Source organism: Camellia sinensis, chromosome 14 (assembly GCF_055761805.1).
Source record: "Camellia sinensis isolate YWXY chromosome 14, ASM5576180v1, whole genome shotgun sequence".
Taxonomy (NCBI): Eukaryota; Viridiplantae; Streptophyta; class Magnoliopsida; order Ericales; family Theaceae; genus Camellia; species Camellia sinensis.
Genome location: NC_138974.1, coordinates 131807597 through 131879685, shown reverse-complemented (window position 1 = coordinate 131879685; position 72089 = coordinate 131807597). Strand labels below are relative to the sequence as shown.

At 36.6% G+C, this 72089-nt stretch overlaps 4 protein-coding genes across 10 annotated transcripts; all 4 read right to left on the bottom strand.

Annotated features, from left to right (window-relative positions):
• Window positions 1–15922: 15922 nt before the first annotated feature.
• LOC114311086 (glutathione S-transferase PARB-like) lies at window positions 15923–18304 on the bottom strand. Its single transcript, XM_082904222.1, has 3 exons — window positions 18018–18304; window positions 17742–17790; window positions 15923–16567 (listed from the first exon to the last, which is right to left on the bottom strand). The coding sequence occupies exons 1-3, from the start codon at window positions 18165–18167 to the stop codon at window positions 16113–16115; spliced, it is 654 nt and encodes a 217-aa protein (XP_082760348.1). The 5' UTR covers window positions 18168–18304; the 3' UTR covers window positions 15923–16112.
• Window positions 18305–23330: 5026 nt separating this feature from the next.
• On the bottom strand, window positions 23331–25153 carry LOC114311078 (glutathione S-transferase F13). Its single transcript, XM_082904218.1, has 3 exons — window positions 24827–25153; window positions 24189–24237; window positions 23331–24000 (listed from the first exon to the last, which is right to left on the bottom strand). Exons 1-3 carry the CDS (start codon window positions 24971–24973, stop codon window positions 23543–23545), a joined length of 654 nt encoding a protein of 217 aa, XP_082760344.1. The 5' UTR covers window positions 24974–25153; the 3' UTR covers window positions 23331–23542.
• Window positions 25154–26004: 851 nt separating this feature from the next.
• LOC114320147 (autophagy-related protein 18a-like) lies at window positions 26005–30669 on the bottom strand. Of its 2 annotated transcripts, XM_082904220.1 has the most exons (5): window positions 30523–30662; window positions 29881–29929; window positions 27789–27996; window positions 26674–26800; window positions 26005–26328 (listed from the first exon to the last, which is right to left on the bottom strand). In XM_082904220.1, the coding sequence occupies exons 2-5, from the start codon at window positions 29899–29901 to the stop codon at window positions 26238–26240; spliced, it is 447 nt and encodes a 148-aa protein (XP_082760346.1). In that variant the 5' UTR covers window positions 29902–29929; window positions 30523–30662; the 3' UTR covers window positions 26005–26237. The 2 variants fall into 2 exon arrangements, with proteins under 2 accessions (XP_082760346.1, XP_082760345.1); XM_082904219.1 differs by lacking the exon at window positions 29881–29929 and having other exon boundaries at window positions 26674–26740; window positions 30523–30669.
• Window positions 30670–30710: 41 nt separating this feature from the next.
• Window positions 30711–35565, bottom strand: LOC114269003 (autophagy-related protein 18a). 6 transcript variants are annotated; one of them, XR_014350080.1, is made up of 6 exons: window positions 34601–35565; window positions 33395–33602; window positions 32278–32404; window positions 32005–32198; window positions 31727–31920; window positions 30786–30873 (listed from the first exon to the last, which is right to left on the bottom strand). XR_014350080.1 is itself a non-coding variant. In XM_082904217.1 (5 exons), the coding sequence occupies exons 1-4, from the start codon at window positions 35459–35461 to the stop codon at window positions 31830–31832; spliced, it is 1287 nt and encodes a 428-aa protein (XP_082760343.1). In that variant the 5' UTR covers window positions 35462–35565; the 3' UTR covers window positions 30786–30873; window positions 31824–31829. The 6 variants fall into 6 exon arrangements, 3 of the variants coding, with proteins under 3 accessions (XP_082760341.1, XP_082760343.1, XP_082760342.1); XR_014350078.1 differs by lacking the exon at window positions 32005–32198; XM_082904217.1 differs by lacking the exon at window positions 32005–32198 and having other exon boundaries at window positions 31824–31920.
• Between the last annotated feature and the right edge of the window lie 36524 nt (window positions 35566–72089).

The following is a 72089-nucleotide window of genomic DNA, read 5'->3' as shown; positions in this document are numbered from 1 at the left end:
GAAGAGCAGCAGCATATTCCGTCATAGAGCCCGGAATAAAGTATGCTGGAGTGTTGAAGACCTCGGTCCCTGAATCGTGACCGAGCTGCTCTACAGCCGCCCTCCAACCGCACTTGAAGAAGAGATCCTGGGCAACTTCACATTGTTTAATGTAAGTCGCCTCCCCCTCCTTGAAACCTCGGAGCTCGGCATCATCAGCATCCTTCTTCAGCTGCTCTATCTCGGCGTTTTTCTTGCCCTCAAGTTTAGCAAGTTCGCACAAATATTTGTCTTTGATCATGGCTGCAGCTTTTTGTTTTTCGGCTTCAGCCGAGCTAACAAGTTCGGCCAGACGACCGTTCTCAGAATTTAGCTAGGCTATTTGCTTCCTGGCTTCTTCTAGCTCTGCAGTTTTTTCTGTCACTTCGGCCAGCGCTTGCCTTGTAGTCTTGCGGAGTTCAAGCACTCGCTTATGGGTGATGTGGCTCTTCTGCATGGCCTGCAAAAGAAGGGGAAAGACTTATAATCAAACCAAGATGAAAGTTGTGCAATTTAGAAAGATCAACAGAAAAAGTTACTTACAAGCACCATGGATTTCGTGGCCGAACGAATGGCTTTTAGTTCGGTCAAATTTTTGTGATGCTCCATGTCTACTGGAAGGCAAACACTCCTGGTAAGATTGATTGCCATCATGTGATCCTTCTCAGCGACCACCGAGTCAGTGTCCTGAATAGCTCGGTTTTGAAAAGTGATTTTGGGCGCCCACTTGGAGGAGCTGGCCCGGTCGGAGTGCTCCGGTTGCGGGCTCAGTGGAGGGCTGGGTGGAAGAAGGGTTTCGTCTTCATCAACTAGGCGTTGCTCGGTTTGGGTAGTCCAGGCATGCTTGTTTGGGTGAGATGAGGACGGTTGTTGACATGGAAGGGCCACCACGGTCTCCTGAGCCTGGTTGGACGGTGGTACCTCGGCTCGGTTGGTTTCGGTTAGGAGGACCTTTACTCTATTCCTCTTCGCCATTTCTTCTTCAGCAGTAGTACGGACTAGGTTGATTTGTGGCAAGGTCAGGTCCGGTTCAGGAGAGGCCTCTAGCAAAAAATCTGTTACTCTGGCTTTTCGTCGGCTGCTATATCTACACGTCGACTCAAAATTCAGTAGTTTGGTCCAGCTTCTTTTAGGGTATCGTAGTGCGGCGCGAAGTGTGCCTAGGTTGGGGTAACTGTATAATGACTTAAGGTGGGCTGAATCTGCATAAAGAAGGCAAGTGTTAGTGCGGTTCAGAAATAAGAGACCGAAATAAAGAGAAGCATGCAATAGAGCCGAGGTAATTATACTGGTGGTTCCTTTATTCCAGTTTATTCGGTCACCAGGAATCTGGACTTCATGGTCTTCAAAGTTCCCAGAAACCCAGAAGAAATCATTATCGTTCAAGTCTTTATCCGGTGTGTCCGTTATTATTTTCTCTCGACGACGGTGTATTCTTAGATAGTAGACCCAGCCATCTTCTTTTGATCCTATTGAATATTGGTGAAAGCGTTCGACTAAGCCGAGGTTAATACCAGCTCAGCGGTTTAGCTCGGCTATACCATTTATTATATGGTGTGAGTTTGTGGAAAGCTGAGTTGGGCATATCCTAGTTTGCCTAAGGAATTCACAAAGCAAAGGCTGTGCAGGGAATCTAAGGCCGGTTTCTACAATGGAAAGGAGGGTAAAGGGAACAAAACCAGGGTTTCCCCAAGGTATGATATCTTGTTCAGCTAAGGTGAGGTGAACATCATCAGGGATGTTATAATCCTTTCAGAATTCGGCCAAACCCCCAAGTGTGTCTACTAAGAACCTATATTTACCCATTCTCTTTTAAGTTACGAATAAATTAAGCTTATGTTAGCTCGGTTGGAGAAAGGTGCTGAGTAGTTCGGTTGAGCGCTCAAATGAGTGCCTGGGCAACCTAAAGTCTGCAAAGTGAAAAAAGAGGTGTTAAGCACAGCTCGTGGGATCGTGCTAAAAGAACAAAAAGGGGCAAGATAAATATAGTCCTAGCTCGGTTTGAAGAAAGAATTTGGTATCTTGGTTTGTGCAAGGGGTTCGTTATTTTGTTTTGTGCAAAGGTTAGTGTTAGCCCGATTGAACCTCTAGGGGCAGCGCTCTTAGTTCGGTTTGAACTACAAAGGCTAGGTTAGCCCCAAGTTATAGCTTAGCCATGGTTGAGACTAACAGACACACTATTACGCAGACTTAGTGCAGATTGCTAGCTCGGCTGAGTTAAAACAAGAAGTGGTTTGACTTGTTAAAACAAGAAGTGTTAGTTCGGTTGAATGGCCTGTCTAGAGTGACATCAACTACAAACTACTTTTTAGTTCGGTTATACTATGATTTTGGAACAAAATCAATGTTTTTCAGTTTATTCGTGACAAGCCAGAGGTTTTATTGCACGAAAGAAAAGTATGTGTTTTGAAAAAACACACAAAATATATGTATTGTAAAAGCAAATGCGAAAACAACAAAAACAAAGCAGATTTGAGTAAACTTACCAGGTTAAGAGGAAGAAATCAGAGATGGAAACAACGGTAATGAAGAACACGAACTCAACAAATTCAGGGTTGAGGAAGTTCATGAACGAAAGAGAGAGATGAGGAAATGAATAGTGTGGTGAGTGATTCGAAAAAACAAAGAGTTTTGTTTTTATGGAAGGACCAGAGGCGGGAACTGTTCAAAATTCACGGAGTACGAAGACGGCGTGACAGCTGCATTGGGCCAATCAAAGGGGGCCACGTGTCATAGGAATGAGAAGCGATTCAGTTGTTGTGATTGAAGAGACGTTTTGACCTGACAGGTACAGCCCGGTGAGAATTTAGCTCGGCTGGAAAGGCTAAAAGGGTTTTTTACCCGGCTAGAAAGGCTAAATGGTTTTAGCTCGGTTGGAATTCTGAAATTTTTTAGCTCGGCTAATAACAGGTAATCCCTGTCATGCTACGCAGATGGAATTAAGGGGCAATTGAGAGGGTAATTTATACTTATAAATTGGGCCGAGCTGGGTAATGGACTGTTATGGGCCATATTGCGAAGGGCTGAGTAAAAAGGCTACGAAGTTACTCCGGCCCAAGAAAGGTGCAAAGTTACTCCGGCCCAAGAGGTGTAAAGTTACTCCGGTCCGCGAGAGACCTGAAGTTACTCTGGTTCCAAAGAGCTTACGGTAAGTTCAGTCGTCACTCACAAAGTTATCCCGGTTTGGACCGGAATATTGGTTATTCCGATCTAGACATACCATGGTTAGCATTAAGAAGAGCCAAGGTAAGAGCAGTGAATGGAAGAGCCGAGCTAGTGTTATCTCGGTCTAGTCTGCGGCTTAGTATAGCCATGCTTACCTCGGTCATGTTGAAGTCTGACCATGATAGAACCATCTCACTTGGTTAATGCAGTGAGGGAGGTGTTGAAGGATAAGTATTATCTTTCAGGAGTATGAATCCTAGGAGGACTCTACATGGAGGAGTAAAAGTCCTACTAGGATTGTGCCACGCGGAACTTATAAAAGCTTATAACATCACCTATGGCGAGGTAACACAATTTTGATTCCTGAATACACAGAACTTTTGTCTACTTGTCTATTTTGCTGACTTAAGCATCGGAGGGGTTTCCGGCACACACCCGCGGGCTAGCTCACGTTTGTGTTTTCAGGGAGTAAAGCGACGACGTTTGGAGGAGTGCAGACTTGATCAACAAGATTATACGAGAAGATTTATCTCTTTCCCGTACAGTGGAGATCGTATTTTTTTTTTGGAAGTATGTAGGATTGTTGTTAAAATTGTGTCTCCTACGCTGCCAGTTTGCAGGAGCTCATCAACAAGTATTCAGAGGATGAGTCGAAGTTCATCAACAAGTAGTCAGAAGATAAGTCGAAATATGAGCTGGCATAGTCAAATTGTGCCTGGCTCCCACTTTTCTCTATTTAAAAAGGGCAAATTACAAACACCCCCTCGAGATTTGGTGAAAATACAGATTTTTTCTTGAGGTTTGAGAAATTATAAATTGTCCCCTGAAGGTTAAATTTCCATAACAAATTAGGGGAGAATCTGTATAAAAATAAAAACCTCAGGAGGTAATTTGTTATGGAAATATAAACCTCAGGGGGTAATTTATAATTTCTCAAACCTCAAAAAAAAATTTATATTTTTATCAAATCTCGAGGGGTGTTTGTAATTTGCCCATTTAAAAAAATAAAAATAAAAAGTTGGTTTGGATAAAGGCAGACTGCCAGTTTTGCACGAGCTCATCAACAAACAAGTATTCAGAAGATAAAGTAGAAATATGAGCTGGCATAGTCCAATTTTCTGCAACGATTCAAAGTATTTTTGTTTTTTTAGGAAAAAGCTAAAAAAATTGCCCAACTTGCCAAACATTGACAAATTTTTAAAGATATTTAGGGTGATTCTATTCGCACTTAAATACAAACTCAATATATTTAATTAAAATTTTAATTTCAATTATCCATTATTGTAAATTTATTAATAAGAATAATAAACATTAAACCTTAAAATATAATATTTTGTTTTTTTCATGTTACACCATAATAATTTATTCGTATTTTTATTATTTTTCAAGTTTCAATTATTTTCTTTTTATCTTCTTCCTCACCATTATCATCAACATCAATGTCATTATTTTTATTGTGTTATTATTTGTAAATAGAAAAAATTTGAACAAAATCAATAATGAATAAAAATAATAATAATCAATGTGTTTGGTTTGAGTTTTCTGGATTAAAGTTTTTTAAAAACTGAGTTTTTTGATTTTTGTGTTTTTTTGTTTTTAGTGAATATTTTTAAAATTTTAAACATTTTTTTTTTACTTTTTTAGATGCACCTTACTCAGATATATCTAAAAAGTAAAAAAATTATGAAAAAATATTTTAAAAAATTAAGAAATATATAAAAATACAAAAAATGTATTGAATTCTTGTATTTTTTTTTGTATTTTCAGTATTTAGTGAATTTTTAAAAGATTTTTTTTACAATTTTTTTTACTTTTTTGGTGTATTTATGTTAGGTGTGTCTAAAAAATAAAAAATTTGCATAAAATATTAAAAAAATTCAGTAAAAATAAAAAAATACGAAAAATAAGAAAGTAGAATTTTCTGAAAACTATTTTTAGAAAATGGGAACCAAGCAAGTTGAATTTTTTTTTTTTTTTGGAAACAATCTACCATCTAATTACGTGTGTATGCTTTTGCTTTGCTTATCAATGTGTAGAATGAAAACTGACGTGTATAAGCTCATAAAGGCCACGAATCACCTATGGACAATCCAAGCCCATCACTTGGAGCCCAGTGCATAACCCAGCTGGTGAGGTCCAGGACAGCTGGAGTCCAACATGGCATAAAGAGCCAATGACATTCAGACACACGGCAAGAGAAGGACGAGCCACATCAGTAGACAAAGATCTGCAAAATTATTGCCACTGCACATCACCATTAATGCAGCCCATCACAGCATTTATTACGACAACACCTCTCCGTCGGAACAGGACCCCCTTACCCTGAACAAGGTAAGCTACAACATAGGCTTTCGGCGAGGAGAGCAGGTTGGAAGGGACAACGAAATGATTACCAAAGGATATAAGCGAACGTTGAAGACAAGAAAAATGTTAAGCTTTCTATCTCTAATCTCTCCCTCTATACTCTACTTCTCTTCCTAACTTACTCGTCGGAGGGTTCACTGGGGGACTACCCCGTTCCCCGTTGAACTTGTTTGCAAGTTATCCGGTGGGCTCGATCATTTGGGCTTGGGCTTGAGGAGCTTGGACCAGTTCGCTCCATTCACTGGGACAAACTGTATCATCAATTGGCGCCGTCTGTGGGAAAGCTTTGCTCCTTGAGCCAGTTGTGTTCACTGTCCCCGGAGACCCCGTTCCAACAACCTTTTTCTCTTACTCGTCAAAGTGTGTAGTCACGACTAGATCCATGGCTTCTCACAATAATGCTGTCGACCATCAGGCCGACCCCCCTAATCTAAATAACCCACCACAGTATTTTATCGAGCTTACCAACAGCATTAACCGCATGGCCGAGCAAAACCAGGCCTTGATAAATACTTTACTCCAAAGAAACCTTCCGATGCCTCCTCCACCACCTCCAGATATTTCGCCCAACCAAGAAAGAGCCCCGAGCCATACTGCTCCACAACTCCATCCATCCAACTTGGAAGGTTTGCAACCTCCTCACCCACATATAAATCCACTACCACCACCCCCACACCCGTCGGTCGTAGCACCAGCCCCTGAAGGGGAGGCCAGCAGCGTCCAGCCTCCATTGACTGACCATGGTGACCACGTTCCCCTCTGGGGCGCTGAGCTCTGAGCAATGAAACTCCAACTCCAAGGGGTCATGCAGAACATTCAGCATAAACCCTCTACAACGGCAAATTCACCATTTGTTGCCTCCATCCGGGATAAACCTTTGCCCGCCAAGTTCAAAATGCCCACCATTGACTCCTTTGACGGTACGACGGACCCAGTCGACCATCTGGAGACCTACCGTACCCTCGTGATCCTCCATGCCTTCCCTGACGAGATCATGTGTCGGGCTTTTCCCGTGACACTGAAGGGGTCAGCTCGACTGTGGTTCAGTCAGTTACCAGCGGACTCTGTTTCCACTTTCCAGTATCTCAGCAACTCCTTCCTCAGCCATTTCATTGGAGCCCAGCGCCAACGCCGCCCTGCAACCCAACTCCTCAACATCCATCAAACCGAGGGGGAGTCGCTGCGCAGCTTCGTTACCTGCTTCAACACTGAAGCCCTACAAGTAGCGAAGAATGACGACAAGGTCATCCTCATGGCTTTTATGGCCGGGCTACGATCGTCCGATTTCCTCTTCTCCCTCTCAAAAAACCCCTCGACCTCCATGGCAGCCCTACTATCCAAAGCCTAGAAATACATGAATGCCGAAGATTCACCAGCCACTCAGCAGGATCTAATATCTAAAAACCCGACCCCCAGAGAAAAGAGAAAAGACTCGGAACCCAGAACCAACTGCCGGCGTACCCCACCCCGGCAGCCAGCCTAACCTAACCAAGGCCATGATCGTCCCCCACAACAGCCTCAGTCCCCAGGTAATCCCCCTCCGCCAGTTGATGAAATCCGAGTCATTTCTGGTGGCCTTGCTTGTGACGGACCATCCCGCTCCACTCAGAGGGCAGAGCTCAGGAAGATAAGGCAAAGCTCGGACAGAGCAGTGGCCATGGTAGACCGACCCTCCAAACAGGCCAAGTAGTGGACAGAGCCCATCACCTTCACGGACGCCGACTGTACTGGCATCCGTTATCCTCATGATGACCCTCTCGTCATTTCTGCCTTTCTCTCCAACTATAAGGTCAGACGGGTTCTCATCGACAACGGCAGTTCTTCAGACATCATATTCCTCAGCTGCTTCCGCCAGCTCAAAATTGGGGAGGAAAGTCTGTCTCCCCTCCAAACCTCTTTGGTCGGTTTCACTGGTGACCGGGTGACCGGGTGACCTCCATCGGCTCCATCGATCTCCCCATCACCATCGGCGAATACCCACGGCAGACTACCAAGTTGCTCACTTCCCTCGTGGTCGACTGTCCCTCTGCCTACAACATCATCCTTGGTCGCACCGCCCTCAACGCTTTCCAAGCTATCACTTCAACCTACCACCTCGCCATAAAGTTTCCCACCGACCAGGGCGTCAGGACAGTACGGGGAGAGCAGACCATAGCCAGGGAATGTTATGTCGCCTCACTCAAGAAAGTCAAGCTGAAGGAGGCCATGATCATTGAAGGATTTGATGCCTGAGATGAGGATGAGCTGGTCAGAGGCGAACCGGTGGAGGAGCTCGTTGGGATTCCCATCGATCCCACCAACCCAATGAAAACTGCTAAAATCAGCAGCCAACTATCCCCCCAAGCTAAGGCCGACCTTACTGCCCTTCTGACCGAGCACAATGATGTATTCGCCTGGACTCATTCAGATATGCCAGGCATTGACCCTTTTTTCATAGCTCATCGCCTCAGTATTGAACCTCATTTCCGACCTTACTGCCAGAAGCAGCGCATCTTTCATCCGGAGCGCAATACTCTTATAGCCGCAGAGGTCGACAAGCTCCTTGAGGCCCAATTCATCGAAAATGTGGACTACCCTAAATGGTTGTCAAACGTGGTCCTCGTCCGCAAGAACAATGGAAAATGGGGACTCTGTGTCGATTACTCTGACCTAAACTGAGCTTGCCCTAAAGATAGCTATCCTTTTCCCCGCATAGATCTGCTGGTCAACGCCACGGCCAGTCATCAAATGCTCAGCTTCATAGATGCTTTCTCTGGCTACAACCAAATCCTGATGCACCCGTTCGATCGGGAACATACATCCTTCATCACCGACCGAGGTACCTACCATTACCGAGTAATGCCATTCGGATTCAAGAACGCTGGGGCCACTTACCAATAGTTGGTCAATGCTGTCTTCCATCACCAAATAGGTCGGAATATGGAAGTATATGTCGACGACATGCTAGTCAAGAGCAAACTCTCCACTGATCATCTGACCGACCTGCGGGAGACCTTCGCTACCCTACGCAAGTACCAAATGAAGCTCAAGCCAGAGAACTGCGCCTTCGGCGTAAGATCTGGGAAGTTTCTAGGTTTTATGGTCAGTTAGCGGGGCATTGAAGCTAACCCTGAAAACATCAAGGCCTTAGTCGAGATGCAGTCACCCAAAACAGTTAAGGAGGTCCAAAGACTTACTGGCCGAGTTGCAGCCCTCAATCGTTTCATTTCTCGCGTAACAGATAAGTGCCTACCATTCTTCAAAGTTCTTCGGCAAACTTTTGAATGGACATCTGAATCCGAAGAGGTTTTTCAACAGTTGAAACAGTGCATGGCCAACCCTTCCCTCTTTCCATAGGCAATCATGGGCGAGCCCCTCTTCCTTTACTTAGCCGTATCAAACACTGCTGTTGTAGACGTCCCCGAACGCCCCGAGAGGACGAGTCCCCCCGTTCTGTTCGTTTTGGGCTCACTACAGTTCGGACTCTCAAATTGTCACGATTCTAAATCTGAACCAAAGAGTCCAAATCCGACAAATCGTTTTGACAAAACAGATTTTTTGAAAGAAGTGCCAAACATGGACTGCTTTGCCAGATACAAAGTCGCCACCTAAATATTTTGTTTTGGGAAATTTAGGAAACCCTGACTCGGTGCCAAAGGCCACGTGTCCGTCATCACCAAAGTTGCCTCGGCTCGGGAGCTTGGGTACGATTGGGGAAGGTCAGCTATGAGCACCCCCTCTCGCCCGATCCGAAGATCGGCCTCTACTAACCATGATATCCAGTTTTGAAAACGTTATGTGTTCTTATTCCATTTATTAGCCTAGAATTACTATGTTATGCGCGCAGCAAACAAGTATAGACCAAATCACCTAAATTGGAACAAAACATTTCATGCTTGTTTTGAAAATGGTTTGCTATTCGCAAGTAGGCTGAAATGCAGGTTTTGCCACCCTCAAGTGGGCTTTAGAAAAGATGGTTTTGCCACTATCTAGTGGGCTTAAAACTCACAGTTTCAATGCATTATCCCAATTTAGTTAATTCAACCTCCACCCACAGGCACTCAAGCAGTTATGTTACATAAGCATCTAACCTCATGGTAATCATTCTATTATGGCAACACTCACACGCATGCGGTATGCTAAAGCATAAATGCTTACCTAGTACTCCGTGCCAAAACAAGAACATGTTAGCAATCATGCATGATCCAAGTCCATGTTTAAATGCCTAATGCAACGCATACGGAATGTCACTAGAGTAGGCTCGGCTAGTCTATAAATGACATGTGAAAATACACAAGTAGCATGTATTCAAGTTAGATTTGAAATACTTATGCAGTTAGTATGATGCGCCGAGCCTGGTGCATGCAATACTGATGAATGATGCACACATGCATAGCATAAGGTATGCTAAAGTAAACATGTCCTAATACTAACCATCAAAAGCAGGTAAGTAAAAGGGAGAAAGAAGTGGGGGTTGGAAGACATGCATACACGCACCCACACTTATTACAAATTCACCCTCGCTCGGAGGGACCAAAAGAATAATACAAATTAATTAACCTACAAGCTAATTAATTATTACAGACCAATTAATTAATTAACGAATTAAATAATCTAATGAAAATAGTAAACGGCCTCGGGAAGAGGGCCCAATGCAATGCGGCTCGGCTCCGCTCGGAAAGTCACTGCCATGCACAAGTTTGCCTCTGCTTTGACTGTTCTGCTTCTTTGAAAATTGCACAACTCCTAAGGTTACTTCTCTGAGTGTTGTGGGACACTACCAGCTGAGTGAGATCATCACCGGCCATTTAGAATGGTCATCGGCTAAACATTATGCTCTCGGCCAAACTTGTTTTGCCGGTCGGCACCCAACACTGCCGGCCGGCCAATTCTTCCTGCTGAAACCTGTTTGACAGCAGCCGAGGGCTGACAAGGCATGGCAATGTATTTCAAGCAAATGTATGCACCAACCACACTCCCTATCATGCAAGGGACTTAAGGGAGCATGGCCCTCGACCCTCGGGCCATCAATCACGCATTTCAATGCATGATGGCCCAAAAGCCAAGTGTGCAACTTCGATATCAAATGAAATGCAAGCACAAAACACATCAAAGGGCCCCTACCCCTATCATGGTTGATCAAGAGGCAAGGGATGCATGCTTAATGAAATGCAACCTAGGCATGGAGGCTAAGTATGCAACATGAACATGCAAATGAGCAATGTATACTAGGCACGCAACCTAAACATGTAAGCAACCATGGCATACAACAACATGCGATGATGGACTTAAACTAACATGGATAGCTCGCAAGCATGCCAAAATCAGTGGCCATGTGATGAAAATGAGGCAACCAAGATGCATGCAAACATGCACAATGCAATGGCCCCGAGTCTAAGGCACAAAACACAACTCCACAAAGGCATTGAAAGGATGAATTATGGCATACAACGGCATAAGTTTCAGCACTGAAGTATGATGCTAAACAGCCCCGAAACATGGAAAAATGGCACCCGATGCATGAGATGAACCCCAAAACTCGAAACTAGGCACACAGAATGACTTATAGCTATACAAAGCATGCATTATTTGATCATGAAGCATGAAGACAAAACCAAGGCAATCCCAAAATATGAACATTTCTAGTTCAAAGCATGGCCAAAAAGTGCTAGCAAGATGGACTAAAGTAGCATGCAACTTTGATGAGTGTGTGAAGCATATGGAATCTCACCAAACCAGCAAAAATCTGTGAACAAAACATGTGAAAATAGGCCCAAATAACCACTGAAATGAAGCCAACACATGCAAAAATGATGAGCTCCTTTAGAGGGCTATGCAAGGGATTTTTAAGCACATACAAGATGGACACTTAGCATAGCCAAATCAACTCTGAAAATCAAATATGATAGTCCCAAAACTCACCAAATTGACCTTGAAATGTGGCTAGAAAACATGCAAGATAGGGTCTCTTTGGAAGGCCAAAAAGACCATCAAACAAGGCAAGGAGAGAGGGGGTCACCCCCCTCTAATTTTGAGGCTCAAAACAGTGTGCTAGCCACTGAAAATCCACTGGGTTTCAATGGCTAGAAGGCCAAACAAAGCATGCAACAAGAGCTTAGGTGTAAGGCTCAAAATAAGAGACAATCAAGCATACAAGGAAGCATATGACCTCAAATAAGAAAGTGTCCTTAATCAAACATCAAGAGGGCCTCAAAAAAAAACTTTTTCCATTTTATAACAAATCTCAAAAAACAAACACAAATAGGGCTAATCTATCATGCAAAAATGGCCCTAAAAAAGAAATTGGAGACAAGGGACAGTAGATGGCCTCAAACAGCAATGAGCCCTTCAACAAAGTTAAAGAGGGGTTCAAAACAAGACACTTTACAGTTTATAGTAAGTCTCGAAAATGATCACAAGTAGGGCTAAAATATCATGCAAGAAATGGCCCTAAAAGAGAGACTAAACACAAAGGGTGAGGAGAAGACCTCAAACAGAGAAAAGTCCTTAATCAAACATAGAGATGAGCTCAAAATAAGACTATTTACAGTTTAGGTCGGAGCCCAAAAATGTAAGCAACAAGAGCTAAGATAGCATGCAAGATAGGGCAAGAAAAAAGGAAATAGGGACTCACCCTTGTAGCACCAGTCTTCAGCAGCTTTTGGTCCGAGAAAGTGTGCTCCTAACCTCTGAAAATAGCCTCCAAGTTGCTAGAATGGAGTGTGGAGGTAGTAGGCTTGGAGGTGTAGTGTAAATGGTGCAAGGTCAATGGTGTTTGGAGGCTTGGATATGAGAGATAGGGAGGGTTGTATGCATATAGCTCCAGCTGATTTTTCTAACCTGGTATAAGGAAGAGGAGAGCTTCCTTTATAGAGTCAATGGACTAAAGCTTCTCTTAAAAGCTTCAAACTAAGAGCAAAGACCCTCCATACACGTGTATGGAGGATCTAGTTTGTGCCCTCCAGTTGGCACAGCTGGCATCCATTCAATCTGTCGAATACACCGGAAGGTCGTCGGCTAGCAAAATTGGTTGGCCGGCTACTTTAACTGGTCGGTCGGCCATCTGTTTGGCCGGTCGGCTAAATTGATGGCCGGTGGTGGCTTCCAAGGCCAAAAAGTGGCCGGTGGGTGTCCAGATTGAAGCCCCAGAAGTTAGCTTTCCAATGGCGCAAACCTTGCATTAAAATTCCTCCTATAAAAAAATTTATGCCCTTTTTGGTGAAGCCGCGCAGATTCGATCCAACCGGAGTGATGCCCTACTTCAATCAACCATATCTCCCCCACCCGGAGTTGGTTTTAGGAGATTCTTGAGTGAAAAATGAAGCTCCGGAAGTAAGCTTTCCAACGGTGGTGGCCTCATAGCTAAAATCCAAGTATGCAAATGAATAAGCCCGATTCAGCGAGGGCTGCTCAACTCTCTCTTACCCGGATTCATGTCGAACTTCTCCCAAACTAGTTTTCTCCTCTCCTTTCCTTTCTTCTTCAACTCCAAACCCTTAAACAAAATGTTTTGAAAGATTTTTCAAAGATTTCATCTCTCTTTCATTCATTTCCACTTTGTCCTTGCTCGGTTTATCGAAAAGCGCATCATTTGACAAAATGTGAGCCTCGGAACATTGTAGAAACTTTATTTCAAAAATGTTTTGAAAGAGAGGGTTTTAAGGTCTAAAAACCATCCAAAATAACTTTGGCCCAAAATGGGGTGTGAAGTTGAGATTTGTCTCTCTCCTCTCCGAAGAAACTGAACCTTTGCCCTGCATACCTTTTACCACAAAGTACACCATCAGTAACGCCCAAGTCTTGAAGGCGGTCAAAAATGAGGTGTCTACAGTTGCCCCTCTTTGACAAAACTCATAAGTCATGAAATGACATGAGTGAATGTCAAAGCCCAGAGACGACCCATTTTTAACAAGGCCAAAGACTTAGACAAACAAACAAAATATCGATAAATAAATGGTTGTGCCTGCAGGCTGCCTACGTATCCTTTTGCAAGGAATCAAACCAGCGTAGTTCAGGGGCAGGATGCAAATGATATGAAAGAAGACTTTGATAATTAGACTTATACGCTACGCGAAGCCGGTTTGTGTTCAAAACAATGCAATGTACTAACAAGTACAGGTGAGGTGTGCATGATAGCGCGATAGAATACATGCAAAATGCAAGTAAGCTGCACAAAACAGTGCGACACAATGCACTAGCAAATGCTACAAGCATTTTCTATGCAAGATGAGAGAGAGCATATAATGAAATGCACAAGATAGTGCGATGCGCAAGAGAGCGCGAGTGATAAACTGCACAAAATAGTGCGATGCGCAAGAAAGCGCGAGTGATTAACTGCACAAAATAGTGCGATGCGCAAGAAAGCGCGAGTGATTTGAAATGTACAAGACATTGCGATACGCTAAACAGCGTGAGTGATTAAACTGCACAAAATAGTGCGATGCACAAGAAAGCGCGAGTGATTTGAAATGCATAAGACAGTGCGATACGCTAAACAGCGGGAGTGATAAACTGCACAAAATAGTGCGATGCGCAAGAAAGCGCGAGTGATTTGAAATCACAAGACAGTGCGATACGCTAAACAGCGCGAGTGATTTGAAATGCACAAGAAAGTGCGATACGCTAAACAGCGCGAGTGATTAACTGCACAAAATAGTGCGATGCACAAGAAAACGCGAGTGATTTAAAATGCACAAGACAGTGCGATACGCTAAACAGCGCGAGTGATTAAACTGTACAAAATAGTGCGATGCGCAAGAAAGCGCGAGTGATTTGAAATGCACAAGACAGTGCGATACGCTAAACAGCGCGAGTGATAAACTGCACAAAATAGTGCGATGCGCAAGAAAGCGCGAGTGATTTGAAATGCACAAGACAGTGTGATACGCTAAACAGCGCGAGTGATTTGCAATGCACAAAATAGTGCAAATGAGATACAACCATTTCACTCTAGAGGATCCTCACGCTTTTTTTAAGCTACACTCAGTGAGTGTGAGGAAAAAAAAAAAATTACATAATAATGATAAATATTATTAATATTATAATTTTTTTATTAATAAATAATTATTTTTTTCTGCTAGCACTGTGCAACAATTGTCCCCTTTTTTGGGGATCAAATCTAGGAGACAGAAATTTACCAAAGCAAGCCGCTTTTTGGCAACTCGGCTTATTTTGATGACTTAGCTAAAAGTTTATTTTTTAATTTTTTAATTTTTTAATTTTTTTAATCAAATAATTTAACTATTTGTTTATATGTTTTTTAAAAAAAATTAAAAAATTAACTTTTAACATTTGGAAAGCGGTTCACCATTAAAAGAATTTTTCATTTAGTCTATATTTAATTAGTGGAATTAATAGTGAAATAATTAACAACTTACAAGATTAATATAGAATTGGTTATGCAATTGGATTAGTGAAATAAATAATTTGTTTGTCTATATTTGTTTTGCAATGAATATGAAAATATAGAATCTCAATCATATGTTTGTTTTTATTATAAGTTTTATAAGATTAAAAAAATTGTTAATTTTATTGGATAGATTGTCCATCAAAATATAATATAGATAATAAAAATTGAAACAAAAGAATATAATGTGAATGTCATAGATTAATAATCTCAATCTTATAATGTAATATGTCCAATCAAATAGGTTCGAAAATGAGTTGTTAGTTATTAGATTAGCATTTATGGAGAATTAAAACACTGAGTGCTTACTTCCTAAATCAACTCTCTCTTAAGAAGAATTAAACCTATGACCTTTAAGACTAAACTCTTAGTTTATCATTTTTGCATTTTTATGTCTTAAAACAATAACCAAAAAGGGATGGGCCCAAAAAAAGTAGCTATCCTCATCGTCACAATTGAAATTGAGATCCCGTTTGGCAGCTTACTGTTTTAATCTAAAAGTTAAAAAATTATTAAAAAAATTAAAAAGCCAATAATTTATACAAAAAATTCAAAGATTTTCTTTTCTTTTTACTTTTTACATATTTTTTCATGAAAAAATAAAAATTCATTCCAAACATACTAATTTTTTTTATCTCATATTTTAACCAAAAAAATCAAAAAATTACTAAAATAGAATGTTTCCAAATGAGGCCTCCTAAATATTTATTACAACAAAATTTTTACTTATAGGAATAAATTTTTTTAATCTTTCAAACTCTTATATATTGTAGTGTAAGTGATTTGTACATAATATTATCTACAATAATTACCATTATCTTCCTAAAATGACTTATTTTAGTTTGACTTATATGACTATTGATATCTCGTTTCAATAACATGTCAATAGTTTTTTTTTTTTTTTTTAAATATTTGATAGAAAAAAATATTTTGAAAATGAAATGTACAATTTTTATGTATTTGCCCCGGACAAAATTTAAATACGCACAATTTTCCTAAGTACTAATAAAAGCGTAGCTTTTTTATTAATGGAATAGTAACAATTATTCCAACCATAGAAAAAGAGGCACACATCATAATTTTTGAAAATTAATAGACATTTGAGATTGCATTATTTAGCCATTTTGATGATTGAAGCAAATGGGATTTGCATTAGGGGCAAGCATTTAAGGTTCCAAAGCTAAGCTTGAGCCTTCTTCTGCATATCAAGCACCTTAGCCCAAGTGGGTCGGGCAAGGATATCGGAGCACCATGAGCTGACCCGAGGACGTGACTCGATTAGCTTCTTAGCCGGCGTCCCCATGAGGCTTTGCAAGTTTGGTAAGTGAAGTAGGTCCACAATTGTGTATTTCTCAGAAGCCAAGTACTTGGACTTCTCAAGCCGAGCCTCGTACACGTCCAGAACTTTTGCCAACTCGGCTTCGGCTTCTGCCACAATGCCTTCATCCGGTGTGAAACTCTTCTTGGGCTTGATGAGTAGCTCGGAGATCAGCTTCAGTGCGGGTGGCTCGAAGTGGTGGTCCTCCACGTCGATCCAGTTAGCCACCACGGCTTGCTTCTTGGCGTCCCAGTAGATTAGCTCTTCACCTTTCTTGCCATATTCATGAGCCATGCAACTTATTATTGCCCTTGATTCTGAATCAAAGTACCATTTTAGTTGTAATATATACAATTATGAATATACACTTCTTTTACAGTTTACAATATCAGATCACAGAACTGATATAACTTTTTTATATGAGTGGGAATTACATATTTTGTGTAAGAAGATTGTACTTTATTCTGCGATTGAATTTTTAAAATTATTTGAATAATATTTGACATCTCCCCCAAATTATGACCTTTGATTTATTAAAGAAAAAAAAAATCTTCCTTCACTCAAATTAAAGGGGTCATGGCTTGGAAACAGCTAGTTTTGTTAACTATCTCATGAATCCGTTTGGGAAGTGGGTTGGCTTTTTGGCTTTTTGACTTTTTTGGCTATTTTAGCCTGGGCTTAAAAGCTTGGTTTGGGAAGGGCTTTTTGACTTTTTGGCTTTTTTGAGTTTTGTTGTGAGAGAAGAATGTAATGATTATGGGTTGGATGTGATGTTTTGTTTGTTATGGCTAAAATAGCCTATTTTGTCTTTTGTGGCTAAAATAGCCAAAAAAGCCCAAGAACCAACTTGCCAAACAGAGGCTTAGTACTATTGAAGTGTGTATTTTTTAATTTAATAATCGTTGGTCTAGATAATACAGGATTTATCAATTTTATGTTATTTTATTAGAGATAACATGAGATGTAACAAACGTAGTAGGTGTTTGGTCTTAGTTAATTAATTTTTTAACAAATCAATAATTATTATGTAACTGTTCAAGTAATTAAAAATAAATTTAGGAATTATAATTTAGGAGTATCAAACATATTTTTCACAAAAAGTAGGGTCCATTAAACAATGCCTTGATAATAATTAAACAATGCATTACCGACGCGTAAGGACAGGAACCAAAAACTCAAACAATAATAAGTGTAAGAAAAAAAGTGGAAGGCCTAAATTCTTGTATGGAGTGGGCTCTATTAAACCAATCTTTTTATTTTTATTTTTATTTCTTGCTATAATAATGATCTCTAACATTACTAATTTAGGACTCGTTGTCAATTATATATTTTAACTAAAAAATTAAAAAATTATTATTAATTATCACATCACTCTCCCTATTTTTTTTTATATATCTTTTTGTAAAAATTTAAAAAATAACTAAAATAGTATATTCTCAAACCGGCCTTAGGCACACTAATATCACTTTGAAAAAATAAAAATAAAATTACCGAATTGCTTGATGCCTCCGTCCTCGTACACCGTCACTTGTCCAAACGGCTGCAAAAACATGTGCATATGTATAGCTAGCTTACTTACCTTCAAATTTAAAGTATGTATATTTGCACAAAGCTTAATATTAAACCTCGCAAATTAGAGAAATTATAATGTTTCTTCATAAATCAAATCATATCATTGAATTACCACTCGGATCATCGAAGAATATCAGAATAATAACACAGAAGACTCTCATGACGTCAATCATTTTTTTTTTTCAAATAACTCACATTCATAGAGAGGAAGTGTTTGTTTTTGTGCTCTCCATTATCCAAATCGACGGGAACAAACTCAAAGTCGAGGTCGTGCTCAAACAGGTTCGCCAACACCTTCAATGTCGCCGGCGACTTCAAGCTTCCATACACTCTTCGCCCCGCCATTGCCCCCCCCTCTCTCTCTCTCTCTCTCTCTCTCTCTCTCTCTTAGATACATATACTTCACGCCTCCGGGCTCTATTTGAGATTTGTGTGTTTACATAGAAGGATGTTTTGTGTGAATTTCGAAATTAGTTGAAATGTACATAAATTGGCCCAAACTTAGTCATACAATAAATGAAAAAAAAAAGGTCCAGCTTGTCTCATGTTTGAGATCAAGTCTGGACCGTTCAATCTAGCCCATGGGTCTATTTTTTTGTTCCGTTTTGATAATCCGAATCGTTGAATGTGTAAAATTTATTGAATATTATATTCCTGAAAAACATCACATTGATCGGACATCGATAGCTATTTGATCGAATCAGATTTTTGTCAACCGTTTATTTTTTTCACTATCCATTTTTTTATTCAAATCTAATCCGATCAAATAGCTATAGATATCTGATCAAGTGATATTTTATAAAAATATAATATTCAACAAGTTTTACATATTTATCGATTTTGATTATCAAAACGGGACCCAAAAATAGACCTATGGACCGAACCAAATGATTCAGTTTTCATCTTAAACATGAAACAAGTTGAATACTTATATTCATGTGTAGATGTTGCATGTAAAAGATATTATGATGGTCATTTTGTTATATTTTATTTATGGCATAATGTGTTATCACTGTATTAATATAAATGGGTGAAAATTTTTAATTAAAATAAAATATGATCTTAGTATAAAATTAATTCAGATATTATATTATAATATTAAGGTCAAGTTTGACATATTATAAAAAAATTAAAAAGTCAAAAAGTTACTCAAAAAGTTAAAAAATTAACACTATTCATCAAAAGTCAACAATTACAGCTGCACAACTCACAATCTTAATTTTTCCCTACAAATCAATTTTTACAATTTTTTATTACACATTTTTTCATAAAAAGTTAAAAAGCTAACCCAAACATCCATATTTTCTTCCTCAATTTTGGCCTCGTTTGGGAACCCTTCATTTTAGCCAAAAAGTCAAAAAGTAACTAAATTAGCCAAAAAGCCAATAACCCATATCAAAAAGTCAAAGATTCTCTTTTTTCTCTACTTTTTGCACATCTTTTCATAAAAAGTCAAAAAGTCATCCCAAATATACTAATTTTTTTAGCTCATATTTTAGCCAAATAACCAAAAAATTACTAAATTAGTTTGTTCCTAAACAAGGCCTTTTGAGTCTAAAAAAATAAAAAATAAACTTATTTAGGATACTTCAAACAATTCCTAAGTATTTTTATCTGAATTTATTATGATCAAATATGACCGTTTGATCCGCACCTATATATATGTACGTATCTATCTTGCAACGAGTTATCCATGAGAAAACGAAATGATGTTGCGATAGAAATTCAAAGTGAGCTTCTTCCCCATATATTATTATTATTATTATTATTGTATTTTACAGGATTTTTTTTTTATTGGCAAAATAAAATTTTATTACTTGGTTTTGCCTCTTTTTTTTTTGGTGATGATTATTTTTTTTTTTTTGACACATATCAGATGATAAATAATTTTTATTTTATTATTTTAATAATCATAACACTATTACAATTTATTTATAAGAAAAAACTTGGAAGTTGGCAATTGCCTCCAGATAAGAAATAATCTTCTTTTTGGTTGATTTTTTTGACATTTTCATTTCGATTTATTTTTATTGTTAGTGAATTTTTTCAAAATTATGTTAAATCTCTTTATTTTTTAGATCCATCTTAACTAGATGATTTTAAAAATTTATTGAGAAAAAAATTCAAAAAATACAAAAATAAGCTAGTTTTTATATATAGAAATTTTGAATTATTTTTGGCTTTATTGATTTTTTAAAAAAATTGACTCAATTTTTAAGTTCTTTTATAATCATCTAATTGAGATGAACCTAAAATGTCAACAAATTTAACTAAAAAAAGAATAAAAAATGACAAAAATAAGTTGATTTTTAAGTTTTAGACCAAGGAAATGAAGTCATCCTTCAAGCTTGGATTCTCTACTCCACGATCTTAATATATATATATATATATATATAAAGAGTACGGTGACAAAACAGGGACAATAAAAGAACTCTGATACTTTGATTGAGTTGTTTTAAATATGCCAATAAAATTACTCTTTATTCTTTATTGTAAACAAAAGTCTGTTTGAGGGTTCAAATCTTGTTCTGGTGCTTGAAATTTCTCATTATTAGTGTCTAAAATAAAATAGTTTGAGTTAAAAAAAATAAAAATAGAGTAGTGTTAAATCCTGACTGATAGACTAGATGTCTCAAAATGATATATATATATATATATATATATATAGGGAAAATTTTAAAATAAATTTGTAGTCTCAAAATGATATATATATATATAGGGAAAATTTTAAAATATATTACAAATTTATGAGAAAGTTTATGCTTTTAATTATTAATATTTATAAAATTTATCACTTATTTGTAATTATTTTTTAAAGGTAACCCTGAAATGAAATTTCCCGTGTATATATCATTTGGGAAATATACAATTTGTTCGACCATTTTGACATAATTATATTGATTTTTCATTTAGTATAGTTAAAACAACTGAAACTAATATAGATGGAAAATAGACATTGAAATAAATAAATATATATATATATATATATATATACATTTTAGTTGAAAATATATCACAGTATCATTTTTTTATATATATAATTAACAAATTACTAATGAAAAAAATTTAATTGTTATGTGAATTATAACTTTAAAAGATACTAGTGTAATTATATCAAAAATGTAAAATTAATTAAAATGTGAAATTCATGTGGTTTTTTTTTTTTTTTTTTTTTTTTGTTTTTTGAACGGAATGTGAAATTAATGTTTGATTTGAAGAGTTGGTAGGTTGATGTTGAATACACATGTGAGAAGGGCAGATAAACTTGTCAAAATAAGTAGCCAAAGGCCGTCCAAAAGAAGATGTGGGCCCAACCTATAATTCAACGGGCCCAAAAATAACAACAAAATATTTTGAAATGGACACCTTTGCAATAATTTTAAAAGTAAAATAAAATAACATCATTTTTAAATGATGGTTTGAAAAAATACACGGTATTTTGGTGTTATTTTATATCAGTTTGAAATTTATGCCGTTAAATTACATGTCTTCTTATAATAAAAAATACATAACAACAGCATTGCATAAAAATTACAATAGAAATTTTTTATTTGTACATAAAAGAGACAAAAAGATCAATATTTTGTACTCCAATATATGATATCAAATTATGACACCCCCGTTCTCGGTGGAGGATTGACCACACCATTTTTATTTTTATTTTTATTTATAACATGATTTTTAATCATTTATTTGAATTTTCTAAGACAATTTGTCATGAGAGAAGTTTAACTAATTCCATATTCGCAATGGCTCATGAGTAGAGCTTCTAATTATTAGCTCCAAATTCATTATCTTGGGTTAATTATCCTTAAAAAAAATTAACTTTTTAAGATTATAATTTGGTGGATTAGCTAATTTGTCTTCATTCTTATGCTTTTAAAATTTTTTAATAATGATGAGCTTGTAAAATATTTGGATCGTCAGAACGAATCATCCACTGGGCCCCAAATTAAAACGGCATATCGTTAGGTGCCATTGGCAGTGGGCCCAAGTAATAAGTGCATTATTGTCTGGCCTCCGTCGTGGCCCAATAAATTGAGTCCACGTGGGAAACCTGCTGTTTTTTTGAATATAATAATAACAATGCTAGAACCACACGCACAGATCAAATATGAAAGAGAAAGTGCTATGTATCTCAAATACTCTATTAAATATTTTATTAAATTTTTTATATGGGTTGAGATTTATATAAATCTATATGTGTGTGAGTTTTACATCTATGTGAGAGATTTTGTAAAATATTTAGTAGAATATTTAGAGTCTCTAGCATAACTCAATACGAAATGAGAGCCAAATGTCTTATAAATGGTGAGTTGTGTGTCTCATTTTATATTTAATTTTTGTACATGTAAACTTATTGATATGATAAATCATTTAGAGAAAATTACAAATAAGTGGGACACTTTTAAAATAATTGCTTTCTATGTAATTTTTTTTTTAATATAAGTTTGACACGTACGATAATTTTGTATCAAACATATACCATATATATAAGAGATTTGCATCACTATGAAAATGAAATTATTTTTTTACTGTTAATTGAAATACAATTTTCCCAATTATTATATATAGGCTCCACTTGTTTTCAGAGGTAGAATGGAGGAGATTGATAGTAAAGGGATTAAGTAAAATTATGTTTGTTTTGATAGTAGTTGTTAATGTAGAGATTGTTAAATTGTTACCCTATAAAAGAAATATAAAATATTTAAACAAATAAAATTATGATTTTTATTTAACAAAAAATACAAAAACATTAAACATTAATGTTAAAAAAAATGCCCAACATGTAAATAAAAAAATAAAAAATAATATTCCCATGGGACTAATTTCCTCATATCATCTCCACCTCCTCCATCTCAATCCCAACACCAAGGCCCATCCTAATCCTATGAAATTATGAATCTCCTCTCCATCTCTCAAAACAAACACAACAAATAGTGACTCCCACCTCCATCTCAATGTCAATCCCAATCCTATCTCTATTTCTCAAAACAAATAGGGCTATAAATGTTTGACATTCGTCACATTCCTAAATAACTCTCATAATATGATTTGATCTATAATAATGTGGTACAATGAGTCTTAACTTTCAACTCACTTGTCATATATCGTAGATTAATTTGTGAATATAAAATTATGAGTGTTTATCATTTATTTTTTCTCATAAAATCAAGGGTTGATGAAATTTTTACGAAATCATAAACTAAAATGGCTTCTACAAAAGTTTGAAGAGATATCAAAATACAATCACTTGAACAAATCTAGTTTATACAAAAAAAAATAAAATAAAAATAAAATAATAATAATAAATAAATAATTGAGATTATTTTTTTAGTAGGGGCTAGCATTTCTAGTGTCGCCAATGTCAGTCACATAAATAACTTCCCTAAAAACAAAGGTTAAATTGCGTGCATCTTACTTTATAATAAAATCACCAATTTTTTCTTTTCCCTATGTGCATATTATTCTGTTGTTTTTCAGGCTCAACTTCACTTTCCAAAATTATGAATTTTCAATTTTGCAGACTACTCTTATTTGTATCAGATGAAATCTTGAAAAAATTCTGATGACATTTTTTTGCACAAATTCAAAACCAAAAAAAAAAAAAAACCTCTAAAGAACACAATGAAACTGTCCCCCTACTACTGTTTCATTGTTTTATTTCAATGCAGACCATGCATGAAAAACCTTCACTTCCACGTACTACCACCATCATTTCATTTATCTCCAAAACTCATCGCCGGTGAAATTTTCTTAAAAACCGGCCTCGACGAAATGTCCTCCCACCACGACTTGACACGTGGCCGTTCGTTGAACACCGACGCATAAGGAGTCTTGAAAAGGTAATGAGTGAAACCGAGGTGGTGGAGATCTGCCAAGCTGTAGAAATCTCCGGCGAGGTACTTGGACTTTGCCAGCCTGGCCTCGTACACGTCGAGCACTTTCCCGAGCTTCTCCACGTTGGCGTCAACAACTGCCTGGTCGGTTTTCATGCCGTACATTGGGGCGAAGAAGCACTGGAAGATGATGGCGGAGATTGGAGGGTTGAATTGCTGGGATTCTACCTCTAACCATACTTTGACTTGTGCAGCTTCTTTGAGGTTTTTGTGTCTTATGAGATCATAGCTTGTGTCTTTGTATTTCTCTGCTATGTATGCTGTGATTGCTCTTGATTCTAGTAATAATAGATAAATGATGAGTAATCAAGATAGTCGTCGTGATTAAGATTTTTTCCATTATATGATTGTAATAAAATATTTTGATTACATCATTCAGTGGTTATAAGATTTTGATATGAACTTATTTATAATTATAAGAACAAATTTATGATGATATAATGAAAAATTAAGTGAGAGAGCTTACCAAAAAGAGTGAGATCTCCATCTTCTAGCGCTGGAATTTGGCCAAAGGGCTACACACACGTGACAAAAATCAAGAGACTAAATCCAAGTGCGAATTGAATTATTCAAAAATTCATATAAACGATACTGAGTAATTTTATAAAAAAAAAAAAACCAACAACAACAACCACAACCACAACAATAATGTAGAATGTCATATATGGATCTCTCTTGCCAAGAAATTCATTTCATTCTAGTTGGGTCTCAATTTGATGGTTCGAGTTATTTATCTCATAGATTTCTGTGAAGAACATGTAAAGAAATTAAAAAAACTTAAAGATAAAATAAAATGGATCTAATAAACTTTAATCACATAATTTTATTAAATTTGTCATTAAAAAAAAAAAAGAGAGAGACTATTTTCAAAACAATATTTGTCCTAAATTTTTTTTATAAAAAAAATTGATGAAATCATATAATTATAATTAATAGATTAATTATTATTTTTTAAATAATAAATGATCTATAGATGAAAGTTTACAAAAATGAATAGTTGAGATGAAATGAATAGTTGAGATATAAAATAAGACACACAATCAGACTTACAAGTTTAGACCAAAATTTGAATACTTAAAATATGGCTACTTGAATTAGACTCACATTCTTGTTAAGGAATGCAGGTTGCTTGTGTTCACCGGCACCCATGTTAACTGGGATGAGCTCAAAATCTACGCCCTTTTCATAGAGGCATGCCATCACCCTTGCAGTGCATGTCGACGCTGGTATTCCATATAACTTCATCCCCATTTTCACGCACAAATCGAAAGAGTGATTGAGAAGTTGTTTGATCACTTGATGAATGTTTCGATCAGGAGGAAGATGAGTTGCAAATATAGAGATATTCTGTGGTATATAAATTTCAATGTTCTTGTTTCCCGGTTATCTTGCCATCTGTCTGGAATTAATACTCTCTCTCTCTCTCTCTCTCTCTCTCTCTCTCTCTCTCTCTCTCTCTCTCTCTCTCTCTCTCTCTCTCTCTCTCTCTCTCTCTCTCTCTCTCTCTCTCTCTCTCTCTCTCTCTCTCTCTCTCTCTCTCCGTTGAAACGGACAACTCTAAATCTACACTTTAAATATAGTAAAATCTTGAACGTATAGCTTTTATATTGCATTAATTAAGAAAGTGGAATAAAATGATATAACACATCAAAAGTTACAAATATCATTTTTCTTTTATAGATTATAATACTACAGTCCACAAATTGTAGTTTCAATCTTTTTTATTTTATTTTATTTTATTTTTATTTTACAATTTGGTATGTTATCATCAATTGACTATACTTTCGATAACACATCCAATATTATCAAAATAAAAAATTCCTGGTCCATAATTTACTTCCACATTTCAAATTTTGTTATATTCTACTTTCACATTAGAAATTGTAGGGCTTTTATGTATTTTAGTTTTACGTCAACTTATTTGCTTACACAGTCTCAAAATTAATATGCTTCCTAAATTGCCCAAACAAGTACATCTTTATTAAAGTAGTATTGCACCATCAGCACTTAATGGCACAATAAAATGATAAACTACTCAGAAAATTTGATATCCCAAAAAACAAACCCCAAATTTAGAATGATTGAAGACCTAATCAACATACTTTGAATCCTTCATCGACCACAACACAAGCTTCAGCTCTTGAATAAAAAAGGTAACAATTTGTTGTGAGTAAGCAGGCAAAAGTACCAGTTACCCTTTGGACATGGCAAATTTGTTTACATTCTTATTTTATGAGAACAGAGAACATAAGGGTTCAATTTCTTCACAAGATCATCCAACATAGAAAGCTTGACATAAATATAATTACGAGATACTTGAATATTTACAGATGTGAATATGTTTTGTTACACTTTTTGGTGGTTAAAACAGTTGCAAATTGTCAAATGTGAGTAACAAATAATCATATTTACAACATAATATTCTCCTCCTATTTGGAAGAGAACCAAATGATACACACAAAGGGGAACAGTATTGTATACAACAATGAAGAAGTTAGGGTATCCAAACCCTCTCCTAAAAAGCTTCTTCAGGCTTTAGGAAGTTGTGATATTCCAACTGAGTCATCTCTCCACCACTCACTGGATCAAACTGGCAACGATAGAAGCTGCATAAATGCAAATCAGTTATTTTACTACTGTGTGTGTGTGTGTGTGAGAGAGAGAGAGTGTGTGTTTACAAAAATTGTGGACGGTATGAAAATATCTTCTGTCAAGAAGGAAGATTCAAAACGTACCCTTTCTTGTTTGCACTATATCAAATCATATTACATTTATCGATAACTAATACCTATTCTGAAGCAGACGTAAACATTTTCTGTATGTTTTTTAGGCAGCACTTAAATGAGAGGTTGGTTCGCAAAATCAAAGCAAACTAGAAATAACAGGATACATTAAATTACTAAATCATTATGTATAAATTAAATCAATGATATCTTGTTAGTTGTACACACCTTCCATCTAAGCCAAGAATTACAACAGTATTCTTTTGGTGACCAAATGCAACAATGTATTGAGAACCTTCAAGCAAACGAAACTGAGCAACAGACCACTCTGAGCTGAAATACTTGGGCAATACTCCTGCAAAATGAGTAGCAACTTAGATCCTAAAATCAATGAAACAAAATTTATCTTTAAATGTTACCCTCCAGCATCCGGTAATAATTAATCAAATCACAGAAAACAGAAAACACAGAAATACCAAAAGCATTTTAAATAACATAGCGGATTAAAAATCATACCGAGAACAAAAGAACAGAATTGTAATCTCTATTCACAAAATACACCATTTGTCAAATATCCATAACATCTGCATGGTAATCAGAGCATTTTGGAGCAAAAGAAATGGTTCCTGTGAAATCTACCAATTTATGTAGTCTTGAGTTCTTTGAGAATCAAGAAGTTGATGCATTGTCAATAATAAAGACAACATTGATCCTTTGAAGAGTCTAGAATTGTTCATACATATATATTTGTGAACTGAGAAAGGAACCATTATGAGGAACTAGTCACTTGGTTTATTCCTAGTCCACCAATGAGTTTTTACCCCCAAATGACTTTCTGAAGCTTCATTGAACTCATTAAAGGGTAAAGCTATAAATTTGTCCGGCATGTTTCAGAAATTAAAGGACAAGGTAACCATGGAAATTGAAGTTATGTAATGGACTACACAAAACCTACATATCATCTTTTGGCATAGTTTCAGGACTTCTCCTTCGGAAAAATAAAATAAAATCCGCCTTCTCTGAAAAGAAACGATTTCATTATGTTAATGGCATCTAAGCTGAAAAGTTTCCATCTCCAGGGCACTTGATGTGATCCTATTTTGTTGCTTGCTTGTCTAATGCACAACATTGTTTTTAGAATTTCATTTAATGGTATTGATCCAAATTCTCACCATTTTAGTGACAGCAGTTTGTGCAAATTGCAAACATAAACTGCATTCAAATGCCCATGCGCCCCTTAGTTATTTAAGGAAGAACATCAATGTGCCAGAAAAGAACTAAATTTTTTTTTTTTTTAAAAAAAAGGCAAGTTTACAAGTGATTTGAGGAAGGCATCTTATTACCTTTTATAAAAGAGAGTGATGAAGTGGGTGATGAAACAGCATGATTGGGATCAGATGCACCATGTGACTTATCACTTCCCAGGTTTCCCAAATTAGCCTTTAGACCAAAAACATGGACAGTGCCCTTGTCGCTTGAGACTGCCAGCCACTGGGCAGTTGAAGAGAATGCCAGACTATATATTTCTGCTCTATCTGCAACCCTCCTAACCTGCATTATATATCTCATTTAGTTTATCAACAATTTCTAAAACTGTTGAAAGTCAAGTGACCAAACTTATATCAGACTTGGGAAGAATAAATGATAATTTGGTTTGTCAAGGAAGAAGTAGAGCAACTCCACTTTTCAAGAAACAAAGGTAAGCATTCCATCCACATTTGAAAAACACAAATAATGCACAGCTTCCCCATATAGTCTGTTCTACAGGGATCCCTACGGAAGCCCATAATCTAATTAGAAATTAATGGAGATAAATGTCTTCAACAATACAAGGCCCTTAGTGCAGGGACTATGGATTGCATTCAATTAATATAATTCTATCAGATGATATCTTTTCCTAATCAGGAAGCTGATTACTCATTACAATACAATGCACCAAATTTAATTCTCTATATAAAAGGGTGTTTACTTTTCAACGGATTTCAATTATACGCAAAGGTATATTTAATTAATTTGAAATCCGCGAACATTGTTGCCTATAAAAATGGTAAGGGGGGAGCAGGCACTAGTATTACCCCGCTCCCTTTCCTACTTCCCTTCCCTTCCCTTGCTATATTTTATTATATTTATTAATAAAATGAGTATTCCATTAAAGCAAGGGAGGAGGTTCTGCTTTACCCTTTGGGAAGATTTTTGTTTTAAACAAAACATATTCAGTACGGAAGTGAAATATTGTGTTATTGGAGCAGAGAAGAGTCCATCTACCCTGAGAGACCATTATCAAAGGTTCATCTCCTTCACGAATGTGAAGAGACCTGGTGCTGTGAAAGATTTCCTTGGTTCTCAAACAGTGCATTTAACTAATGCCACCGGTTCAGATCTACAGAACAAGGTGTATTGTTCTAAAGAAGGTTATGTTATCTTTGAGCTTGGTGAGCCTGTAGCCCCTGGTCAGCATAAGAGGAAGAGGATCCAACTATGTGAAGAAGACCCTGAGAGTGCTAAGATTGAGGATCCGAACATGTATAACAGATACGTATGTTTACAGAAGAGAAAGGCCTTCATAGAAAATTATGCTGACGTGCACCCCCGTCATCCATGGTAGAATATTCTTATGGAATATATATCAGGATCTCCTGATCATAGATCTATCTACTGGATCTACGGTCCAGATGGTGGAGAAGGTAAAACGGAATTCTCTAAGCTATTGGAGGCAAAATATAATTATTTTGTTGTGAAGCCTACCAAGATTGAAAACATGATGTATTATTACATAGATGATAATACTACGAAGCATGTGTGTGTTGATATTCCTAGAAGAGTTCAGCAGAGTCACTATGACGCCATATATGATTTCATAGAGAGTGTTAAGGACAGAATGATTCAGAGCACCAAATACAGACCTGTGAAGTATAGAGAATTAAATTTGGTGCATTGTATTGTAATGAGTAATCAGCTTCCTGATTACGAAAAGATATCATCTGATAGAGTTATATTAATTGAATGTAATCCATTGTCATAGGCTACGTTGTTTCTTCAGGCCGTCAGGCATGTGTCATCCTTGCGCTTGGCGTTATGTTAACCCAGCCCAAGTTGTAAGATTTTAATATTATTAATAAAAGGGTGTTTACTTTTCAACGGATTTCAATTATACGCTAAGGTATATTTAATTAATTTGAAATCCGCGAACATTGTTGCCCATAAAAATGGTAAGGGGGGAGCAGGCACTAGTATTACCCCGCTCCCTTTCCTACTTCCCTTCCCTTGCTATATTTTATTAAATTTATTAATAAAATGAGTATTCCATTAAATATGATTGTAATAAAATATTTTGATTACATCATCCAGTGGCTATAAGATTTTGATATGAACTTATTTATAATTATAAGAACAAATTTATGACGATATAATGAAAAATTAAGTGAGAGAGCTTACCAAAAAGAGTGAGATCTCCATCTTCTAGCGCTGGAATTTGGCCAAAGGGCTACACACACGTGACAAAAATCAAGAGACTAAATCCAAGTGTGAATTGAATTATTCAAAAATTCATATAAACGATACTGAGTTATTAAAAAAAATTAAAAAAAAAAAAAAAAAACAACAACAACCACCACCACAACAATAATGTTGAATGTCATATATGTATGGATCTCTCTTGCCAAGAAATTCATTTCATTCTAGTTGGGTCTCAATTTGATAGTTTAAGTTATTTATCACATAGACTTCTGTGAAGAACATGTAAAGAAATTAAAAAAAACTTTAAAATAAAATAAAATGGATCCTATAAACTTTAATCACATAATTTTATTAAATTTGCCTTTAAAAAAAAAAAGAGAGATACTATTTTCAAAACAATATTTGTCCTAAATTTTTTTTATATTGATGAAATCATATAATTATAATTAATAGATTAATTATTATTTTTTAAATAATAAATGATCTATAGACGAAAGTTTACAAAAATGAATAGTTGAGATGAAATGAATAGTTGAGATATAAAATAAGACACACAATCAGACTTACAAGTTTAGACCAAAATTTGAATACTTAAAATATGGAGGCTTGAATTAGACACACATTCTTGTTAAGGAATGCAGGTTGCTTGTGTTCACCGGCACCCATGTTAACTAGGATGAGCTCGAAATCTACGCCCTTTTCATAGAGACATGCCATCACCCTTCTAGTGCATGTCGACGCTGGTATTCCATATAACTTCATCCCCATTTTCACGCACAAATCGAAAGAGTGATTGAGAAGTTGTTTGATCACTTGATGAATGTTTCGATCAAGAGGAAGATGACTTGCAAATATAGAGAGATTCTATGGTATATAAATTTCAGTTTTCTTGTTTCCCGGTTATCTTGCCATCTGTCTGGAATTAATACTCTCTCTCTCTCTCTCTCCCCATTGAAACGGACAACTCTAAATCTGCACTTTAAAATTTAAATATAGTAAAATCTTGAACGTATAGCTTTTATATTGCATTAATTAAGAAAGTGGAATAAAATGGTTTAACACATCTAAAGTCACAAATATCATTTTTCTTTTATAGATTATAATACTACAGTCCACAAATTGTGGTTTCAATCTTTTTTTATTTTTTTATTTTTTTTATTTTACAATTTGGTATGTTATCATCAATTGACTATACTTTCGATAACACATCCAATATTATCAAAATAAAAAATTCCTGGTCCATAATTTACTTCCACATTTCAAATTTTGTTATATTCTACTTTCACATTAGAAATTGTAGGGCTTTTATGTATTTTAGTTTTACGTCAACTTATTTGCTTACACAGTCTCAAAATTAATATGCTTCCTAAATTGCCCAAACAAGTACATCTTTATTAAAGTAGTATTGCACCATCAGCACTTAATGGCACAATAAAATGATAAACTACTCAGAAAATTTGATATCCCAAAAAACAAACCCCAAATTTAGAATGATTGAAGACCTAATCAACATACTTTGAATCCTTCATCGACCACAACACAAGCTTCAACTCTTGAATAAAAAAGGTAACAATTTGTTGTGTGTAAGCAGGCAAAAGTACCAGTTACCCTTTGGACATGGTAAATTTGTTTACATTCTTATTTTATGAGAACAGAGAACAGAAGGGTTCAATTCCTTCACAAGATCATCCAACATAGAAAGCTTGACATAAATATAATTACGAGATACTTGAATATTTACAGATGTGAATATGTTTTGTTACACTTTTTGGTGGTTAAAACAGTTGCAAATTGTCAAATGTGAGTAACAAATAATCATACTTACAACATAATATTCTCCTCCTATTTGCAAGAGAACCAAATGATACACACAAAGGGGAACAGTATTGTATACAACAATGAAGAAGTTAAGGTATTCAAACCGTCTCCTAAAAAGCTTCTTCAGGCTTTAGGAAGTTGTGATATTCCAACTGAGTCATCTCTCCACCACTCACTGGATCAAACTGGCAACGATAGAAGCTGCATAAATGCAAATCAGTTATTTTACTACTCTGTGTGTGTGTGAGAGAGAGAGAGAAAGAGAGAGAGAGAGATAGTGTTTACAAAAATTGTGGACGGTATGAAAATATCTTCTCTCAAGAAGGAAGATTCAAAACGTACCCTTTCTTGTTTGCACTATATCATATCATATTACATTTATCGATAACTAATACCTATTCTGAAGCAGACGTAAACATTTTCTGTATGTTTTTTAGGCAGCACTTAAATGAGAGGTTGGTTCGCAAAATCAAAACAAACTAGAAATAACAGGATACATTAAATTACTAAATCATTATGTATAAATTAAAACAATGATATCTTGTTAGTTGTACACACCTTCCATCTAAGCCAAGAATTACAACAGTATTCTTTTGGTGACCAAATGCAACAATGTATTGAGAACCTTCAAGCAAACGAAACTGAGCAACAGACCGCTCTGAGCTGAAATACTTGGGCAATACTCCTACAAAATGAGTAAGCAACTTAGATCCTAAAATCAATGAAACAAAGTTTATCTTTAAATGTAACCCTCCAGCATCCAGTAATAATTAATCAAACCACAGAAAACAGAAAACACAGAAATACCAAAAGCATTTTAAATAACATAGCGGATTAAAAATCATACCGAGAACAAAAGAACAGAATTGTAATCTCTATTCACAAAATACACCATTTGTCAAATATCCATAACATCTGCATGGTAATCAGAGTATTTTGGAGCAAAAGAAATGGTTCCTGTGAAATCTACCAATTTATGTAGTCTTGAGTTCTTTGAGAATCAAGAAGTTGATGCATTGTCAATAATAAAGACAACATTGATCCTTTGAAGAGTCTAGAATTGTTCATACATATATATTTGTGAACTGAGAAAGGAACCATTATGAGGAACTAGTCACTTGGTTTGTTCCTAGTCCACCAATGAGTTTTTACCCCCCAAATGACTTTCTGAAGCTTCATTGAACTCATTAAAGGGTAAAGCTATAAATTTTGTCCAGCATGTTTCAGAAATTAAAGGACAAGGTAACCATGGAAATTGAAGTTATGTAATGGACTACACAAAACCTTCATATCATCTTTTGGCATAGTTTCAGGACTTTTCCTTTGGAAAAATAAAATGAAATCCGCCTTCTCTGAAAAGAAACAATTTCATTATGTTAATGGCATCTAAGCTGAAAAGTTTCCTTCTCCAGGGCACTTGATGTGATCCTATTTTGTTGCTTGCTTGTCTAATACACAAGATTGTTTTTAGAATTTCATTTAATGGTATTGATCCAAATTCTCTCCATTTTAGTGACAGCAGTTTGTGCAAATTGCAAACATAAACTGCATTCAAATGCCCATGCGCTCCTTAGTTATTTAAGGAAGAACATCAATGTGCGAGAAAAGAACTACATTTTTTTTTTTTAAAAAAAAAGGCAAGTTTACAAGTGATTTGAGGAAGGCATCTTATTACCTTTTATAAAGGAGAGTGATGAAGTGGGTGATGAAACAGCATGATTGGGATCAGATGCACCATGTGACTTGTCACTTCCCAGGTTTCCCAAATTAGCCTTTAGACCAAAAACATGGACAGTGCCCTTGTCGCTTGAGACTGCCAGCCACTGGGCAGTTGAAGAGAATGCCAGACTATATATTTCTGCTCTATCTGCACCCCTCCTAACCTGCATTATATATCTCATTTAGTTTATCAACAATTTCTAAAACTGTTGAAAGACAAGTGACCAACCTTATATCAGACTTGGGAAGAATAAATGATAATTTGGTTTGTCAATGAAGAAGCAGAGCAACTCCACTTTTCAAGAAACAAAGGTAAGCATTCCATCCACATTTGAAAAACACAAACAATGCACAGCTTCCCCATATAGTCTGTTCTACAAGGATCCCTACGGAAGCCCATAATCTAATTAGAAATTAATGGAGATAAATGTCTTCAACAATACAAGGCCCTTAATGCAGGTGAAGTAACAACTCAGACTCCTAGTTCATAAAAAATGACAGGCTACTCTGATATACCAATTCATTGTTGCTCTAAGGTGCTTTTAGTCAGGAACAAACCTAGCACAATGAATGCAAGTAATGAGGGTGGTTGTACATGCATTCACCAATAAGCTATCAAACTAAGCACTTACTCAACGAACACTTCCGGGAGGGAATTACTGCGATTGAATTAAGAACATGTCAAACAAGTGTACTAGATTGAATTTCTAGTACACAATGCAAAGTAGCAATAAAGATCTCTCAAGAAAGGAGGTGTCCTAAACTCAAATTGATTGGTTGGAATATGAACTTAATTTAACCTTGTTAAACACAAAATTACCACTTGATTTTTATTTTTTTTTGAATCATGCCACCTATTGTTGCATTGCAGTATACTTGTTTCTTCCCAATTAAGCCAATGCTAGCAGATGAACTGAGAATACCTTGATGACAACTTCAAACAATGCTGCCGTTTGGCAGAGGAACAAGTTCAGCTTTTATAAATAACATAGCTAAATATGCTTCAAAATGGGTTCAGGTAATCAAAGAAAACCCACAAGAAAGAGAATAAAAAATGAAACTTATCAACCAATTGTACTAAAGAGAGAAACAACAATTAAGCAATACTTCAATTCAATTACGAACTCAACCAAGAAAGCAAAAGAAATCAAACCCAGCATACCTCTTGCAGCAGCGAACCATCAAACGTATTGAAAATCCTCACAAGAGTCCCCTTAGTGCTGCAAGTCGCAAGCAAATGACCGTCCGGTGTGAGTGCAAAGCAAGCAATCCTCGAATCGTGAGCCATGATAAACTTGGTCCGCTTCGACGCGTAATGCTCAACCCTAACTTGCCCCTTCTGCAACCCCGGACAAACCAACACAAGCGATCCACCGGCCTGCGAAACTGCACAAAGCCCCTTCGGATTCGCAATCGTCTCAATCTGGTGCAAAAGCTTCAAATCCGAAAAATTGTAAACGAAGATCTTCTGCTCCAGCACAACCGCAATTCGGTCACGCCGGAGCCGAACACCGCGAACCTCCGCTCGGAACGACAATTCGCCGATGCACCGACTCTGATGATCGTCCCAAATCATCACCTTGTTGAGAGGGTACTGAGGATCAGGGCCTCCCCCGACTATAGCAAGTATATTGCATCGGAAGAGCATCTCAACAGTGCCGATACCTCCGTGATGGAAATCGCGGCGAAAGATTTCTCGAAACGGGTCGCAATTGTAAATCTTGAAGCCACGATCGGTGCCTGTGGCGAAGCAACCGTAATCTTGATTGAAAGAGACATAGAGAAGAGTTGGAGCAAAAAGCGAGGGTCGATTGGGGAAATTAGAGTTAGGGTTTTGGAGGAGAGTGGATTGATTAAAAAGAGGTCCATCGTCTTCGTCTTCGGTGGTGCCCATCGGAGGAGGAGGGAGATTGGTTGGGATGTGAGAGTAATCGGTGTGATCGGGTTGAGGAAGAGAGTGGAGGTTGGAGCTAGGGTTAGGGTTTGGCCAAGAAGAAGACGAGAAGGCAGAGAGAGTGGCCATGGAAGCAAGGAAGGAAGGAAGGAAGGAATTGGGTAATTTTCTCAAAAAGTTGGATGGATTTGATTTGCGTTCTTAGATAAATTTTTTTAAAAAAATTGGTGAAGGAGTTTAAAATTTTTTTAGTTGTATATTTTAAAAACAACAATGTTAAAGGGTCATAATTTTTGTGATCATAATGACTTAAAATTGTCAAAACGACGTGAATTTAGAATGATTTATTTTATTATAATTGAGTAGATATATATAAAAAATAATAATTGAAAAAATAAGAAGAGAGAAAAAAATTAGTTAATTAATGTGTAATAGCGAAAAAAATTAATTTTAATTTTTTTAAAAAAATTTATTTCTAAACATAATTTTAAAAATTTTTCTCTAAAAGTATGTTTTAAAACACAAACTAAACCCACTTTGGTGTTACCACGATTCGAATTTTGAGTATCATTGTTACAATCATGCTAGAGATTATTAATTTGGTGGCTCTAAACCCACCATTAATGAGGTAAAAAAGCAAAAAAAAAAAAAAAAAAAACACACACACACACAGACACAACACATACTGTGATCATTAGTGGTAGCTCTAATTAGAGCTCCCACTTATTTTCCTTATTGTTGTGTTATAGTCTGTGCGATAAGACTTGAAAATTAGAATGCAGCGATGGTGAAGGAATCTGGATCCTCGGCCGCCATACCTTGCAACCCTTCCTACAGCGTCCCAAAACGATGTCGTTTTGGGGATAATTTTCCAAAAAATAAAAATAAATAAAAAAAAATGAAAGAACACAGAACGAGCAAAACAGAACAGACTAGAGAAAGAGAAAGAGGGAAAGAAGAACATGGCACCGGCAGCCCACAACCACCACACCCTCCGGAATCCCTTCACCTACCGGCGCCACTCTTCGATCACCGGTAAGATTTCTCATTCCTATTCACCTTCCACTTCCATCCTTATATATATATATATATATATATATCTTTATATCTATACAAATCTACAATATATAAATCATGGGCTAAAAATCAAAGTTCATCACCAAAAAATCAAAACCTTGAATTCTCTCTCAAGCCTCTCTCTTTTCGACCACCACAGCATCGCCGTCTCAAACTCACCTCACCTCCTTCATCTTTCTCCTCTTCTTCTTCTTCTTCTTCTTCCGATTGAGATGATGGCTCGTCGTTGCTGGCAAGATCAAGATCGCGCGTGAGAGAAAGAGAGAGAGATAAGGGGTCTCGCGGCTATGGTTGCTCGTCCTCGTTGATACTTTCTTTCTTCTCCTCTCTAGGTCTTGTTTTTGCTCGTTCTGTGTTCTCTTTTTTCTTTTTTGGAAAATTGGGCGGCCAAGGATCCGGACTCATGGTGAAGTGCCATTGACGTTGTATCAAAGCATGACTTTTGATACAAGATGACAATAATGATGAGATATTCGTTATCAAAGCATGACTTGATACACTAAACAAAAAAAAAAAAAAAGCATGACTTGATACAAGATGACAATAATGATGAGATATTCTTTAATGACAAAGGCACAAGTCTTAAATTTTTTATTAAATAAATAATTAAATATTTTAATTATTTATTTAATAAAAAAATTAGCCTATCACTCGTGCTATGCACAGGATAATTATAGATATTTCTATTTGTTTTAGATTTTTTTAATATATAAATTATGTTTTTTAAGATTTTTTTATAAAAATAATTTAACAATCTTATCACTAACTATAGTGTATGAAAGAAGTTGAAAAGGGTACTACAGTAATTATATACAGATTATATCTATAATTATTTGTATGAGGGAATTTTAAATGCTGATCAGGGGATTTTGACCAAATCAATAATTGCAGACATGTGGAAAGACATGTGGATTGAAAAAAGTTAATAAATGCTAATCAGGAGATTTTGACCAAATCAATAAATGCTGAGTTTTTTTTTTAAAAAAATAAAAAATTTAGAAAATTCAAATTGGGATACTCAAACTCCTACAGGCCTTGGGGGATAAAAATCCCATTTTACTTAATATATAGTATATATATAGACTAGCCTATCACATATAGCAATCTTAGTCTTTCCCTATTTGGTTGTTGTATCCGGACTTAGGTTCCGTGGAGCTTGTGGTTGTTTATATCTTGTTGTCATCCTTTAATTCCTTAATTTTGAGTTATAAGATGTATTGGACAGGTTTGTTACAAGTTGGGTGTGATTGGGAGCAAATGGTTGCTGCCTAGAATTTTGGTTCTTCACTCGAACGAGCCTTTTGTCGCTCGAGCGAGATCTGTGTTTTAGATCCTTCGCTCAAGCAAGGGTTCCTTCGCTCAAGCGAGAGTTGAGTTTTGTATCTGGTGGCTCGAGCGAGAAGTCCTTCGCTCGAGCTTGCGTCTGCGTCTGGTTCTGGACCTGAAGGTTGCAATTCTTCGCTCGAGCGAGCGAGGACTATGTTTTGGGTTTCTTCGCTCGAGCGAGCATTCTGTCGCTCGAGCGTGCTTCTGGGTTGCAGACCTGAAGCTTCGCATTCTTGGCTCGAGCGAGGTTTTCTACACTCGAGCGAGAGTTCTTTGTGTCTGGTCGCTCGAGCGACCAATCCTTCACTCGAGCGAGCTTGTGTTATATCAGTAGGCAGCAGCGGGATTACACTTCACTTTTTCATCTCCTCTTTTGTCTAAACCCTAGATCCGGCTGCTCCTCTCTCTACACTTATCTTCTCTCTAGGGATTGATCTAGTTCTTGAGTGTTTCTACCTTAAGTTCTTTGTAAAAAAGATAGATGGTTGTGTGGGCTACATTTTAATCTGAAAAATCTCGGATTTGGAGCACTTCGAGTTTTGGTCATCTTCTCCATTTGAGCTCTTCATTTCGAGGTATGGATACCCTACTCCATCTTATGAGTTTTGTCATAAATTTTGGGCATTTTGATATGTTGGGGTTGTTGGGTAATTTTGAAAAGGTTAGGGTTTGATTTGTAATTTATAAAAAAGGGGGTTTTCAAAATGTTAAATTCTATGGGTGTTTGAGACCACCAAAAATGGAATTAATGTTGTTTTATTGTTGAATTTGAGCCTTTGGGTTGAAATGTGATAAAGGGGGAAGAATGCCCTAATTATGAACTAAATTAATTTGTATAATTAATATTGGGAAATTATGAGATTGAATGGTGTAGTTGAATAAATTAATCACTCACCTATGGAGTAAGTTGATATTATATCTATTTAATGCATTTACTTTCAGTTTAGAAGTAATTGCTTTGGGCTATCAGTGGAGGATAGTCTTGATTGTTGTAGACACTGTATGTTGATTAGGAAAAACTGAAACAAATCACATTGCATAAGTCATTGAATATGACGGTTGGAATAATACATTAAATTTGTGTATTGAGTGATCCCTATATATGATAATTGTTTATATACTTGGAATATATGTATTGTGTGGGAGAAGATAGGGGATGTACTCCATGGTTTGATGGAAGATAGGGGATGGACTCTCAAACCTGTTTGGAAAGAGATAGGGGATGAACTCCATTAATACAGCAAATATGTGTATTAAATTGAAATATTGATACAGCAAATATGTGTATCTATTGTGAAGTATGGAAGTGCTTTAATATGATGTTGATACAGCAAATATGTGTATCTATTGTGAAATATGGAAGTGTTAGTATATGAGTTATAGTCTTATTGAATTGTTTGGCCAGGTTCTGAGCCATGTATATAAAATGATTTGGATAAGTAAAGGAAAATGGAATGTAACATGGACATAAGTGTCATGGAACTGTATTGTGATATAATTGGTTTATAAGTGTTAACCATCTATCTAATGCTATTTTTTTAGTCATTGCTTATATTTGGTTTAATATATCTCTACTGGGCTGTGGCTCACCCTATATGGGACATCATTTCAGGTCCAGGTGATAGGCCACCTCCAAGAACATAGCTTGGAAGGTTTTGGGAGTTGAAGACTCTTTTTGTTGTTTTGTTATCTCTTGTTGTGTTACATGTAAATCCAGGCTAAGGGCTTAATATGATATGAGTTAGTACTCTCTTTTGTGTAACCAAGTGTTGGCTTGGAAAGTTGTAAGCCGTTGAGCATTTACTTTTGTTATCAACATGTAATACATTTGTAAGGACTACTCTGATGAATGGAAAAGTGTTTATTTCTCTTATATCAATGCATGTCAAGAATATGTGATTTTATATATTATTTTGAGGGCGTTACATCACATGTGCTATGCACGAGATAATTATAGATATTTATATTTGTTTTACATTTTTTTAATATACAAATTATTTTTTTTAGACTTTTTATAAAAATAATTTAACAATCTTATCACTAACCATAATGTATGGAAGAAATTGAAAATGGTGCTGTAATAATTATGCACAGGTTGTATCTGTAATTATTTGTATGAGGGGATTTTGACCAAAGCTCTCAAAAGGCATGTGAATTGGAAAAAGTTAATAAATGCTAATTAGGGGATTTTTACCAAATCAATAAATACTGAGTTTTTTTTTTTAAATCAAAAATTTAGAAAATTAAGATTGCGATATTGAAGCTCCCACAAGGAATGAGGGTTAGAAACCTTATTTTCCTTATATATAGACTAGCCTATCACTCGTGCTATGCACAGGGATAATTATAGATATTTATATTTGTTTTCACTACAACATTTTCTTAGTTTAGTGACATTTGAAAGTGCCACAAAACTATTCTTCTAATGACATTTTTTGGTCTTGTGGCATTTTGAACAAGTGCCACTTCTATCGGTGCCACGGTAGATAAGTGCCACGGTAGATACTTGCAAGTGCCACTGTACCATCATGGCTGAAAACTTTCAATGACATTTTAATGTCATGGTAGATATTATTTGTGGCACTATCAAGCACCATTAAAAAAAGAGTTAGTGACACTTGTAAGTGTCATTACACCATCAAGACTAAAACCTTTCAGTGACACTTTAATGTCATGGTAGGCACTATTCGTGACGTTATCAAGTGCCATTCATGACGATAATTCGTTGTAGAACAATTTGATCCGCTCTTGCGGAGACTCAAACCGCCAACCTTCCGCACCATAAACCTTATACACCACACTCTTCCCACTACACCTCTATAGTACCCACATGATTATATATGCAACATATATTATTTATATAGTACATACATCCATATTAACATAAAAGTATATGTATAAACAAAATTATTTTATTGAGCATAATTTATGTAAAATAAACTATTTACTACCAAAATAAAAAAAAGGACCACTTTTGGCGACTAAAAATATTTTTTAGTCGCCAATTCTATACTTTTGGCTACTAATTGTTTTTTAGTTGCTAAAAAACTTAACTTTTGTCGACCAAAATCGGATTTGGTCGCCGAAGATGCACTTTCAGCTACCAAAATTTTAGTCACCAAAAAATTTTATTCCCGCTTTAGGATTTTAGTTCTCCCACGCTAAAAATGACCACTTTTGGTGACTAAACTTATTTTTTAGTCGCCAATTGTAGACTTTTGGCTACTAAAATTTTTTTTGGCACAAAAAAGCTTTACTTTTGGTTACTAAAATTTTTTTAGTCGGTAAAACCCATATAATCAACGACCAAACTTATTTTTAGTCGCCAATTGTTGACTTTTGGCTACTAAAAATTTTTTAGTCACTAAAACCCATATAATCAGCGACCAAACTTAGTTTTAGTCGCCAATTTTAGACTTTTGGCTACTAAAATTGTTTAATCACCAAAAAGCTTTACTTTTGGCAACTAATGTTGTTTTGGTCGCTGAAAGCTATACTTTAGCGACCAAATTTTTTTGGTCAGGAAATTTAGTTGCCGAATATGCTTTTTCCTGTAGTGTATATTGAGTTTAATTCATTTATTTTTAATCATTTACTACATTTTAAAAATTTAGAAAATATATTGGCATTTTTTATTTTTTCAAAAATGAAGTTTTTGGCTTAGTGGCATTTCTCAAAATGCTATAAAATATTTGTTTATGACACTTTTCACCTAAGTGCCATAAAAAGTAATTTGCACCTACCTAGTGTCCTGACATTTTTTAAAAAATGCCATTGCAACTAAAGGTTAGTAGCATCTGTTGGTAAATGTCACGAACATAATTTTTTGTGTCATTATTTTATAAAATGTCATAAAATTGATGTGACATTTCTTTATTGAAATGCCACTAGAGCCTTATATGTTTTGTGGTTCTGTGGCATTTTTCTAAAACATTTAATGCCAATTTTTATTTTTGTGGCATTTTCTAAAAACATGCTACTAGTGTAGTGTCACTAAAGTGTAAATTTGTTGTAGTGACATTTTTGTTGTAGTGAAGTGACACTTTTTTAAATTGAAATGCCACTAGAGCCTTGTATGTTTGTGGCTCTATGACATTTTTCTAAAAAATGCCACCAAATATACTTTTTGTGACATTTTTTAAGAACATGCCACTAGTATGGTGTCACTAAAATATGTTTTTGTTGTAGTGTTGTGACACTTGCTCATTGAAATGTCCACTAGAGCCTTTTATGTTTGTCGTTTTGCGGCATTTTTCAAAAACGTGCCACTAAATATCATTTTTGTTGCATTTTTTAAAAATATGCCACCAGTGTAGTGCCACTAAAGCATGTTTTTGTTGTAGTTTTGTGACACTTGTTTATTGAAATGTCACTAGAGCCTCTATGTTTGTCGTTTTGTGGCATTTTTCAAAAACGTGTCACTAAATATCATTTTTTGTTGCATTTTCTAAAAATATGCCACTAGTGTAGTGCCACTAAAGTATGTTTTTGTTGTAGTGTTTAAATTTTTTTTAATATATAAATTATGTTTTTTAAGATTTTTTTAAAAATAATTTAACAATCTTATTGCTAACCATAGTGTATAGGAGAAATTAAAAAGGCTACTGCAGTAACTATGCACGGGTTGTATCTATAATTATTTGTATGAGAGGATTTTAAATGTTGATAAGGGATTTAACCAAATTAATAAATGCAGGCATGTGGAAGATATGTAGATTGAAAAAAATTAATAAATGCTGATGAGGAGATTTTGACCAAATCAATAAATGCTGAGGGTTTTTTTTTAAATAAAAAATTTAAAAAATTAAGATTGGGAAATTGGACCTCTCACAAAGCTTGGGGGGGTTAGATACCCCTTTTTTCCGTAATATATATTGGCCTATCACCCGTGCTATGTACGGGATAATTATATATATTTATATTTGTTTTAGATTTTTTTTAATATATAAATTATGTTTTTAAAGATTTTTTATAAAAATAATTTAACAATCTTATCACTAATCATAGTGTATGGGAGAAGTTAAAAATGGTACTACAATAACTATACACAGATTGTATCTATAATTATTTGTTTGAGGGGATTTTAAATACTGATGAGGGGATTTTGACCAAATCAATAAATGCAGGCATGTGGAAAGAAAAAAGTTAATAAATGTTAATCAGGGAATTTTGACCAAATCAATAAATGTTGAATTTTTTTTTAAATAAAAAATTTAGAAATTTCAGATTGGGATATTGAAGCTCCCATAGTCCTTGATAATAATCATACGTGTCGGACTTTTCAATAAATTTTTTTTATACTTGTTCTTAATGTATTAAAGTGTTATTATGAGGGATAATAATCATATGTGTTGAGACTTTTCAAAGAATTCATATGTGTTGGATTTCAAAGAATTTTTTTTATGCTTGTTCTTAATACATTAAAGTGTTATTATGAGGGTAAGACTTGGGAGTTGGGAGAAGTTAATAAATGTTAAGATTTTTAAAAAAAAAAATCAAAAAATCAAGAAATTTAGATTAGGAGATTAGAACTCCCACAAGGGTTGGGGTTAAAAACCCTCTTTTGCTTAATATATAGTATAGAAGTATAGATAGATAGATGTGTTGGACTTTTTAAGGAATGTTTTTTATGCTTGTTCTTAATGCATTAAAGTGTTATTATGAGGGTAAGACTTGGGAGTTGGGAGAAGTTAATAAATCCTTAGATTTTTTTTTAAAATAAAAAAATCAAGAATTTTAGATTGGAAGATTAGAACTCTCACAAGGCTTGGGGTTAAAAACCCCATTTTGTTTAATATATAGTATAAAAGTATAGATAGATAGATGTGTTGGACTTTTTAACAATTTTTTTTAGGCTTGTTTTTAATACATTAAAGTGTTATTATGAAAGTAAGGCTTGGGGTTGGAAGAAGTTAATAAATACTAAGTTTATTTATTTATTTTTTATTTTTAAAATCAATAAATTTATATTGGGATATTGAAACTCCCACAAGGCTTGGGGGTTAGAAACCTCTTTTTCTTTAATATATACTAGCATATCACCCGTGCTATGCAAGGTTTGTGTTTACAATTATCTATATATGTGAATTACGATTTTTAAATGTCTTTTTATTTTTATTTTTAAAATGCCTTTTTTTTTTCTTTTTTTTATATTATATTAAAGCTTAATATTTTGATAATAATCATATGTGTTAGACTTTTTAAGGAATTAAATGTTTTTTTTTATTTTATTATATTAAAGTTTAATATTTTGATAATAATCATATGTGTTGTACTTTTCAAATTTTTTAAAAAAAAAAAAAAAAACTTTAGCATTTATTAACTTCTCCTAGCCCTAAGTCTTACACTCATAATAACACTTTAATGCATTAAGAATAAGCATAAAAAAAATTCTTTAAAATCCAACACATACGAATTCCTTGAAAAGTCCTAACACATATGATTATTATACCTCATAATAACACTTTAATGCATTAAGAACAAGTATAAATTTTTTATTATTATATTATATTAAGATTTAATATTTTGATAATAATCATATGTGTTGCACTTTTCAAAAAATTTTTTTATGCTTGTTTTTAATACATTAAAGTGTTATTATGAGGTATAATAATCATATGTGTTAGGACTTTTCAAGGAATTCATATGTATTAGATTTTAAAGAATTTTTTTTTATACTTATTCTTAATGCATTAAAGTGTTATTATGAGGGTAAGACTTGGGGGTTGGGAGAAGTTAATAAATGCTAAGGTTTTTTTTTTTTAAATAAAAAATCAGGAAATTTAGATTGGGAGATTGGAGCTCCCACAAGGCTTGGGGTTAAAAATCCCATTTTGCTTAATATATAGTATAAACTAGCATATCACCTGTGCTATGTACGGGTTGTATTTACAATTATCAATGTATGTCAATTGTGATTTTAAAATGTATTCTTTTTTATTTCTTTTTATTTTTTATATTATATTAAAGTTTAATATTTTGATAATAATCATATGTGTTAGACTTTTCAAGAAATCAAATGTCTTCTTTTTTATATTATATTGAAGTTTAATATTTTGATAATAATCTTATGTGCTGGACTTTTTAAGAAATTATTTTTATGCTTGTTCTTAATGCATTAAAGTGTTATTATGAAAGATAATAATTATATACGTTGGGACTTTTCAAGGAATTCATATGTGTTGGATTTTTTAAGGAATTTTTTTATGCTTGTTCTTAATGCATTAAAGTGTTATTATGAGGGTAAGACTTGAGAGTTGGGAGAAGTTAATAAATGCTAAGGTTTTTCTTTTAAAAAAAAAATTTCAAAAAATCAAGAAATTTAGATTGGAATATTGGAGCTCCCACAAAACTTAGAGGTTAGAAACCCCTTTTTCTTTAATATAGATTTGATAATAATCATATGTGTTGGACTTTTTAAGGAATCAAATGTCTTCTTTTTTATATTATATTGAAGTTTAATATTTTGATAATAATCACATGTGTTGGACTTTTTAAGGAATTATTTTTATGCTTGTTCTTAATACATTAAAGTGTTATTATGAGGGATAATAATTATATGCGTTGGGACTTTTCAAGGAATTCATATGTGTTGGATTTTTCAAGAAATTTTTTTATACTTGCTCTTAATGCATTAAAGTGTTATTATGAGGGTAAGACTTGGGAGTTGGGAGAAGTTAATAAGTGCTCAGGTTTTTTTTTAAAAAAAAAACTAAAAAATCAAGAAATTTAGATTGAGATCTTGGAACTTCCACAAAACTTAGAGGTTAGAAACCCTTTTTTCCTTAATATAGATAGATAGATAGATAGATAGATTATTATTATTATCATTATTATTATTATTATTATTATTATTATTATTATTAATTGCTTGAATGGGAGCTATAGAGGATTTTTTTAATTATTTATAAAAAAAAAATTAAAAATTTTAGTTTGAGATATTGAAACTCCCACAAAACTTGTGGTTAGAAATTGCTTTTTACTTATATAATATATAGATAGATAGATAAATTTAATAAAAAATTATATTTCTTTTAAATATTTTTTCAATTTAAAAAATTATTTTTTTGTATTTTTTATAAAAATAATTTAACAATCTTATCACGAACCATAGTGTACGTGAGAAGTTGAAAAGGGTGTAGGAGTAGGTATGGAAGAAGTCAAAAAGACTTGTGGGTTGGAAAAGTCAATAAATACTAAGTTTTTTTTAAAAAAAAATTAAAAAATTAGAAAATTAAGATTGAAATATTAGAGCTCCCACAAGGTTTGTGGATTAGAAACCCCATTTTCCTTATATAATATTAGCATATCACCCGTGCTATGCACGGATTGTGTTTACAATTATCTATATATGTGAATTGCGATTTGTAAATGTCTTTTTTTTTTTAAATGTCTTCTTTTTTCTCATTTTTTTATAATATATTAAAGTTTAATATTTTGATAATAATCACATGTGTTAGACTTTTCAAGAAATTAAATGTCTTTTTTTTATTATATTATATTAAAGTTTAATATTTTGATAATAATCATATATGTTGAACCTTTCAAGAATTTTTTTTTTATGCTTGTTCTTAATATATTAAAGTGTTATTATGAGGGATAATAATCATATGTGTTGGGACTTTTTAAGGAATTCATATATGTTGGATTTCAAAGATTTTTTTTTTCTGCTTGTTCTTAATGCATTAAAGTGTTATTATGAGGGTAAGACTTGGGGGTTGGGAGAAATTAATAAATGCTAAGGTTTTTTTTTTTTAAATAAAAAAAATCAAGAAATTTAGATTGGAAGATTGAACCTCCCACAAGACTTGCGGTTAAAAACCCCATTTTACTTAATATATAGTACAGATAGACTAGCATATCACTCGTACTATGCACGGATTGTGTTTATAATTATCTATATATGTGAATTGTGATTTTTAAATGTTTTTTTCTTCAAATGTCTTCTTTTTTTTTTTCTTTTTTATATTATATTAAAGTTTAATATTTTGATAATAATCACATGTTAGACTTTTTAAGGAATTAAATGTCTTTTTTTTTATTATATTATATTAAAGTTTAATATTTTGATAACAATCATATATGTTGGACCTTTCAAGAATTTTTTTTTATGCTTGTTCTTAATGCATTAAAGTGTTATTATGAGGGATAATAATCATATGTGTTGGGACTTTTCAAGGAATTCATATGTGTTGGATTTCAAAGAATTTTTTTTTTCTGCTTGTTCTTAATGCATTAAAGTGTTATTATGAGGGTAAGACTTGGGGTTTGGGAAAAGTTAATAAATGCTAAGGTTTTTTTTTTTAAAAAAAATAAAAAAATCAAGAAATTTAGATTGGAAGATTGAAACTCCCATAAGGCTTGCGGTTAAAAATTCCATTTTGCTTAATATATAGTATAGATAGACTAGCATATCACTCATACTATGCACAGATTGTGTTTATAATTATCTATATATGTGAATTGTGATTTTTAAATTTTTTTTTTCAAATGTCTTCTTTTTTTCATTTTTTATATTATATTAAAGTTTAATATTTTGATAATAATCATATGTGTTAGACTTTTTAATAAATTAAATGTCTTTTTTTTATTATTATATTATATTAAAGTTTCATATTTTGAAAATAATTATTTGTGTTGGACTTTTGAAGAAATTTTTTTTATATTTGTTCTTAATGTATTAAAGTGTTATTATGAGAGACTTTTCAAGGAATTCATATGTGTTGGATTTCAATGAATTTTTTTTTATGCTTATTCTTAATGCATTAAAGTGTTATTATGAGGGTAAGACTTGGGAGTTGGGAGAAGTTAATAAATGTTAAGATTTTTTTTTAAATCAAAAAATCAGGAAATCTAGATTAAGAGATTGGAGCTCCCACAAGGTTTGGGGTTAAAAACCCCCTTTTGCTTAATATATAGTATAGATAGATATTAGCCTATTACCCGTGCTATGCACGGGATAATTATAGATATTTATATTTATTTTAGATTTTTTTAATATATGAATTATGTTTTTTAAGATTTTTTATAAAAATAATTTAACAATCTTATCACTAACCATAGTGTATGAGAAAAGTTGAAAAGGGTACTGCAGTAACTATACAGGGATTGTATCTATAATTATTTGTATGAGGGATTTTAAATGCTGATCAGGGGATTTTGACCAAATCAATAATTGCAGCCATGTGGAAAGACATGTGGATTGAAAAAAGTCAATAAATGCTGATCAAGGGATTTTGACCAAATCAATAAATGATGAGTTTTTTTTTTTAAAATAAAAATTAATTTTTTTTTAAAATTTAGAAAATTCAGATTGGGATATTGAAGTTCCTACAGGTCTTGAGGGTTAAAAACTCTATTTTGCTTAATATATAACCCGTGCTATGTACGGGATAATTATAGATATTTATATTTGTTTTAGATTTTTTTTAATATATAAATTATGTTTTTTAAGATTTTTTATAAAAATAATTTAATAATCTTATCATTAACCATAGTGTATGAGAGAAGTTGAAAATGGTATTGTAGTAACTATACACAGTTGTATCTATAATTATTTGTATGAGGGGATTTTAAATGCTGATCAGGAAATTTTGACCAAATCAATAAATGCAGGCATGGGGATTGAAGAAAGTTAATAAATGCTGATTAGAGGATTTTGACCAAATCAATAAATGCTGAGTTTTTTTTTTGAATAAAAAATTTAAAAAATTCAGATTGAGATATTGAAACTCCCACAGGCCTTGGGGTTAAAAACCTCATTTTGCTTAATATATAGTATATACTAGCATATCACCCGTGCTATGCACGGATTATATTTACAATTATCTATATATGTGAATTGCGATTTTTAAATGTCTTCTTTTTTTTTTCGTTTTTTATATTATATTAAAGTTTATTATTTTGATAATAATCATATGTGTTAGACTTTTTAAGGAATTAAATGTCTTTTATTTATTTATTATATTATATTAAAGTTTAATATTTTGATAATAATCATATGTGTTGAATTTTTCAAGAAATTTTTTTATACTTGTTCTTAATGCATTAAAGTGTTATTATGAGGGATAATAATATTTTTTATCACTCGTGCTATGCACGAATTGTGTTTACAATTATCTATATATGTGAATTGTGATTTTTAAATGTCTTCTTTTTTCTTTTTTTTAAATGCCTTCTTTTTTCCCCTTTTTTATATTATATTAAAGTTTAGTATTTTGATAATAATCATATGTGTTAGACTTTTCAAGAAATTAAACGTCTTTTTTTTTAATTATATTATATTAAAGTTTAATATTTTGGTAATAATCATATGTGTTGGACTTTTCAAGAAATTTTTTTATGCTTGTTCTTAATGCATTAAATTGTTATTATGAGGGATAATAATCATATGTGTTAAGACTTTTCAAGGAATTCATGTGTTGAATTTTAAAGAATTTTTTTTATACTTGTTCTTAATGCATTAAAGTGTTATTATGAGGGTAAGACTTGGGGGTTGGGAGAAGTTAATAAATGCTAAGGTTTTTTTTTTTTAAGTCAAAAAATCAAGAAATTTAGATTGAGAGATTGGAGCTCCCACAAGGTTTGGGGTTAAAAACCCTCTTTTGGTTAATATATAGTATAGATAGATAGATAGATATAGATATTTATATATGTTCCAGATATGTGTTGGGACTTTTCAAGGAATTCATATGTATTGGATTTCAAAGAATTTTTTTTTATACTTGTTCTTAATGCATTAAAGTGTTATTGTAAGGGTAAGACTTAGGGATTGAGAGAAGTTAATAAATGTTAAGGTTTTTTTTTTTAAATCAAAAAATCAGGAAATTTAGATTGGGAGATTGGAGCTCCCACAAGACTTGGGGTTAAAAACCCCATTTTGCTTAATATATAGTATAGATATAGATATAGATAGATAGATATAGATATTTATATATGTTTTAGATATTTTTTTAATATACAAATTATTATTTTTTAGATTTTTTATAAAAATAAATTAATAATCCCATCACTAACTATAGTGTATGTGAGAAGTTGAGAAAGGTGCTACAATAACTATGAGAGAAGTCAAAAAGGCATGTGGATTTGGAGAAATCAATAAATGCTAAGATTATTATTATTTTTAAATCAAAAAATTAGAAAATTAAGATTAGGATATTGGTATTCCCACAAGACTTCTTGGTTAAAAACCCCTTTTTACTTAATATATAGTATAGATTTAGTATTTTTCATTACCCTTTTCTAATTAACATCCTTCATTACCCTTTTCTAATTAACAACTACTAGTCTATCACTCGTACTATGCACGGGATAATTATAGATATTTATATTTATTTTAGATTTATTTTAATATATAAATTATGTTTTTAAAGATTTTTTATAAAAATAATTTAACAATCTTATCACTAGCCATAGTGTATAGGAGAAGTTAAAAAGGGTACTGCAGTAACTATACACAGATTGTATCTATAATTATTTGTATGAGAGGATTTTGATCAAATCAATAAATGCAGTTATGTAGAAAGACATATGGATTGAAAAAAGTTAATAAATGCTAAGTTTTTTTTTTAAATAAAAAATAAAAAATTTAGGAAATTCAGATTGAGATATTGAAACTCCCACACGCCTTGGGGGTTAAAAACCCCATTTTGTTTAATATATAGTATAGATAAATTATTTAGAGCAATTGAACAAATTACAATCACATTTTTTTTTTGGTGAGTTAACTTCAATCATAAACAAAAGGAGATAACTTCAATCATACAAATCACAATTTTTTTAATACTATCTAACTACAATGACATTTTTCTCATAATAAAAAAAATAATTGAAAAAAATAACCATTAAAATAATAAATAAAAAAGATTATTTAGAATTATTGAACAAACTACAATCCCATTTTTCTTTTTGTGAGTGTTTATGTTTATCTAATTTCAATCATATTAAAAAATAAAATTCTAAACAAAAGGAGATAACATCAATCATACAAATCACAATTTTTTTAATGCTATCTAATCATCATCAATAATTAAAAAAACCAATCACAAATGAAGTCAATTGATAATTAAAAAACACAATAATTTATTTTTTAAAAAACATAGTGAGTTAAAAAGATCAATTACAACTTTTTTTTTTGTGGTCAAAATACAATCTAATCATCATCAATAATTGGTACAATATGTGACCCTAATGCGTACAACCCATTTTGTTTTTCAAAAAACACAATGAGTTAAAAATCAAATAACAAATCAAGTGAATTGATAGTTAAAAAAACACAATAATTTTTTTTTTCAAAAAATACAGTGAGTTAAAAAAATCAATTACAATTTTTTTTTTTCAAAATACAATAATCTAATCATTATCAATAATTGGTACTTTAAAAATCAAATCAGAAAAAAATCAAATCAAATCACAAATATTTTTATGCTATCTAACTACAATCATATTTTTTTTTTCATAAATAATTGTAAAGAAAAACCATTAAAACAGTAAATAAAAGATTAAATCACATTAAAAAAATAATCATTGAACAAAGTACAATCACATCACATTTTTTCCATAATAAAATAAATAAATAAATAAATGAAAAAAAGAACCATTGACTAACTACAATCACATTAAAAAAAAAGAACCATTGAACTAACTACAATCATATTTTTTTCTTTGTGAGTGTTTGTGTTTATGTTTATCTAACTTCAATTATATTAAAAATAAAATTAAAATAGTAAATAAAAAGATTAAATAACATTAAAAAAAAAAACCATTGAACTAACTACAACAATCATATTAAAAAAAGAGCCATTGAACAAACTACAATCACATTACATTACAATCACATTTTTTTCTTTGTGAGTGTTTATAGAGCGATCCCGGTTTTCCCTCATTTGTTTATTGTATTCCGGACTCGGTTCCATGGATGTGTTGTTGTCTTATTCTCATTTCCATCCTTCACTCTTGTATTTTGAATCTTGGGTTGTGTTGGGTAGGTTTGAATCAAGTTGGTTGTGTTTGGAAACATAGAGTAGATGCCCATATTTTGGCCTTCACGTTCGAGCGGGCCCTTTTCTTTTGCTTCTCCGCTCGAGCGGGGATTTTGACGCTCGAGTGTGATTATCCAACCTTCAGTACTTTTCTCTGCAGGTCATCGGACGCTCGAGCGTCCATTTTCACGCTCGAGCGGGGACTTCGTCTGCAGAACTTCTGGAAGTGTGCATTCGACGCTCGAGCGGCGCTTTTCACGCTCGAGCGTGAGTCTGTGTCTGACGCTCGAGCGGGGCGTTCCACTCTCGAGCGGTCTGTGTATTTTATCAGTCCAAGTTTTAGCTTTTTGGATCACTTTTTCGACCCATTCTCTCTCTCTCTAACTTTTCAAAACCCAAACTTGAGAGCTTCCTACTCTAAACTTCATCTTCTCTCTAGGGTTTTATCTAGTTTAAGTGATCTTCCACCCTTTCCCTTTGTAAAAAGTGTAGAGTTTGGTGTGGACTACGTTTGGATATGAAAATCTTGGGGTTTGGAGCACCTTCGAATTTCTTCATCTTCTCCTTTGAGCTTCGAAATTTGAGGTAGGGATAACCTACTCTATTCTATGAGTTTTAACATAAATTTTGGTCATTTTGATTTGATGGTGTTGCTTAGTCATTTTGAGAAAGTTAGGGTTTGGTTTGAGATTTAAAAAAAAAGAGGGGGGTTTTCAAATGTTAAAACCTATGTGTGTATGAGATATTGAAAAATGAAATTGTTGTTGTTGTTAAATCAATGAACTTGAGCCTTTGGGCCACTATTGAGAAAAAGGGAAAAATGCCCTAATTATGTTGAATAATTAATTTGAATAATTAATGTGAAAGTGAAGTGAAATTCATGAAATTGGAAAATTGTGAGAATAAATGGTGTAGTTGGATAATTCAATTACTCACCTATGAAAATGTCGATATTTTATCTGTTGATAAATTTATTATCTGTTTAGAGATAACTGCTTTGGATTATCGGTGGAGGATAGTCTTGATTGTTGTAGACATTGTATGATGATTAGGGAAAATTGAAACTAATCACATTGAATATGTCATTGAATATGACGGTTGTAGTAATACAACAAATTTGTGTATTGATTGATCATGGTATATGATAAGTGTTTAAATATATTGTATATGTATATTGTTTGTGAGGAGATAGGGGATGTGCTCCATGGTTTGGGAGGAGATAGGGAATGGACTCCACTGATACAGCAAATCTGTGTATCACTTGAAGTATGGAAGTGTTTTAATATAAGTTATATTCTCATGTGAATTGTGAAGTATGGAAGTGTTTTAATATGAGTAATATTCTCATGTGAATTTTGAAGTATGAAAGTGTTTTAATATGTGCTATAGTCTTACTGAATTGTTTGGCCAGGTTCCGAACCATAATTATGAATCGAAACTGTATAAGTGAAGGAAACTGAAATGAAAAATGGATGTACTTGATGTTGAATTGAAAAGTGTGTAAGTTGGTTTATAAATGTCAACCATATATGAAAGGCTATTGTTTTAGTTATTTCTCATACTTGGTTTAGTATATCTCTACTGGGCATTGACTCACCCTATATGGGACATCATTTTCAGGTTCAGGTGTTATGCCACCTCCAAGGACGTAGCTTGGAAGGTCTTGAGAGTTGAAGACTCTTTTATTTATTTTGTTATTTTTGGTGATACATGTAAATTCAAGCCTAGGGCTTATTTTGTTGTAGAGAGTTAGAACTCTCCTTTTGTTGTAACCAAGTGTTGACTTGGAAAGTTGTAAGCCTACGGGACATTTACTTTTGTTGTCAACATGTATTACTTTTGTAAAACTACTCTGATATATGGAAATATGTTTTATTCTTCTGTCTGTGAATATCATAAATGGTGGGTTTATATGTATTATTTTGAGGGCGTTACAGTTTATGTTTAGGGTTTAGGATTTAGTGTGTATTGGAGAAGTTAAAAGACTTGGAAGAATTTAATAAGTGCTAAGTTTTTTTAAAAAAAAAAATCAAAAAAATTAAGAAATTAAGGTTCAGATATCGGAATTCCCACAAAACTTGTGGGTTAGAGACAAATATAAATAAATAGATAGATATAGATATAGATATTTATATTTTTTTAATTTTTTTTTAATATACAAATTATTTGTTTTGAAAAAGGTACTGCAGTAATTATAAGAGAAGTCAAAAAGTCTTGTGGGTTGAGAGAAGTTAACAAATGCTGAGATTAAATTTTTTTTAAAAACAAAAAATTAGAAAATTAAGATTGACATATTGGAACTCCCACAAGTCTTGGGGGTTAGACACCCCTTTTTACTTAATATATAGTATAGATTATGAATTTATAAGTATTTCTGTTTTTGTCCTCTATAGTACATTTCCATTGCATCTTCTTTTTCATATTTGTGCCGATGTTTTTTTTTAAAGAAAAATAATTTATTATTTTTTTGCTATTTTTGAAATGTTAAATTTATGAAAAAAATTATGCCCTATTCTTTTAAAATATGACTTATTTTTGTAATTTTAAAAATCATATTTCTATCTTTTAATTTCTAATCGTATGATAAATAATTATTTTTATTAACAAAGAATCAAGTTAATTAGTAATAATTTTACTGATATTATAAATATATTTTAATTAAGAATTCAAGTAATTTATTGTTGTATAAAAGATTAGTTATAAATTTTATTAAACAACAAATTTTGATAAGAAATTATGTGTAATTTCTAGAAGTAACAATCTACAAAAGCAACTTATTTGTTTTTTATCTTATTTTAATCATATCATTTCCCTATTTTTGTGAATATTTTTTTTCTAAAAAGTTAAAATATTATTAAGATTCTATTCCTAAACCAATCCATAATTGACTCTAAATTTGTCATTTATCATTTCCCATCACATTTTTTAAAATAATATCTCCTTTGAATTTAATAATATCTCCTTTGAATTTTTATTAAAAAATATATTAAGTCTTAAAATTTGACATAATTATAGTATTAAATTTTAGCAGAATTGACCAGTAAATTTCGTTTTGTAGACTTGTAATTCATAAGGTCCTAAATATTTTTTTTGGTGACTGAATGGTCCCTTCAATTATTTGTTGACTATTTTGCCATTATTAGTACAGTTGGGGGATAGGTGGCGTGGTTATGTATAAGAAAGGTGGTGGGGTGTTTGTGTGTCACGTTGTTCGAAAAGCGCACTACTAGTTTTTTTACAGTTTAGTTGTTTTTAACATGCATAGTATGAGACATGAATTCTTTAGTAATTGTTTTTTGGCATGTGACGTGAATACACACAGTAATTCAATCAAATTGGACTGCCATGTTGGAGTGTCATATGTCACGTTTAGGAAAAATATACTAGAGAGTTTTTAATTTTTTTAGAGTGTCACAATATACCCGCTACGTTGTCACATTTAAAAAAAGTATACTAAAGAGTTTTTATTTTTTTGGAGTGTCACATCATACATATCACGTTGTCACATTTGGAAAAAGCACACTAAGGATAAGTAAAAATTTTAGAGTGTCACACATACCTACCACGTTATCACATTTGGAAAAAGTACAATAAGGATAATTAAAAATTTTGGAGTGTCACATTATACTCGCTACGCTGGCACATTTGAGAAAAGTACATTAAGAAATTTTTAATTTTTTTGGAATGTCCATTGTTGAAGTGTTACATTAATATTTGCCACATTAGAGCATCACACCATACCTCTCACATTCCAAAAAAATATAAACATTTTCAATTAACTAGCGAGGGTATATCAATCTAACCAATACCAATTCATGTTTAAAAAAAACTTATCAGTCACACACTACATCTAGTAAAGACTCTTCAATTAACCATTTAAAACATGAGATCTGTAACGCCCTCAAAATAAACCCATTGCATACATAACTTTAATCAAGAAAACCAACCATTGTACCATACATCAGAGTGTTCTTATTGAAAGACATCACATGCGACATCAAAATAAATGCCCTAAAGGCTTACATCTTTCCAAGCTAGCACTTGGATACAAAAAAGATGAGTACTAACTCATTTACAAGTTAAGCCCCAGGCTTGAATAGTTACATGTAATCTCAAAATAACAAAATAAAACAAATAACTAAAGATAAATCTTCAAAATTCCAAGCTAAGTCCTTGGAGGTAGCTTATCACCTGAACCTGAAAATGATGTTCCCATAAAGGGTGAGCCACAGCCCAGTAGAAATATACTAAACCAATTATAAGCAATGAATAAAGCTAAGGAATTCAATAGATGGTTAACCAATATAATTAATTACATCATTATACAGTTTCATGACACTAATGTCTAAGACATGTTTTACTTTCCAACATTATCAATATGGCACAGAACCTGGCCAATCTTACAACAGTGAACCATACATAATATATTCACATTCATCCAGTGTCAACAAACAGATGAGACTCAGGCTCAAATCAAACACTTCATACTTCCAGTTTGATACACATTTTAGTGCTGTATCAATAAAACACTTCAATATAAATAAGCACACACAAAAGTGTGGCTAATGGAGTCCATCCCCTATCTCCTCCCAAACAAAATCCGGTTTAGAGGTCCATCCCCTATCTTCCCCTAAACCGTGGAGTACATCCCCTATCTCCTCCCACACAAAACAATGTATGCAAACACATAACATATACACATAATGCCTGTATTAATTCAGCAGCCAAAATTAATGTCTTAATCAATGATTAGTTTCAGTTATCCCTAATCCACATGCAGTGTCTACAACAATCACGGCTAACCTCCACCGATAGCCCAAAACAGTTATTTATAAACTGAAAATAAATACATCAACTAATATAATTCCAACAATTTCATAGGTGAGTAACTAAACAAATCAACTACACCATTTAATTAATAAACTCCTCAATTTCATGAATTTAACCCAATTCCCCAATTTCCTTAAATTAATTATACCAATTAATTTATTAATACAACTAGGGTTTTTTCCCAAAATTACCAAAGTATTGCCAACATATCAAAATACCCAAAACTTAGAACAAAACTTATAAATTGGAGTAGGAAATCCCTACCTCGAAGAAAATAACCCGAATGGAGAAGACGGAGATGAAGACCAAAGACCAACGTGCTCCAAATCCTAAGTTTCTCAGATTAAAACGAAGCCCTCAATCCACTCTACCTTTTTAATAGAGGGCCAAGGTTAGATACTCACTCTAGGTAGATCAATTCTTAGAGAGAAGACAAGTTTAGAGAGAGAAAGAGAAAGAAACCCTCAAGAGGCGGTTTTTAAAAAGTTAAGAAGAAAAAGTAGGTCAAAAAGTGATCCAAAAAGTGAAATCACGGACTGATGTATTCGACTCCCCGCTCGAGCGTAGAAAGCCCCGCTCGAGCGTCAGACACAGACTCACGCTCGAGCGTGAAAATATCCGCTCGAGCGTCGATTGCACACTTCCAGAAGTTTTGCAGGCGCTGGCACCCGCTCGAGCATCAAACTCTCCGCTCGAGCGTAGGAACAAAACAAGGGATCACGCTCGAGCGTAAAAACTACCGCTCGAGCGGACGAACTGCAGGGTAAAATACTGGGAGATGGAAAATCACGCTCGAGCGTCAAAAATCCCGCTCGAGCGGAGAAGCATCAACAAAGGGCCCGCTCGAGCGTTAATACTTCCGCTCGAGCGTAAAGGCCAAAATCTGGGCATCACCTATTGGCATCTAAACTCAACCAACCTGTAACAGACCCGCCCGACACACCCTATACTTCAAATACAAAGAGATTAAAGGACAACAACAACCAATAAATAATGACAGGATCCACGGAACCTAAGTCCGGATATACTAATCTAAAGAGAAAAGACCGGGGTCGCTATAAGATCAAAAAGTTCTTAAAATACGACTTTCTAAAAAAATTTCCTAAATTTTATTAAAAATCTAATTTAAATAACAATTATTATTTTTTCAATTATAAAAAAACTAATTTCTTGATAAATGTTTTATTGGTTGATTTTGGGGACACGTATCTAACGTATATAAAACGTGAATCGGCAAGAGCGGGAGTCCAGCTTGGACGCTGACAGGTGTCGTGTAACGCCCTCAAAAATACAATATAAGTTGATGATACAGTTTATCCCAGTGAATGGAGCGAACTGGTCCAAGCTCCTCAAGTCCAAGTCCAAATGATCAAGCCCACCGGATAACCTGCAAACAAGTTCAACGGGGAACGGGGTAGTCCCCCAGTGAACCCTCCGACGAGCAAGTTAGGAAGGGAAGTAGAGTACAGAGGGAGAGATTAGAGATAGAAAGCTTCACATTCTTCTTGTCTTCAACGTTTGCTTATATCCTTTGGTAATCATTTCGCTGTCCCTTCCGACCTGTCCTCCTCGTCGAAAGCCTATGCTATAGCTTACCTTGTTCAGGGTAAGGGGGTCTTGTTCCGATGGAGAGGTGTTGTCGTAATAAATGCTGTGATGGGCTGCATTAATGGTGATGTGCAGTGGTAATAACTTTGTAGATCTTTGTCTGCTGATGTGGCTCGTCCTTCTCTTGCCGTGTGTCTGAATGTCATTGGCTCTTTATGCCATGTTGGACTCCAGCTGTCCTGGACCTCACCAGCTGGGTTATGTATTGGGCTCCAAGTGATGGACTTGGATTGTCCATAGGTGATTCGTGGCCTTTATGGGCTTATACACGTCAGTAGTCCCCCATTCCCGAGTGCAGCTTTAGTCCAACGAAGGGAATATTAATGACGTAGATGAGTGTGTTAGGGGTTGGCAGGATGGAGGTTGACCGGCAGGGGTGATCGAGGGGGTGAACCGACCGGGAGGTGGTCCGACTGTGCAGGGCGACCGAGTGGAAGGACCGATCACGGAGAGGACCGACCGCAAGGTTGGCCGAGTGGGATGGTCGATACCAAAGAGGGCCGATCGCGAAGGGGGGCCGACCGCGGTGGTTGGCCGAGCGGGAGGGCCGACCGCGGTATTGGCCGAGTGGGAGGGTCGACCACGAAGGGTGAGGTGGAGGGGCGTGGGGCTCGAGATGCGGCGTGTCACGTGGTGATTTGAAGTGGAAAAGACAGGGTAAGGGGAGGAGACAGTGGATTATGGTCGTACACGTGGCAACATCCCCTAGGGGGAAGATTAGGCGTTGGATTAGAAATGAAACGTTAAGTCATTATAGGTGTTGAAGAGACAGTTTTGGCGGATGATTTTGAAAAGTTTTCAAACTGGCGAAAATTAATTGGGATCCTTGGAATACGGACAAACCGTGGGCTTTTGGCATTATTCGATTCACCTACTTGTTTACGAAAAATCAAAATATTCCAAGTGTGAATTCCTTTGTTGCTCACAATACACCTCTGCAACACTTTTTCGATTTCCTTGCACCTGTCTTCGAAGAAATTCGCAAACATACCACAGAAATGGCCCAAGAAGGAACTGTGATTGTCAGGGTGGACCTACTTGGAGATGACGATGCGGTGGAGTCAGCGCAGCAATACAAGATGGAGAGGGTGGGGGAGTCGATTGTACGATCCCACGGTTCCACCATGATAGCAGCTCCAAGGCCAATCAACCAGGAAGAACCTGATCACTGGCACACAAAGGCAGATAAATCAACGGTCACTGCAACGGATTTGAAGGCTATTCGCGAAAAATACCAGGTGCCTGCCGAAATAGAGTTGTCGTTGCCGACGTCGATGGAGAGGCCATCCGATGCCAGGCTAGGGTCGTTTGCCCTTTATGAGGAGGCATTGAAAGGAGGACTGAGGCTGCCCCTGCCGCAGGTGGTAGTAGATGTCTTAAATCGCTTGGAGGTGGCGCCGGGCCAACTAATGCCCAATGCGTGGAAGATCTTGCTGTCCTGTGCAAGTGCCTGGCCAAAGGCAAACGAAGGGGCGGCCATGACAGTGGACGAATTCTTCGCGTGCTACAAGGCCTCGGGACAGCAAGAGACTTGGGTCACTCTGCAGGCGGCAGTAGGAAAAGAGCTGGTGGCAGGTCTGCCGTCGTCGATCAAGGGGTGGAGACCACGGTGGTTCTATGTGTCCGCTAGTGGAGGAGTTGGAGTCCGCACCATTTGGAAGGTGCCCACCAAGTCGATGGAGCCAAAGTTGGGGGCAGCAGCAAAGGAGAGGTTGAAGAGGGTAAAGGAGTGGAGGGAGAAAGAAGGGGCCAAATGGGACGAGCTCGTTTAGCCGTCTGCATTGTTTGAGGCAGGGTTGGGTCCACAGCCGAGCGGTGGGGACCTCGACCGAGTGGAGTTGGAAGCGAGGAGGAGGGCTTAAGAGGTGGAGGATCAAACCATCCTTGCGAAAGCCCAAAAATTCAAAGAGTCCCAGGCTGACCGACCACCAAAATCGGTTACAAAGGAGAGAATTCGACCTCGCCCCAAACCCTTGGGAGAGAAGGACTTAGGCGAATTTGTGTTGCGACCGCCCCCAATAGACCCTTTGAAGGAGATGGAGGCGTTGGGCGTGGTGAAGAAGAAAAAGAGGGTGAGGCGGAGTGAAGAAAAGCCTGTCCAGAAGAGGAGGAAGGAGACGAGGGTAAAGGAGACCAGTGTGGCCAAGAAGGCAGAGGGGGGGAAGTGGGGGGGGATCCCAGGAAGTGTGATTGCCTCAGAAGTAGTGGACATCGCCTCAGAGGGCATGGAGGTGGTACCAGTGGCGGCGACGATCGCCGCAGGGGTTGCAAGGGCCGCCCCTGAAGGGCAACTGGAAGATGAGACAACTGGCCCTGGGCCAAGGAGGGAAGAACAGCCCTAGGGGGGTCCTGCACCTCAAGGAGGGGGGGTCAGTCTGACCACAGCGATCTACTATGCTCGTGCGGTGGCGGGGCGGCTGAAGGGAGAAGAGGGCCCAGCCAGGGCAGGGGCAGACCGCCTGGTAGGGATTGTAGAAGAGGCAGCCTTGCGCTCGGCGTCTAGATTCAACGAGGATGAACTGCTAAGGGGGTTATGCTCTGCTCAAATGGAGGTAACCACCTTAGCAGGGGCGCTGCTGAGGAAGGCGGGGGCTGCCAAACTCAAGGCAGACGAGGCCAAGGCTCAACTTGCAAAGTTGAAGAAGAAGAGTGAAAGTTGGGAGAGTGCCCACGCTGATCTGCAAACGGTTAGGGTGGAGCTGGAGGACACACGCCGCCAGGTTGTGTCGCTCGAGTTCCAATTGGCTGGCGAGCAGAAGAAGTTGGATGAGGCCTAAAAAGCTTGCGCAGTCGCGGTCGAACGCCATGAAGAGGCAATAAGCAGTAATGAAGAGCTCGTTAGGTAGAAAGATGAGGCAGATGTGAAGATTGGCGATCTGCAGAGGGAGCTGGAGGGCGAGCGGGCTAAGGTAGTGAAGGAGAGGAGGAGCCTTCAGAAAGAGTTGGAAGCAGAGAGAGACAAGGCGACGGCAGAAAAGGAGAGCCTGAAAAAGGAGTTGGAGGAGGAGAGGGCTAGGGCTGCATTTGAAAGGGCGACCCTGCAGAAGGAGCTGGACGAAGAGAGGGCGAAGGCAGCCTCTGAGAGGGCGGCCTACCCCGATCTGTGCATCGCAGCGGTGGAGCAATTCAAAGGGTCTGCTGAATTTTAGATGACAGTTGATGCCGCGGTCGCTAACAGCTTGGCTAGGCAAGAATCCGGGGAGGGGGGGCGGGCCCATCGAGGACGACCGCTGGAGGCAGAACTGAAGCAGAAGTTATTGAGAGGTTCCAGCAGTCAGATTTCTATAAACACAAAATGGCTGAGTTTTGGGACAGTGGCTGGAAGATGTTCAAATGCAGGGCTGAAGAACTGTTCCCAGACTTAGACCTCAGTAGTGTAACAATTGGCGAAGATGATGTGGCCCAAACCCCTCTGGATGAGGGTATTGAAGAAGAGGACCTCATCTCCAGTGAGGAGGAGTGACTGGAGAAGAAGAAGAAGAAGACTATGCACAGACATTGTTTTTGTTTGTTTGTTTGTTTATTTATTTATTTTTTTGAATTGCTGTAATGAACTTTTGTACAAAGTTGCGGATAAATAAAATTTCAGTCGTGTTTTGCATTTCACTGTTTTTGCTTGTGCGTCTGATTGCATTTCACTGTTTTTGCTTGTGCGTCTGAAATGGATGAAAACTGGTGGTAAAAACTTGTGATAGACTTGTGATAAAAACTGAATTTAGGAATTCCTCAAGGCAGAGTGGGACTGAAATCGTAATAAAAACTGAGTGAAGTTGAACTTGTAATAAAAATTTAATGCAGAGTAAACTTGTAATAAAAACTCAATGCAGAGTGAAGGTGAACTTGTAATAAAAACTCAATACAGAGTAAACTTGTAATAAAAACTCAATGCAAAGTGAAGGTGAACTTGTAATAAAAACTCAATGCAGAGTAAAGTTAGGAACTCCTCAATGTAGAGTGAAATTTAAAATGTAGTAAAATTACAAGTTTGCGTTTGCCACACTGCTCAAGTAGGTTAGTAGTTTACGGAGTGAGGCTTGGTTTGTGAGTTTGATTGAGAAAAGCATAACCTGACTTGTGTAAGAACGGCTTTGGAATTCGACTGAGCAAAGAGTGGTCTAGAGATTTGGAGCTGGAATTGTGACTAAGTGTGTCTACTAATTCCACGAGCATGGAATTTGCATGGATGGCCTTGACCGAGTCCTGCATGCGTGCTCATTTGGGGCAAGACATTGTAGGTAACTGTGTCTGACTCTGAAACTGTGGCGCTCGGTCTGGCTGAGATTTGTCAGGCAAGCCGAGTACTTCATGTTCGATCTGGCAGAGGTTGTTAGTGCCCGGTCTGGCCGATGTTTTTCGTGCTTAGTCTGGCTGAGGCTTTTAGTGCTCAGTCTGGCTGAGGCTTTATTGTGCTCAGTCTGGCTGAGGCTTTTGGTGCTCAGTCTGGCTGAGACTTTTAGTGCTCAGTTCGACTGAGGCTTTTTTAGTGCTCAGTCTGGCTGAGGCTGTTGACGGTCGGTCTGGCCGAGGCTTATGGTGTGACGCTTGGTCTGGCTGAGACTTGTAATAAGTGCTACAAATGAGAATGTTATTGAGACAACACATAGATAGCCAAGGTATAGAATTGTTGTCATGATAAGTGTAATTCAGTCGATACAAGTTTACATTATGTAACAAAACAAAAAGAAAATACAATAACTGAGCAATACAACAGTAGGAACTTATTGAAAGTAGCGTTTCAGGTGTTCAGCGTTCCGGGGGTGGGGGAGATCTCGACCTTCCATGTCCTGAAGTCGGTAAGTGCTCGGACGTGGTCGGGCCTTCACAACGTAAGGTCCCTCCCATTTGGGTGCCAGTTTACCCTCGGTTGGATTTTTGGTGGCAAGGGTTGCTTCTTTCAAGACAAGGTCCCCTACAGCGAACCCCCTTGGTCGGACTTCGCGGTTGTAGTGTGTTCTCATTTTCTGTTGGTATGAGGCCAGTCTGAAAGTAGTAGTTTCTTTGAGTTCTTCAATTAGGTCCAGGTCTGCCTGACGGAGCTCTTCCGTTAGTGTTGGATCCGAATGTAAAACTCTAGGGGTAGGCAGACCGACTTCTACCAGAATAACTGCTTCAGCGCTGTATGTTAAGCGAAAAGGAGTTTCCCCAGTAGGAGTCCGCGCTGTAGTTCGGTAAGCCCAAAGTACATTTGGTAGTTCCTCGGCCCAAAGCCCCTTGGCAGCTTCTAGCTTGGTTTTGATGATCTTCAGAAGAGAATGGTTGGTGACCTCAACTTGGCCATTGGCTTGTGGATGTCTGGGAAAAGAAAAACGTGGTTGAATTTGGAGGTCCGCACAGAACTTCCTGTACTTGGCGTTGTTGAATTGTTTGCCGTTGTCAGAAATAATGGCCTGGGGAATGCCAAATCTGCAAACGATCAACTGCCAGATGAACTTGGTTGTGTTCCACTCGGTAATGGTGGCAAGGGGTTCCGCCTCTACCCACTTAGTAAAATAATCAATGGCGACAATGGCAAATTTGGTCTGGCCTCGGCCGGTGGGTAAGGGGCCAACTAGGTCAATCCCCTACTTGGCGAACGGGTAGGGGCTGCAAAGCGTGATCAATTCAGTAGGAGGGGCATGGGGGATATTGGCAAAACGCTGACACTTATCACATTTGAGCACGAAGTCAGCCGCATCTTGGTTGAGAGTAGGCCAGAAATATCCAGTGCGAAGTATCTTGTGGGCCAGGGACCTGTCGCCTGAATGATTGCCGCAGATACCTTCATGAATTTCTTGCATCACATAAGTTGCTTGAGTCAGATTGAGGCATCGCAGATAGGGGCGTGAGAAACCACGTTTGTATAAAATGCCACTGACGAGGGTGTAATTGGACGACCGGGCCCTGACTTTGGCGGCTTGCTGTTGGTCGTCTGGAAGTTCCCCCGTTGTTAGAAATAGAAAGATGTCCGACGCCCAAGGGATGGGCTCATTTTGGAGGAATTGTATTTCATGCTGGTCGGGGGAAATGGCGGGGTGGGATAGGTATTCGAGGCGGACACCACTGCTGAGGTTGGACTGGTCTGCGGAAGCCAACTAGGCCATCTCATCTGCCTTAGAGTTCTCCGTCCGAGGAATGTGCCTGATGTGGAAGGTATTGAATAGGCGAACAAAGGGAAGTGCAAGATCTCTATAAGCCCGCATTGTGTCCTCCTTGGCATCGAATTCTCCCGTGATCTGTTCAACGATGAGCTGGGAGTCGTTGAGTACTCGGATGTGGCTGACACCAATGTCCCTGGCTAGGCGAAGGCTTGCTATCAGTGCCTCATATTCGGCCTCATTGTTACTGGCCTCAAACAAGAAACGGAGTGCACATTTGAAATGACCACCCTCAGGGGCAGTGAAGATGAGGCCAGCCCCGTTACCTTGTCTGCGGGATGATCTGTCGACGTTGAGAGTCCAAGAGTGAGGGTCTTCTGGCTCGATGGGAGCTGGTGGGGGTGGAGAGGCAGTGGTTGGGGTAGGATTGGTGAATTCCAAGATGAAGTCGGCGATAGCCTGTCCCTTAATTGCTGTTCGAGGCCGGTAAGAGATGTCAAACTGGCTGAGTTCCACTGACCACTGCATGAGTTTGCCAGAAAGTTCTGGTTGTTACATGACCTTCTTCAAGGATTGGTCGGTGAGGACCACTATGGAATGTGCTTGGAAGTAAGGACAGAGTCGTCTAGAGGTGGTGACCAAGCCCAAGGACAAATTTTCTAACAGTGGGTAGTTCTGCTCCACTCCCCTGAGGGCCCGACTAATGTAGTAGACCGGTCGTTGGACAGAGCCATCTTCCCTGATAAGTGCCGCATTGACAGCGGTGTTTGATACAGCTAAGTAGAGGAAGAGGGGCTCGCCCGTGATTGCCTGTGAAGGGAGGGGAGGGTTGGCCATGCACTGTTTCAACTATTGAAAAGCCTCTTTGGATTCAGATGTCCATTCAAAAGTTTGCCGAAGAACTTTGAAGAATGGTAGGCACTTATCTGTTGCGCGGGAAATGAAACGGTTGAGGGCTGCAACCCGGCCAGTGAGTCTTTGGACCTCCTTAACCGTTCTGGGTGACTGCATCTCGACCAAGGCCTTGATCTTTTCAGAGTTAGCTTCAATGCCCCGCTGACTGACCATAAAACCCAGAAACTTCCCAGATCCTACATCGAAGGCACACTTCTCTGGGTTGAGCTTCATTTGGTACTTGCGTAGGTGGCGAAGGTCTCCCGTAGGTCGGTCAGATGATCAGTGGAGAGTTTGCTCTTGACTAGCATGTCGTCGACATATACTTCCATATTCCGACCTATCTGGTAATGGAAGACGGCATTGACCAACCGTTGGTAGGTGGCCCCAGCGTTCTTTAATCCGAATGGCATTACTCGGTAATGGTAGGTACCTCGGTCGGTGATGAAGGATGTATGTTCCCGATCGAACGGGTGCATCAGGATTTGGTTGTAGCCAGAGAAAGCATCCATGAAGTTGAGCATTTAATGACCGGCCGTGGCGTCGACCAGCAGATCTATGCGGGGAAGAGGATAGCTGTCTTTGGGGCAAGCTCAGTTCAGGTCAGAGTAATCGACACAGAGTCGCCATTTGCCATTGTTCTTGCGGACGAGGACCACGTTTGACAACCATTTAGGGTAGTCGATGTTTTTGATGAATTGGGCCTCAAGGAGCTTGTTGACCTCTGCGGCTATAAGAGTATTGCACTCCGGATGAAAGATGCGCTGCTTCTGGCGGTAAGGTCAGAAATGAGGTTCAATACTGAGGTGATGAGTTATGAAAGAAGGGTTAATGCCTGGCATATCTGAATGAGTCCAGGCGAATACATCATTGTGCTCGGTCAGAAGGGAAGTAAGGTCGGCCTTAGCTTTGGGGGATAGTTGGCTGCCGATCTTGGCAGTTTTCATTGGGTTGGTGGGATCAATGGGAATCTCAACGAGCTCCTCCACTGGTTCACCTCTGACCAGCTCGTATTCATCTCGGGCGTTAAGTCCTTCAATGATCATGGCCTCCTTCAGCTTGACTTCCTTGAGTGAGGCGACATAACATTCCCTGGCTATGGTCTGCTCTCCTCGTACTGTCCTGACGCCGTGGTCGGTAGGAAACTTTATGGTGAGGTGGTAGGTTGAAGTGATAGCTTGGAAAGCGTTGAGGGCGGTGCGACCAAGGATGATATTGTAGGCGGAGGGACAGTTAACCACAAGGAAGGTGAGCAACTTGGTAGTCTGCCGTGGGTATTCGCCAATGGTGATGGGGAGATCGATGGAGCCGATGGAGGTTACCCAGTCGCCAGTGAAACCGACCAAAGGGGTTTGGAGGGGAGACAGACTTTTCTCCCCAATTTTGAGCTGGCGGAAGCAGCTGAGGAATATGATGTCTGAAGAACTGCCGTTGTCAATGAGAACCCGTCTGACCTTATAGTTGGAGAGGAGGGCAGAAATGACGAGAGGGTCATCATGAGGATAACGGATGCCAGTACAGTCGGCGTCCGTGAAGGTGATGGGCTCTGTCCACTGCTTTGGCTATTTGGAGGGTCGATCTACTGTGGCAACCGCTTTGTCTGAGCCTTGCCTTATCTTTCTGAGTTCTGCCCTCTAAGTCAAGCGGGATGGTCCCCCGCAAGCAAGGCCGCCTGAAATGACTTGGATTTCACCGACTGGCGGAGGGGGATTGCCTGGAGGCCGCGGCTGTTGTGGAGGGCGATCATGGCCTTGGTTAGGTTGGGCTGGCTGCCGGGGTGGGGTGCGCCGGCAGTTGTTTCTGAGGGGCTCGGTTCTATGCCTCTGTTGTGGGCGGGTGTCGGTGAACCGGCTAAGACGCCCTTGACGTATTAGGGTCTTGACCTGATCTTTGAGGTTGATGTAGTCATCAGTGTTGTAGCCATGGTCTTGGTGGAAAGGACAATATTTGGACTGGTCTTTCCGGTTGGAAGGGGTCCGTGAGGGTAAGGGCCATTTGAGGGGGTAATCCCGTTGGATCTGGTGGAGGACTTGTTCCATGGGAGAATTAAGGGGCGTGTACCACTCGAACCGACCGGACGGTCAGACTGGTGCCGATCGGTCAGCGCGAGGAGGTCAGTCGGTATAGTGGAGTGTTTGGCTGTTATACTGGGTGTTTCTGGGTTTCGAGTCTTTTCTCTTTTCTTTGGGGGTCGGGTTTTTAGATATTGGATCCTGCCGAGCGGCTAGTGAATCTTCGGCATTCATGTATTTCTGGGTTTTGGAGAGTAGGGCTGCCATGGAGGTCAGGGGGTTTTTGGAGAGGGAGAAGAGGAAATCGGACGATCGTAGCCCGGCCATGAAAGTCGTGAGGATGACCTTGTCGTCATTCTCCGCTACTTGTAGGGCTTCGGTGTTGAAGCGGGTAACAAAGCTGCGCAGCGACTCCCCCTCGGTCTGACGGATGTTGAGGAGTTGGGTTGCAGGGCGGCGTTGGCACTAGGCTCCAATGAAATGGCTGAGGAAGGAGTCGCTGAGATGCTGGAAAGTAGAGACAGAGTCCGCTGGTAACTGGTTGAACCACAGTCGAGCTGACCCCTTCAATGTCACGGGAAAAGCCCGACACATGATCTCGTCAGGGAAGGCATGGAGGATCACGAGGGTACGGTAGGTCTCCAGATGGTCGACTGGGTCCGTCGTACCATCAAAGGAGTCAATGATGGGCATTTTGAACTTGGCGGGCAAAGGTTTGTCTCGGATGGAGGCAACAAATGGTGAATTTGCCGTGGTAGAGGGTTTATGCTGAATGTTCTGCACGACCCCTTGGAGTTGGAGTTTCATTGCTCGGAGCTCAGCGTCCCAAAGGGGAACGTGGTCACCATGGTCAGTTAATGGAGGCTGGACGCTGCTGGCTTCCCCTTCAGGGGCTGGTGCTACGACCGACGGGTGTGGGGATGGTGGTGGTGGATTTATATATGGGTGAGGAGGTTGCAAGCCTTCCAAGTTGGGTGGATGGAGTTGCGGAGCAGTATGGCTCGGGGCTCTTTCTTGGTTGGGCGGAATATCTGGAGGTGGTGGAGGAGGCATTAGAAGGTTTCTTTGGAGTAAAGCATTTATCAGGGCCTGGTTTTGCTCGGCCATGCGGTTAATGCTGTTGGTAAGCTCGATAAAATACTGCGGTGGGTTGTTTGGATTGGGGGGGTCGGTCTGATGGTCGGCAGCATTATTGTGAGAAGCCATGGATCTAGTCGTGACTATACACTTTGACGGGTAGGAGGAAAAGGTTGTTGGAACGGGGTCTCCGGCGACAGTGAACACAACTGGCGCGAGGAGCAAAGCGTTCCCACAGACGGCGCCAACCGATGATACAGTTTATCCCAGTGAATGGAGCGAACTGGTCCAAGCTCCTCAAGCCCAAGTCCAAATGATCAAGCCCACCGGATAACCTACAAACAAGTTCAACGGAGAACGGGGTAGTCCCCCAGTGAACCCTCCGACGTGCAAGTTAGGAAGAGAAGTAGAGTACAGAGGGAGAGATTAGAGATAGAAAGCTTCACCTTCTTCTTGTCTTCAACGTTTGCTTATATCCTTTGGTAATCATTTCGCTGTCCCTTCTGACCTGCCCTCCTCGCCGAAAGCCTATGCTGCAGCTTACCTTGTTCAGGGTAAGGGGTCCTGTTCCGACGGAGAGGTGTTGTCGTAATAAATGCTGTGATGGGCTGCATTAATAGTGATGTGCAGTGGCAATAATTTTGCAGATCTTTGTCTGCTGATGTGGCTCGTCCTTCTCTTGCCGTGTGTCTGAATGTCATTGGCTCTTTATGCCATGTTGGACTCCAGCTGTCCTAGACCTCACCAGCTGGGTTATGCATTGGGCTCCAAGTGATGGGCTTGGATTGTCCATAGGTGATTCGTGGCCTTTATGGGCTTATATACGTCATAAGTAAATTATTCATAAGATCCTTCAATATAAAAGAGATGTTATATTTTAATTCATTAGTCTTCTTTACAAAAATATTACAGATAAGCAACAAAACAAATGTCCTACGGGCTTACAGTTTTCAAAATCAACACTTGGTTACAACACAAGAAGAGCTCTAACTCTATTACATGTAAAGCCCTCGGCTTGAATTTACAATAAACACAAACAAACTATGTAAAAAGAATCCTTCGACCCCTAGACCTCTCAAGCTACATCCTTGGAGGCGGCATGTCACCTGAACTTGAAAATGGTGTCCCAAGTAGGGTAAGCCAAAGCCCAGTAAAGATATGCTAAACAATATATGAGGATTAACTAAAACATTAGAATCCGATAAATGTTTAACACTTGAAAATCAACTTATACCCTTTTCATAACCAATCGATATTGATATAGTTCATTATTATCCAAACAATTCAAAATGAGACTACAACTCATATATCAACACTTCAATCATAAATATCATTCGTACACTTCCATTTACTTGCCATTTTACGGAACTACGTAAGATTTCGGGGTTTCACCCTGGACACTCCGGCCAACTTAATTATCAATGGAGTCCATCCCCTATCTCCTCCCAAACAATGGAGTACATCCCCTATCTCCTCCCAAACAAAGATACATATGCAATGTAGTTAAACACGTTGCCATATACAATGTAACGCCCTCAAAATAATACATAAATCAATCATTTATAAGATTCCAAAATCATAATATTATATTTCCATTCATCAGAGTATTTCTATAAAAGGTATTACATGTTGACAACAAAAGTAAATGCTCTATGGGTTTACGACTTTCCAAGTCAACACTTGGTTACAACAAAAGAGAGTTCTAACTCTTAACATATTAAGCCCTTGGCTTGAATTACATGTAATACAAAAGATAACCACAAAAATAAGCCTTCAGCTTTTAAACCTCTCGAGCTACATCCTTGGAGGTGACATATCACCTGTACCTGAAAGTGATGTCCCATATAGGGTGAGCCAAAGCCCAGTAGAGATATGCTAAACCAGATATGAGAAATAATTAAAATATTAGCATTTGATAAATGTTTAACTCATATAAATCAACGTACATCTCTTCCATAACCAATCCATATTCACAACCATATTTCAATCCCTTTCCGTTTCATTATCCAAATCAATTCATAGACATGGTTCATTATTTATCCGAACAGTTCAAAATGAGATTACAACTCATACTATCAACACTTCAATCATAATCAATTTAAAATGAGACTACAACTCATATTATTAACACTTCAATACTTCAATTCATCTACGTTATGCAAACATAATTAAGATTTCAGGACTTTCACCCTGGACACTCTGGCCAACTTAGTTATCAATGGAGCCCATCCCCTATCTCCTCCCAAACAGGTTTGGGAGTACATCCACTATCTCCTTCCAAACCGTGGAGTACATCCTCTATCTCCTCCTAAACAAGATATATATGCAATGTATTTAAACGCTTTATCATATACAATGATCAATCCAGGAACATATTCAATGTGTTAATTCAACCGTCATATGCAATGACATAATTCAAGTGATTAGTTTAAATTCACCTAATCATCATACAGTGTCTACAACAAGCAAGACTATCCTCCACCGATAGCCCAAAACAGTTATTTCTAACAGATAATAAATCTATCAAATAGATAATTTATTACATTTACCATAGATGAGTGATTCATCAATCCAACTACATCATTTAATCACATTTTCCCCCAATTTCATAATTTCACATTCAGTTCCATTATTTCTACAAACAATCCAATTTATCCCAAATTAGGGCATTATTCCCCTTTTCTCAAATTTTGACCCCAAAGTCCAAATCTCACCATTTTAGACAAATATCTCCATTTCATGAACCCACACACACATATGGAAATTTAGATAAGGAACCTCTCTTTTCCCATTTTCAATCTCAAACCCTAACCATAACCAAAATCACCACAACCCACCATTTATACAAAATGACTAAAATTTATGTTAAAGCTCATAATAAAGAGTAGTTTATCCCTACCTCAAAAGGAGAAGCCCAAAGGAGACGAAGATGAAGACTCAAGATGCTCCAAATCCAAGGATTTTTGGATCAAAATGAAGCCCACGCAATACTCTAGCTTTCTTACAAAGAGACTAGGGTAGAAGACCACTAGAACTAGGTGTATTTGTAGAGAGAGAGTGTGTATAGAGAGAGAGTGTGCCGAATCTAGGGTTTTGAGGGAAAAGGAGATGAAAAGTTGAAGAAGAAACACACTGCTGCAACTGATATACTTGAGGCTCGCTCGAGCGAAGAAGTGCTTGCTCGAGCGACCAGACATAAAAGGACCTCGCTTGAGTGCAAGAAGCGTTGCCCAAACGAACAATGCGAAGCTTCAAGTCTGCAACCTAGAAGCACACTCGAGGGCAGGAGTTCTCGCTCGAGCGAAGAAATCCAAAACATAGAGCTCGCTCACTCGAGCGAAGGAAATCTCGCTCGAGTGAAGAAACATACCCTTCAGGTTAAAAAGAGACGCAGACGCACGCTCGAGCGCAAGAGTTCTTGCTCGAGCCAAGAGACACACCACTCAAAGCTCGCTCGAGCGAAGGAACTAAAACACAAAGTTCGCTCGAGCGACAAAAGCCTCGCTCGAGCGAAGAAATCAAAATTCCGGATAGCAACCACTTGTTCCAACACCCAACCAACCTGTTTCAAACCTGCCCAACACATCGCAAAACTCAAATACAAAGAATCAAAGGATGGAAACGAGAATAAGACAATAACATACAACCACTAGACCCGAGTTAGGAGCACAATACATGACGGGAAAAACCGGGATCGCTATACACAATGACCAATTAAATCACATATTCAATGTGTTAATCCAACCGTCATATTCAATGACATAATCCAATAGATTAGTTTTAATTTACCTAATCATCATGCAGTTTCTACAATAATCATGGTTGTCCTCCACCGTTAACCCAAAACAGTTATTTCTAAACAGATAAATAAATCTATCAA

Bases quoted from the DNA above. Each gene is read 5' to 3' on its own strand.
- LOC114311086 (XM_082904222.1), bottom strand. From the start codon at position 18,167: ATGGCGGGGCGAAGAGTGTATGGAAGCTTGAAGTCGCCGGCGACATTG. The intron at 17,791-18,017 runs GTGAGTTATTTG...ATGTTTTTGCAG, and splicing joins AACACTTCCTCTCTATGAAT to CCGTTTGGACAAGTGACGGT. The intron at 16,568-17,741 runs GTAATTTTATTT...ACTTTGATTCAG, and splicing joins CGGAGGCATCAAGCAATTCG to AATCAAGGGCAATAATAAGT.
- LOC114311078 (XM_082904218.1), bottom strand. From the start codon at position 24,973: ATGGGGATGAAGTTATATGGAATACCAGCGTCGACATGCACTGCAAGG. The intron at 24,238-24,826 runs GTGAGTCTAATT...ACGTGTGTGTAG, and splicing joins CTGCATTCCTTAACAAGAAT to CCCTTTGGCCAAATTCCAGC. The intron at 24,001-24,188 runs GTAAGCTCTCTC...TATTATTACTAG, and splicing joins TGGAGATCTCACTCTTTTTG to AATCAAGAGCAATCACAGCA.
- LOC114320147 (XM_082904219.1), bottom strand. From the start codon at position 30,669: ATGGGGATGAAGTTATATGGAATACCAGCGTCGACATGCACTAGAAGG. The intron at 26,741-27,788 runs GTAATAAGATGC...GTTTGCTTGAAG, and splicing joins ATCACTCTCTTTTATAAAAG to GTTCTCAATACATTGTTGCA. The intron at 26,329-26,673 runs GTGTGTACAACT...GCATTTATGCAG, and splicing joins ATTCTTGGCTTAGATGGAAG to CTTCTATCGTTGCCAGTTTG.
- LOC114269003 (XM_082904215.1), bottom strand. From the start codon at position 35,461: ATGGCCACTCTCTCTGCCTTCTCGTCTTCTTCTTGGCCAAACCCTAAC. The intron at 33,603-34,600 runs GTATGCTGGGTT...TATATAATGCAG, and splicing joins ATGGTTCGCTGCTGCAAGAG to GTTAGGAGGGGTGCAGATAG. The intron at 30,874-32,277 runs GTGTGTACAACT...TTTAAAGTGCAG, and splicing joins ATTCTTGGCTTAGATGGAAG to ATTTAGAGTTGTCCGTTTCA.